This window comes from Oryctolagus cuniculus, chromosome 12 (assembly GCF_051225735.1).
Source record: "Oryctolagus cuniculus isolate XC-2025 breed Fujian yellow rabbit chromosome 12, ASM5122573v1, whole genome shotgun sequence".
NCBI classification, from domain to species: Eukaryota; Metazoa; Chordata; class Mammalia; order Lagomorpha; family Leporidae; genus Oryctolagus; species Oryctolagus cuniculus.
In genome coordinates this window covers 55,065,484-55,137,572 of record NC_142878.1, presented here as the reverse complement: position 1 = coordinate 55,137,572, position 72,089 = coordinate 55,065,484, and the positions used below count along the sequence as shown (strand labels likewise).

Below are 72,089 nucleotides of genomic sequence, written 5' to 3'. Positions count from 1 at the left end.
CCCACAGGGAACGAGGCCAGAAGCCCCACTGGGGAAAGTTCACCAGGCTGACTGGAGGAGAGAAAAAAATGAATAAATAAGGGGAACCAGCACAGACATTAGCCTCTCTCTCCACTCACCTTACAAAGCCGAGCAAGACAAAGAGCAGGTGCCATTTTACATATGTAAAGAGGCCCCTGCCATTAGCCAAGCAGAAAAACCTGACTCTGGTGGGGAGAAATAACAGGAGGTTAAGCTCTAGTGAAAGTGTGGAGCTAACGAACTGAGATTGTGAAAATCTGAGGGGGGGGTGAGAGAACTCACCGAGTACACAAACTCGGTAACCTGGGCAACCTGGTGAGAGACTGCTGAGAAATTTGAGACCACACTGAGGGCTGAATAAACTCTTTGTGTGGTCCCAGGGGTAAGCAGACGAATACCCATAGGGGCCAGATTTCATACATCAACTACCCTCAATTCCATTCAGCTGTGTGGAATTACTTCCCAACTGAGTCAAAAAAAAAAAAAAAAAAAGAGAGAGAGAGAGAGAGAGAGAGATCAAGTGAGAGAACAATCTGGGTGAGTCACCTTAGGCACACCCTTAACCCTGAAGAACCAGACAGCACTTTCTGGCCACACCCATCGTAGCCTCTAAGGATCCATCAAATACAGAAAGTACACTTGATCTGGAGTCATAGTATAACAAGAAAAAACACCACACCAAAGAAACCAAAGAATATCTCCAAAATGCCAAACAACAAATGCAGAAACCGAAGTAACAAAAACAAGGAAGAAATTATGATGCCCCCAAATGAAATAGACACCCCAATTCAAGATTATGAAGATGATGAGATGGAAGAAATGCAAGAAGCAGATCTCAAAAAATTGATAAGAACATTAAGAAGTTCTCAAAAACAAATTCTTGAACTACAGAAATCCTTAATGGACAAGATAGAAAATCTCTCTCGTGAAAATGAAATATTAAGGAGGAATCAAAATGAAATGAAACAACTAGTAGAACAGGAAACTGTGATAGTGACGAGAAATCATGATGAAGTGAAGAATTCAATTGATCAAATGACAAACACATTAGAGAGCCTTAAAAACAGAATGAGTGAAGCAGAAGAGAGAATATCGGACTTAGAAGACAGAGAACAGGAAAATATACAGTCAAACCAAAGAAAAGAAGAGGAAATCAGAAATCTAAAAAACATTGTCGGGAATCTACAGGATACTATTAAAAAAACCAACATTCGGGTTCTAGGAGTTCCTGAAGGCATGGAGAGGGAGAAAGGATTAGAATGCCTTTTTAGTGAGATAATAGCAGAAAATTTCCCAGGTTTGGACAAAGACAGAGACATCCTAGTACAGGAAGTTCATAGAACCCCTAGTAAACATGACAAAAAGAGATCCTCACCACGACACATTGTAATTAAACTCACCACAGTGAAACAGAAAGAAAAGATCCTAAAATGTGCAAGAGAGAAACGTCAGATTACTCTCAGAGAATCTCCAATCAGACTCTCAGCAGACTTCTCATCAGAAACCCTACAAGCTAGAAGGGAATGGCGAGACATAGCCCAGGTACTAAGAGAGAAAAACTGCCAGCCCAGAATATTATATCCTGCAAAGCTCTCATTTGTGAATGAAGGTGAAATAAAGACCTTTCATAGCAAACAGAAATTGAAAGAATTTGTCACCACTCATCCAGCCCTACAAAAGATGCTTAAAGATGTGCTACACACAGAAACACAGAAACACGGTCATCAATATGAAAGAAGGTAAAGGAAGGAAACCTCACAGCAAATGATCACAGGAAGTTCAAAGCATATATTAGAAAATATATTTGGAAAATGGCAAAGCAAAGATACTGCTTATCAATAGTCACATTGAACGTTAATGGCCTGAACTGTCCAGTTAAAAGACACCGATTGGCTGATTGGCTTAAGGAACAAAACCCATCTATTTGCTGCTTACAAGAAACACATCTTTCCAATAAAGACCCATACAGACTGACAGCGAAAGGCTGGAAAAAGATATACCATGCCAACAGAAATGAAAAAAGAGCGGGCATAGCCATCTTAATATCAGACAACATAAACTTTACCACAAAAACTGTTAAGAGAGACAAAGAGGGGGACTACATAATGATTAAGGAATCAATTCAACAGGAGGATATAACGATTATCAATGTATATGCACCTAATTACAGGGCACCGGTTTATTTAAAAGATTTATTAAGGAACTTAAAGGGAGACTTAGACCCAATACAATAGTACTGGGAGACTTCAATACTCCACTCTCACAAATAGACAGATTACAGGACAGAAGATCAACAAGGGGACAGTAGATTTAAACAACACTGTAGCCCAAATAGATCTAACAGATATCTGCAGAACTTTTCATCCTACACAGAAAGAATTTACATTCTTCTCAGCTGTACATGGAACCTTCTCTATGATTGACCACATACTAGGCCATAAAGCAAGTCTCAGCAAATTCAAAAGAATTAGAATCATACGGGCCAGCACTGTGGCAACTAGGCTAATCCTCTGCCTTGCGGCGCCAGCACACCGGGTTCTAGTCCAGGTCAGGGTGCCATTCTGTCCCGGTTACTCCTCTTCCAGGCCAGCTCTCTGCTGTGGCCAGTGAGTGCAGTGCAGGATGACCCAAGTGTTTGGGCCCTGCACCACATGGGAAACAAGGATAAGTACCTGGCTCCTGCCGTTGGATAAGCATGGTGTGCCGGCCGCAGAGCACCAGCCACGGTGGCCATTGGAGGGTGAACCAAGGGCAAAGGAAGACCTTTCGCTCTGTCTCTCTCACTGTCCACTCTGCCTGTCAAAAAAAAAAGAATCATATGATGCAGCTTCTCAGACCATAAAAGAATGAAATTGGATATTAGCAACTCAGGAATCCCTAGAGCATATGTAAATACATATTACACAACCTTAAAGATAGAAATAGAAGAGGATACCAAAAAAAATGGAAAATCATTCATGCTCGTGGATTGGAAGAATCAATATCATCAAAATGTTCATTCTCCCAAAAGCAATCTATACATTCAATGCAATACTAGTCAAGATACTGAAGGCCTTCTTCTCAGATCTGGAAAAAAATGATGCTGAAATTCATATGGAGACACAGGAGACCTCGAATAGCTGAAGCAATATTGTACAACAAAAACAAAGCCAGAGGCATCACAATACCAGATTTCAGGGCATACTGTAGGGCAGTTGTTATCAAAACAGCATGGTACTGGTACAGAAACAGATGGATAGACCAATGGAATAGAATAGAAACACCAGAAATCAATCCAAACTTCTACAGCCAACTTATATTGGATCAAGGATCCAAAACCAATCCCTGGAGTAAGGACAGTCTATTCAATAAAAGGTGCTGGGAAAATTGGATTTCCACATGCAGAAGCATGAAGCAAGACCCCTAGCTTTCACCTTACACAAAAATCCACTCAACATGGATTAAAGACTTAAATCTACAACCCAACACCATCAAATTATTAGAGAGCATTGGAAAAACCCTTCAAGATATAGGTACTGCCAAAGACTTCTTGGAAAACACCCCAGAATCACAGGCAGTCAAAGCCAAATTTAACATCTGGGATTGCATCAAATTGAGAAGTTTCTGTACTTCAAAAGAAACAGTAAGGAAGGTGAAGAGGCAACCCACAGAATGGGAAAAAAATATTCGCAAACTATGCAACAGATAAAGGGTTGATAACCAGAATCTACAAAGAAATCAAGAAACTCCACAACAACAAAACAAACAACCCACTTAAGAGATGGGCCAAGAACCTCAATAGACATTTTTCAAAAGAGGAAATCCAAATGGCCAACAGACACATGAAAAAATGTTCAAGATCACTAGCAATCAGGGAAATGCAAATCAAAGCCACAATGAAGTTTCACCTCACCCCGGTTAGAATGGCTCACATTCAGAAATCTACCAACAACAGATGCTGGTGAGGATGTGGGGAAAAGGGACACTAACCCACTGTTGGTGGGAATGCAAATTGGTTAAGCCACTATGGAAGTCAGTCTGGAGATTCCTCAGAAACCTAAATATAACCCTACCATTCAACCCAGCCATCCCACTCCTTGGAATTTACCCAAAGGAAATTAAATTGGCAAACAAAAAAGCTGTCTGCACATTGATGTTTATTGCAGCTCAATTCACAAGAGCTAAGACCTGGAACCAACCCAAATGCCCATCAACAGTAGACTGGATAAAGGAATTATGGGACATGTACTCTAGGGAATACTATACAGCAGTCAAAAACAACGAAATCCTGTCATGTGCAACAAGATGGAGGAATCTGGAAAACATTACTCTGAGTGAATTAAGCCAGTCCCAAAGGGACAAATATCATATGTTCTCCCTGATCAGCAACAACTAACTGAGCACCAAAGCGGAAACTTGTTGAAGTGAAATGGACACTATGAGAAACAGTGACTTGATCAGCTCTTGTCCTGACTGTTGATGTACAATGTAATACTCTATCCATTTTAGTATTTTCTCTTTGTTTTGTTCTAGTACTATTGGTTGAACTCTGTGATTAACACACAATTATTCTTAGGTGTTTAAATTTTAACAGAAAAGTGATCCCTGTTAGGAATTTGGAAAACATTATGCTGGGTGAAATAAGCCAGTCCCAAATGGACAAATATCATATGTTCTCCCTGATCGGTGACTACGACCCGAGCAGCAATAGGAAACCTGTTGAAGTGAAATGAACACTATGAGAAACGGTGACTTGATCAGCCCTTGGCCTGACTGTTGATGAACAACTTAATACGTTGTCCCTCTTAGTATTTTTTTTTGTTTGTTCTACTTAGTACTTTTGCTTGAATACTGTAATCAATACAGTTATTCTTAAGTGTTGAAACTTAACTGAAAAGTGATCCTTGTTTAATATAGAGTGGGAATAAGAGAGGGAAGAGATGTGCAATTTGGGACATGCTCAAGCTGACTTACCTCAAACGGTAGAGTTAGAAACATACCAGGGGATTCCAATTCAATCCCATCGAGGTGGCATGTACCAATGACATCTCAATAGTTCAAGTGATCAATTTCTGTTCACAAATGATCATTATCATAGGACTGAAAGCCAAAGGGATCACATAAACAAGACTAGTGTCTGCTAATACTAACTGATAGAATAAAAAAGGGAGAGAATGATCCAGATGGGAAGTGAGATACACAGCAGACTCATAGAATGAAGATGTCCTAAACAGCACCCTGGCCTCAGTATCAGCCCTTAAGGCATGCAGATCCAGCTGAAAAGCCTATGAGAGTATTTCAGTCATGGAAAGCCAAGACACTCTGGCAAAAAAAAAAAAAAAAAAAAAAAAAAAAAAAAAAAAAAAAAAAACCCACCTAAATGAAAGATCTCCGCGAGTGAGATCCCAGTGTAACGAACAGGTCATCAAACATCAAAGAAGGAGGTACCTTTCTCTGAAGGGAGGAGAGAACTTCCACTCTGACTTTGACCTTGTGTAAATAAGATTGGAGTTGGCAAACTCAAAAGGCTTCCATAGCCTTGGCAACTCATGACAAGAGCCTTGGGTGATTACTGATGCTATAAACAAGAGTGTCAATTTGTTAAGTCAACAACAGGAGTCACTGTGCACTTACTCCTCATGTAGGATCTCTGTCCTTAATGTGCTGTACATTGTGATTTAATGCTCTAACTAGTACTCAAACAGTATCTTTCACTTTGTGTTTCTATGCGGGTGCAAATTGTTGAAATCTTTACTTAATATATGCTAAACTGATCTTTATATAAAGAGAATTGAAAATGAATCTTGATGTGAATGGAAGGGGAGAGGGAGTGGGAAAGGGGAGGGTTGCGGGTGGTAGGTAAGTTATGTGGGGGGAAGCCATTGTAATCCATAAGCTGTACTTTGGAAATTAATATGCCTTAAATAAAAGTTAAAAAAGGGGGGCCATCAAAGGAAGAGGTACCTTTCTCTGAAGGGAGGAGAGAACATGCACTTTGACTATGACCTTGCCTAAATAAGATCGAAGTCAGTGAACTCAAGAGGCTTCCATAGCCTTGGAAACTCATGACTAGAACCTAGGGAGATTTCTGATGTCATAAACAAGAGTTTCAAATTGTTAAGTCAACAGTAAGAGTCACTGTGTACTTACTCCTCATGTGGAATCTCTGTCCTTAATGTGTTGTCCAATGTGAATTAATGATAAACTAGTACTCAAACAGTATTTTTCACTTTGTGTTTCTGTGTGGGTGCAAACTGATGAAATCTTTACTTAATATATACTAAATCGATCTTCTGTATATAAAGATAATTGAAAACGAATCTTGATGTGAAAGGAAAGGGAGAGGGAGCGGGAGATGGGAGTGTTGCTGGTGGGAGGGAAGTTATGGGGGGAAAAGTGATTGTAATCAATAAATTGTACTTTGGAAAATTATATTTACTAAATAAAATGTTTATAATGAAAAAAGAGTAATTCCTGATGATTTTATTTCTGTGGTATCAGATGCTACATTTTCTGTTACTGATGTTTTGTATTGTTTTTTTTTATTTCAATGTTTTGATTTCTTCTCTAATTTTAATTATTTTTCCTGCTCCTAATTTTGGGTTTGATTTGTTGTTGTTATTCTATTTCCTTGAGATATATTGACAGCTCATTTATTTCGTATCTTTCCAATTTCTTGATGTAAGCATCAATTGCTATAAGTTTCCCTCTCAACACTGCTCAATAAGTTTTGCTCCCAGTAAGTTTTTATATGTTGTATTGTTGGCTTCATTTTTTTCCAAATTTTTTTTAAATTTATCTTTGTATTCCTACTATAATTCACTGTTCATTCAGAAGCATCTTGCTCAGTCTCCAAGTATTTGCATATGTTCTAGAAAATTCTTGAGTTGCTGATTTCAAGTTTCATCTCATTGCTATCAGCAAAGAGCCACAGCTTGATTTCAATTCTTTTTTTTAATTTTCAATTATCTTTATATACAGAAGATCAATTAACATATATTAAGTAAAGATTTTCAGTTTGCACCCACACAGAAACAAAGTGTAAAATACTATTTGAGTACTAGTTATAGCATTAATTAAACACCTAAGAGTAATTGTGTATTTTTTTATTTTCCCTCCCACTCACACCCCTCCCATCTCTCGTTCCCTCTCCCATTCCATTCACATCAAGATTCATTTTCAATTACCTTTATATACAGAAGATCGAATTAGTATGTATTAAGTAAAGATTTCATCAGTTTGCATTCACACAGAAACACAAAGTGTAAAATACCGTTTCAGTACTAGTTATACCATTACTTCAATTTGGACAACACACTAAGGACAGATCCCACATGAGAAGTAAGTACACATTGACTCCTGTTGTTGACTTAACAATTTGACACTCTTGTTTATGGTGTCAGTAATCTCCCTAGGCTCTAGTCATGAGTTGCCAAGGCTATGGAAGCCTTTTGAGTTCGCCAACTTTGATCTTATTCCGACAGGGTCGTAGTCAAAGTGGAAGTTCACTCCTCCCTTCAGAGAAAGGTACCTCCTTTGATGGCCCCGTTCTTTCCACTGGGATCTCACTCACGGAGATCTTCCATTTAGGTCTTTTTTTTTTTTTTTTCCAGGGTGCCTTGGCTTTCCATCACTAAAATATTCACATGGGCTCTTCAGCCATATATGAATGCCTTAAGGGCTGATTCTGAGGCCAGAGTGCTGTTTAGGACATCTGCCATTCTATGAGTCTGCTGTGTATCCTGCTTCCCATGATGGATCGTTCTCTCCCTTTTTGATTCTATCAGCTAGTATTAGCAGACACTAATCTTGTTTGGGTGATCCCTTTGACTCTTAGACCTATCAGTGTGATCAGTTATGAACTGAAAATGATCACTTTGACTAGTAAGATGGCATTGGTACATGCCATCTTGAAGGGATTGTATTGGGATCCCCTGGCATGATTCTAACTCCACCATTTGGGGCAAGTCCAATTGAGCATGTCCCAAATTGTACATCTCCTCCCTCTCTAATTCCCACTCTTAGATTTAACAGGGATCATTTTTCAGTTAAAATTTAAACACCTAAGAATAATTGTGTGTTAATCACAGAGTTCAACCAATAGTACTAGAACAAAACAAAGAGAAAATACTAAAATGGATAGAGTATTACATTGTACATCAACAGTCAGGACAAGAGCTGATCAAGTCACTGTTTCTCATAGTGTCCATTTCACTTCAACAAGTTTCCGCTTTGGTGCTCAGTTAGTTGTTGCTGATCAGGGAGAACATATGATATTTGTCCCTTTGGGACTGGCTTAATTCACTCAGAGTAATGTTTTCCAGATTCCTCCATCTTGTTGCACATGACAGGATTTCGTTGTTTTTGACTGCTGTATAGTATTCCCTAGAGTACATGTCCCATAATTCCTTTATCCAGTCTACTGTTGATGGGCATTTGGGTTGGTTCCAGGTCTTAGCTCTTGTGAATTGAGCTGCAATAAACATCAATGTGCAGACAGCTTTTTTGTTTGCCAATTTAATTTCCTTTGGGTAAATTCCAAGGAGTGGGATGGCTGGGTTGAATGGTAGGGTTATATTTAGGTTTCTGAGGAATCTCCAGACTGACTTCCATAGTGGCTTAACCAATTTGCATTCCCACCAACAGTGGGTTAGTGTCCCTTTTCCCCACATCCTCACCAGCATCTGTTGTTGGTAGATTTCTGAATGTGAGCCATTCTAACCGGGGTGAGGTGAAACTTCATTGTGGCTTTGATTTGCATTTCCCTGATTGCTAGTGATCTTGAACATTTTTTCATGTGTCTGTTGGCCATTTGGATTTCCTCTTTTGAAAAATGTCTATTGAGGTTCTTGGCCCATCTCTTAAGTGGGTTGTTTGTTTTGTTGTTGTGGAGTTTCTTGATTTCTTTGTAGATTCTGGTTATCAACCCTTTATCTGTTGCATAGTTTGCGAATATTTTTTTCCCATTCTGTGGGTTGCCTCTTCACCTTCCTTACTGTTTCTTTTGAAGTACAGAAACTTCTCAATTTGATGCAATCCCAGATGTTAAATTTGGCTTTGACTGCCTGTGATTCTGGGGTGTTTTCCAAGAAGTCTTTGGCAGTACCTATATCTTGAAGGGTTTTTCCAATGCTCTCTAATAATTTGATGGTGTTGGGTTGTAGATTTAAGTCTTTAATCCATGTTGAGTGGATTTTTGTGTAAGGTGAAAGCTAGGGGTCTTGCTTCATGCTTCTGCATGTGGAAATCCAATTTTCCCAGCACCTTTTATTGAATAGACTGTCCTTACTCCAGGGATTGGTTTTGGATCCTTGATCCAATATAAGTTGGCTGTAGAAGTTTGGATTGATTTCTGGTGTTTCTATTCTATTCCATTGGTCTATCCATCTGTTTCTGTACCAGTACCATGCTGTTTTGATAACAACTGCCCTGCAGTATGCCCTGAAATCTGGTATTGTGATGCCTCTGGCTTTGTTTTTGTTGTACAATATTGCTTCAGCTATTCGAGGTCTCCTGTGTCTCCATATGAATTTCAGCATCATTTTTTTCCAGATCTGAGAAGAAGGCCTTCGGTATCTTGACTAGTATTGCATTGAATGTATAGATTGCTTTTGGGAGAATGAACATTTTGATGATATTGATTCTTCCAATCCATGAGCATGGAAGATTTTTCCATTTTTTTGGTATCCTCTTCTATTTCTATCTTTAAGGTTTTGTAATTTTCATCGTAGAGAACTTTAATGCCCTTGGTTAATTTTATTCCAAGGTATTTGATTGTTTTTGTAGCTATTCTGAATGGGATTGATCTTAGAAGTTCTTCCTTAGCCATGGCATTGTCTGTGTATACAAAGGCTGTTGATTTTTGTGCATTGATTTTATATCCTGCTACTTTGCCGAAATCTTTCTATGAGTTCCAAAAGTCTTTAGTAGAGTTCTTTGGATCCCCTAAATAAAGAATCATATCATCTGCAAAGAGGGATAGTTTGAGTTCTTCCTTCCCAATTTGTATCCCTTTATTTCTTTTTCTTGTCTAATGGCTCTTGCTAGAACTTCCAGAACTATTTTGAATAGCAGTGCTGATAGTGGGCATCCCTGTCTGGTACCAGATCTCAGTGGAAGTACTTCCAACTTTTCTCCATTCAATAGGATGTTGGCTGTGGGTTTTTCATAGATTGCTTTGATTGTATTGATGAATGTTCCTTCCATACCCAGTTTGCTTAGAGTTTTCATCATGAACGGGTGTTGTATTTTATCAAATGCTTTCTCTGCATCTATTGAGATAATCTATGGTTTTTCTTCTGCAGTCTGTTAATGTGGTGTATCACATTGATTTGTGCACATTGATCCATCCCTGAATACCAGGGATAAATCCCACTTGGTCTGGGTGGATGATCTTTCTGATGTGTTGTTGCACTCTATTGGCCAGAATTTTATTGAGGATTTTTGCATCTGTGTTCATCAGGGATATTGGTCTGTAATCCTCTTTCAATGCTACATCTTTTTCCAGCTTAGGAATTAAGGTGATGCTGGCTTCATAAAAATAATTTTGGAGGATTCCCTCTTTTTCTATTGTTGAATAGTTTGAGAAGAATTGGAATTAGTTCTTCTTTAAATGTCTGGTAGAATTCAGCAGTGAATCCCTCTGGTCTTGGGCATTTCTTTGTTGGGAGGGCCTTTATTATTGTTTCGATTTCTGTCTCAGGTATGGGTCTGTTTAGGTTTTCTATGTCTTCCTGGTTCAATTTCGGTAGGTTGCATGTGTCCAGGAATCTATCCATTTGTGATAGATTTCCCTTTTTGCTGGCATACAAGTCCTTGTAGTAATTTCTGATGATTCTTTTTATTTCTGTGGTGTCTGTTGTTACATTTCCTTTTTCATCTCTGATTTTATTGATTTGTGTCTTTTCTCTTCTTTTTTTAGTTAGTTGGGCCAATGGGGTGTCAATTTTGTTTATTTTTTCAAAAAACCAGCTCCTCGTTTGGCTGATTTTTTGTAATGTTTTTCTTGATTCAATCCTGTTGATTTCTTCTCTGATTTTGATTATTTCTCTTCTCCTACTAGATTTGGGTCTGATTTGCTGCAGATTTTCTAGATCCTTGAGATGAATTGAAAGCTCATCTATTTGGTGCCTTTCCAGTTTCTTGATGTAGGCACTTATTGATATGAACTTTCCTCTTAACACTGCTTTTGCTGTATTCCATAAGTTTTGGTATGTTGTGTTATTATCCTCATTTACTTCCAGAAAATTTTTAATTTCTCTTTTAATTTCTTCTATGACCCATTGTTCATTCAGGAGCATGTTGTTCAATCTCCATGTGTTTGCGTATGCTCTAGGGATTCCTGAGTTGCTAATTTCCAACTTCATTCCTTTATGGTCTGAGAAGCTGCATGGTATGATTCTAATTCTTTTGAATTTGCTGAGACTTGCTTTATGGCCAAGTATGTGGTCAATCATACAGAAGGTTCTGTGTACTGCTGAGAAGAATGTAAATTCTTTCTGTGTAGGATGAAAAGTTCTGCAGATATCTGTTAGATCCATTTGGGCTATAGTGTTGTTTAAATCTACTGTATCCTTGTTGATCTTCTTTCCTGTTGATCTGTCTATTTCTGAGAGTGGAGTATTGAAGTCCCCCAGTACTATTGTATTGGGGTCTAAGTCTCCCTTCAAGTTCCTTAATAAATCTTTTAAATAAACCGGTGCCCTGTAATTAGGTGCATATACATTGATAATCATTATATCTTCCTGTTGAATTGATCCCTTAATCACTATATAGTGCTCCTCTTTATCTCTCTTAACAGTTTTTGTAGTAAAGTTTATGTTGTCTGATATTAAGATGGCTATGCCCGCTCTTTTTTCATTTCTGTTGGCTTGGTATATCTTTTTCCAGCCTTTCACTGTCAGTCTGTATGGGTCTTTATTGGAAAGATGTGTTTCTTGTAAGCAGCAAATAGATGGGTTTTGTTCCTTAAGCCAATCAGCCAATCGGTGTCTTTTAACTGGACAGTTCAGGCCATTAACGTTCAATGTGACTATTGATAAGCAGTATCTTTGCTTTGCCATTTTCCAAATATATTTTCTAATATATGCTTTGAACTTCCTGTGATCATTTGCTGTGAGGTTTCCTTCCTTTACCTTCTTTCATATTGATGACCGTGTTTCTGTGTTTCTGTGTGCAGGACATCTTTAAGCATCTTTTGTAGGGCTGGATGAGTGGCGACAAATTCTTTCAATTTCTGTTTGCTATGAAAGGTCTTTATTTCACCTTCATTCACAAATGAGAGCTTTGCAGGATATAATATTCTGGGCTGGCAGTTTTTCTCTCTTAGTACCTGGGCTATGTCTCGCCATTCCCTTCTAGCTTGTAGGGTTTCTGATGAGAAGTCTGCTGAGAGTCTGATTGGAGATTCTCTGAGAGTAATCTGACGTTTCTCTCTTGCACATTTTAGGATCTTTTCTTTCTGTTTCACTGTGGTGAGTTTAATTACAATGTGTCGTGGTGAGGATCTCTTTTTGTCATGTTTACTAGGGGTTCTATGAACTTCCTGTACTAGGATGTCTCTGTCTTTGTCCAAACCTGGGAAATTTTCTGCTATTATCTCACTAAAAAGGCATTCTAATCCTTTCTCCCTCTCCATGCCTTCAGGAACTCCTAGAACCCGAATGTTGGTTTTTTTAATAGTATCCTGTAGATTCCCGACAATGTTTTTTAGATTTCTGATTTCCTCTTCTTTTCTTTGGTTTGACTGTATCCTTTCCTGTGCTCTGTCTTTGAGTCCGATATTCTCTCTTCTGCTTTACCCATTCTGCTTTTAAGGCTCTCTAATGTGTTTGTCATTTGATCAATTGAATTCTTCACTTCATCATGATTTCTCATCACTATCACAGTTTCCTGTTCTACTAGTTGTTTCATTTCATTTTGATTCCTCCTTAATATTTCATTTTCACGAGAGAGATTTTCTATCTTGTCCATTAAGGATTTCTGTAGTTCAAGAATTTGTTTTTGAGAACTTCTTAATGTTCTTATCAATTTTTTGAGATCTGCTTCTTGCATTTCTTCCATCTCATCATCTTCATAATCTTGAATTGGAGTGTCTATTTCATTTGGGGGCATCATAATTTCTTCCTTGTTTTTGTTACTTTGGTTTCTGTGTTTGTTGTTTGGCATATTGGAGATATTCTTTGGTTTCTTTGGTGTGGTGTTTTTTCTTGTTATACTATGACTCCAGATCAAGTGTACTTTCTGTATTTGATGGAGCCTTAGAGGCTTGGGTGTGGCCTGAGAGCTCTGTTTGGTTCCTCAGGGTCAGGGGTGTGCCAAAGGTGATACTCCCAGGTTAGGCGCAGCAAATCTCTTTCTCTCTCTTTCTTTTTTTTTTTTTTTTTTTTGATTCAAAAGGGAAGTAATTCCACACAGCTTAACAGAATTGGAGGTAGTTAGCAGGTGAATGATATACCCACAGGAGCCAGAGATCGTAAGCTCTTTCCCAAGGACCACACTGGGAATTTGTCCTGCCCTCAGTGTGGGCTAAAATTCTCCTGCAATCTCCCACTGGGTTTCCAAGGTCACCGAATTGAAGCATCTCTGGTGAGCACTCAGGTGAATTCAGTGAGTTCTCTCCCCCACCATCTCTTTTTTCACAGTCTTAGTTCAGTAGCACCAGAAATTCACTGGGTCCTAATCTCCTGTTAATTCACCACCCCCCCTCCCCCGCCAGAGTCAGGTTTTTCTGCTAGGCTCAGGGCTGGTGTAGACCTGAGGTCACCCTGCTAATGATGTATGTCCAAGATGGCGCCTGCTCTTTGTCTTGCTTGCCTTTGAGAGGTGAGTGGAGAGAGAGAAACTCGTGTCCGTATCGGTCACTTTTTTTTCTCTCTCTCTCTTCTAGTTAGCCTGGTGAACTTTCCCCCACGTGGTCGTTCCCTCTAGTCTCCTCTTTCCGCTTGCCTGCTGGTGTCTCGGGCTATTGAGGTTCAGCTCACCTCGCGTTCCAGTGCTGGTGTGTTTAGTCTGCCACTGGTGTCCCGAACTGTGGGCTCCCATGCTCTCCACGCAGGTCCACTGTGAATCACCAGTTCCGGAAGAGTTTCCTCTGCTGTGTCTTCCCCTACTCTTTCTTGAACCTGCAGTATCTCCACTTTTATTAAACTGTCTCTCCCCAGTTTATCAGTGTGCTCCCTTCCTATTCTGCCATCTTGCCGCCCCTCATGATTTCAATTCTTTTGTATTTCCTGAGACTTACTTTATGGAGCATATGCTCTATAATAAAGAAAGTTCCATTTACCGATGGAAAGAATGTGTATTCTGCAACTGTGGGATGAAAGGTTATGTAGATGTCAGTTAGCTCCATTTGGTTCATGGTGTTTTTAGCTCGGTTGTTCATTTGTCAATTTTCTTTCTAGTTGATCTGACCATTGAAGAAAGTGGGGCATTGAAGTCTCCCATTACTCTTGTATTAGAGTCTATGTCTCCCTTTAGATCTGTTAACACTTCTTTTAAGTAGCCAGGTACCCTGGCATTGGGTGCATAAATATTTATTATGTCCACATCTTCCTATTAAATTGATCCCTTAATCATTACATAATGTTCTTTTTTGTGTCTTTTAACAATTTTTGTGTTAAAAGTCTTTTTTGTCTGATATTAGGTTGGCCATATCTGCTTATTTTCACTTTCTTTTAGCATGGAATATCTTTCTCAACCTTCCCCTTTCAGTCATGTATGTCTTCATTGGTAAGATTTGTTTCTTGGAGGCAGCAAATAGATGAGTCCTGTTTGTTAATGCATTCAGCTAGTATGGATCTTTTAAATGGAGAATTTAGGCTTTCTACATTCAAAATTATTGATAAGTAATGACATGGCCCTGCCATTTTCCATAAATATTCCTATTTTTGCTTTGTTTTTCTTTTCTACTTTTACTGGGAGATTTTCTTCCTTCACATTCTTTCATAATGATGACTATCTGCATGTCTTTGTAGAACATTCTTAAGCATCATTTGTAAGGCTCAGCAAGTGGTAAAAAAATTCTTTCAAATCTGTGTGATGAAAGTACTTTATGGCCAGCACCATGGCTCACTAGGCTAATCCTCCGCGTGTGGCGCCAGCACTCTGTGTTCTAGTCCCGGTTGGGGCACCAGATTCTGTCCCGGTTGCTCCTCTCCCAGTCCAGCTCTCTGCTGTGACCCAGGAAGGTAGTGGAGGATGGCCCAAGTGCTTGGGCCCTGCACCCGCATGGGAGACCAGGAGGAAGCACCTGGCTCTTGGCTTTGGATCGGCACAGTGTGCCGGCTGCAACATGCTGGCTGTAGTGGCCACTTGTGGGGTGAACCAATGGGAAAAGAAGACCTTTCTCTCTGTCTCTCTCACTGTCTAACTCTGCCTTTGAAAAAAAGAAAAAAAAAAGTACTTTATTTCACCTTTGTTCGTAAATGAGAGCTATGCAGGGTACAGTATTCTGTTTGTCAGGTTTTTCCCCCCCTTTAAGATGACATTGTCTCTCTATTCTCCTCTAGGTTCTAGGATTTCTGATGGCAAATCAGCTACGGGTCTATTTGGAGAGCCTCTGAAGATAATCTAGCATGTCTTCCATGCACAATTTAGAATCTTTTCTTTATGATTTACTATTGAAAATTTTACTGCAATGTGTCGTACTGAAGATCTTTCCTGGTTATGTCTATTAGGAGTCCTATATGCCTTGTGTAATTGGATGTCTATTTCTTCAACTTAGGGAATTTTTCTGCTAGTGTTTCCCTGAATGGGCCTTCTAATTCATTCTCTCTTTCGACACCTTCCAGAACTCCTAAGACCCATATGCTGGGTCATTTGATCTTATCCCATAAATGTCATGCATTGCTTTTTAATTTTTCCAATTTCTGCTTTTTTGTGCTTTGACTGAGATACTTTCAAAGTTTTGTCTTCTAGTTTGAATATTCTTTCTTCTGCCTCACCAAATCTGTTGTTAAGACTTTCCATTGTATTTTTATTTCACATATTGAATTCTTCATTTCTAATATTTCAGTTTGATTTCTCCTAAAATATCTATGTCATGGGAAAATTTTTCCTCCATGTCATTATGGACTTCTTTCATTCATGAATTTACTGTCATTGCTTCTGAGTAATCCTGTGATCATTCTTTTGAATTCCTTTTCAGGCATTTCAGCAATCTCTGCTTGCTCATATTCTAATATTAAAGTTTTGTTGTGTTCTTTGGGGGAGTCATGTCCACTTCCTTATTCTTGTTTCTTATATTTATGTCTTTATTTTTTAGATATTTGTGGAAATATTTGTTGGTTTTCTCCTCTGATGGATTTTACCTTTGAACTATGCCTCTGCGGCATAGTGGAGTGTCTACTTTTTCACTCAGAACCCAGAAGTGAGTACTCTGTGTGGCCATGGAGTTCTGGTCAGTGCTCCAGTGTGAGGCAAGTAACCTTGGGTGACACCCACGTTGGGTGTGGTAGATCTCCTTATTGTCAGTAGGGAGAAGCTGGATAGGAAGAGAAGCAACCGGGACAGAATCTAGCACTCTGACTGGGACTAGAACCCGATGTGCCAGCGCTGCAGGCAGAGGATTAGCCTATTGAGCCATGGCACTGGCCAGAGAAAGAACTTCTGAGATCAATCCCTTTCACAACAGCTACAAAAAAAATTGAATACCTTCAATTAATTCAACCATTGAAGTGTAAGATCTCTACAGTGAAAATTACAAAACATTAAAGAAAGAAAGTGAATAAGACACAAATAAATGGAAAAACCTTACATGGTTGTGGATTGTAAGAATTAATATAATCAGAATGACCATACTGCTGAAAACAATTTACAGATTAATGTCATCTCAATCGAAATACCAATGACATTCTTCTCAGATCTTGAAAAAATGGTGCTAAAATTTATTTGGAAACATAAGGGACGAAAACAATATTACACAACAAATACAAAGCTGATGGCATCACAATACCAGATTTCAAGACATATTACAGGGGGTGGGTGCTGTGGTGCAGTATGTTAATCCTCTGCCTATGGCGCCAGCATCCCATATGGGTGCCAATTCTAGTCCTGGTTGCTCCTCTTCCAATCCAGCTCTCTGCTATGGCCTGGGAAAGCAGTAGAGATGGCTCAAGTCCTTGGATCCCTGCACCCATATGGGAGACTGGAAGAAGCTCCTGGCTCCTGGGTTCAGATTGGCAGATCAGCACAGCTCCAGCCATTGCGGCCATTTGGGGAGTGAACTAGTGGATGGAAGACCTTTCTCTCTGTTTCTCCCTCTCATTGTCTGTAACTCTACCTCTCAAATAAAAAAAAAATAAAAATATTGAAAAAAAAAGACATAGTACAGAGTGGCTAGAATCAAAATAGCTTGGTACTGGCACAATAGTAGACATGTAGATTATTGGAACAGAATAGAAACTCCATAAATCAATCCACATGTCCACCACTAACTAATAATCTTTGACAAAGAAGCTAAAATGAATCCTTGGAGAAAGGACAGCCTCTTCAATAAATAGTGCTGGACGTATAGAATCTCTGCATGAAGAAGTATGAAACAGGATGCCTAACAACTTATAGGAAAGTCAACTCAATATGAATCAAGGATACAAATATACAACCTGATCTCATGAAATTACTAGAGGAGAACAGTGGATAAACACCGCAAGACATTGGCATAGGCAAAGACTTCTTTGAGAAGACCCGTGAAGCACAGAGAATCAAAGACAAAATAGACAAATGGGATTATGTCAAGCTGAGAAGCTTCTACACTGCAAAAGAAACACTCAGCAAAGTGAAGAGGCAACTGACAGAATGGAAAAAAAATTTCCAATATATGCAACTGATAAAGGATTAATATACAGAATCTGGGGCCTGTACTGTGGCATAGTGGGTAAAACCATTGCCTGCAGTACCAGATTCCCATATGGGCTCCAATTCAAGTCCCTGCTACTCCACTTCTGATCCAGCTTTCTGCTATGGCCTGGGAAAACAGTGCAAGTGCTTGGGCCCCTGAACCTGTGTGGGAGACCCAGAAGAAGCTCCTGGATCCTGGCTCTGGATTGGCAGAGCTCCAGCTGTTACAGCCATTTGGGGAGTGAACCAGTGGATGGAAGACATTTCTCTCTCTCTCTCTCTCTCTCTCTCTCTCTGCCTCTCTGTAACTCTGCCTTTTAAAGAAAATAATTTTTTAAAAAAAGCCATAAAAAATCCAGAATCTATAAAGAACTCAAGAAACTCAACAACAACAAAGCAAACATGCAGTTAATAAATGGGCAAAGGACTTGAACAGGCATTTTTGAAAGAGGAAATTCAAATGGCCAACAGACACAAGAAAAATGCTCAGGATCACTATCCATCAGGAAAATGCAAATCCAAACCACAATGACATTTCACCTCATCCTAATTAGAATAGCTATCATTCAGAAATCAGCAAAAAAAAAAAATACTGCTGTGAGGATGTGGGGGAAAAAGTACCCTACTCCACTATCAGTGAGAATATAAACTAATATGGTAGTTGTGAAATCAGCATATGAAAGAATGATCTGTACCCCCATGTTTATTGCAGCTCAATTCACAATAGCTAAGCTATGGAATCAACCTAATGTTCATCAACTGATGACTGGATAAAGAAACTATGGAACGCTATTCAGCAGTAAAAAAGAATTAAATCCTGTCTCTTGGGACAAAATGGATGCAACTGGAAACCTTATACTGAGTGAAATAAGCCATTCCCAAAGACAAATGCCATGGCTTCTCTTATCTGTGGTAACTAATAGAGTACTAAAAAAGTAATGTATAGGAGTGAAATTGACATTTTGAGATTTGATGATTGTTTACATCCTTTGTATTGTTTAGGAACAATTTTTTTTTCTTCTCACTATAGTTGAACTCCTCACTGAGTTTAGGGTTAATCTTATGAATATAAAATAAACTGGAAATAGATCACTGTAAAAATTAAGAGATGGGGCAGATTGGTGCCTCCTTACACAGGGCACCAAATGTAAAAAAAGAGGCACAGAACAGAGGAGACAGACTACAAACTCACAGCCAGACTGAATTTATTCAAAGGAAATAAACTTGCAGAAGTTGACCAACTGCCAGCATGCACAAAATCTGAACATGTGGCAGAGGACCCAGACCCCAGCAGGCTGGGCGTTTTTATATCTTGGGTGGGCCAGGAGTGGGGGTGGGGGGTACTTGGCAGAGGTGAGCTTCTCTATACAGGTTCTTCAACTTTGGCCCCCCAGCTTCCAAACATGGGAAAGAATGCAAGGGTGGGGTGGGGAATGAAAGGATGTGAAACTAAATTGATCTCTTGAAAGAAGGCAGGGTAATAATAACCTAAAATGGCTGAAGCTTATTTTCCCATTCCATCAATCCTGACTCTGAGTATAGATAAGGAGTTGGGGCACTGGTTTCTTTCCAGCTACTTCTTGCTATATGGGGCATTGACATGGATAGGGTATATAAACTCTGGATTGGTTTGATTGAAGAAGGTGAGCAAGCAGTCTTGCGTTGCTCCTGTGGCTTGGGATATTGCAGTCATTCGTTCCTGCAAGAGCTTTTGGAATAAATTAATTATACATGGTAGAAATAGGAGCACTATGATTATGAGGATAAAGGGAGATGTTAGAGACATTGCCCATGGTGGAAAACTTGGTTGAATGAGGACAAAGAGGGAAATAGGAAAGCAAGAATCCAAGTTCCTGTCTAATTATTAAGAAGGCAGGTGTATGCCTGGTTATCACAGAGAAAGAATGCTCCTGTTTTGTTTAGGGTGTATGTTCTGGCAAGGAGCTGTGGGTTGGAGTTAATCTGGCCTGCATCTAGCCCTGGGTTCTCTCATTTCCTCCCTCTGCTTATGAAAACCCTGGCTGCTGTAAGGGGTTAGGGTGAGGACTACTCTGCTGAGTAGGGGCCAAGTAGGGACCCACGGTCAAGACAGGGTGCCAGCAGAAAATGAAGCCTCTTGAGTGGGCTGCAGTGCCAGCTCACAGAAACTGTCTCCATTTGAGGTTTCATGTGCATGGCCATCTAGAGTTTCGCTGCTTCAAGACTGGAGGAAATTAATCTAACAAGCAGATTAGATACACAGGGTCTGAAACTAAGGACACAATCATTATTAGAAGATCTAAACCAAGAGGGAGTTTTCCTATTGAGAGGCAGAAACTGACAAGAGGGGCTTGATAATAATCAGGTGAGAATCAAGGCCTGGTCAGGTATGTGTGCACTCCAGACTTATCTATCTCTTCACAGAGGGTATTGGAAGAGGCATCATAAAGGAGGTGTGGACCTCCTTAAGGAAAATACCCTGTTGACTTCCATCACCTAGCTGGCCTGGGAGGAGAGCTGGCCTGCATAGGAGGTCAGTATCGAATAGGCGGCATCTCTAAAAGGGAATTTACAGCTCTGCTACTTTGGAAGCTGGGTGGAGTGGGGCCAACAGGGTCTGCTGTTCTGACCTGGGAGTCCTTCAACCCCTAGGGCAGTTCCATATCCAGTGGCCTGGCTCTTGGCAAAGCTGATAGGGCTCTTCATGACAGCTGCTTGCCCAACGCCCTGACTCCTCATATCAAAAATGGGTTCTGTTTTGGGGTGTACCGGCCTTCTTGGGTCTCCTTGATGGCAGACCACCGTGTAAAGCAGCTGTTACTTGGTTGCCACCTATCCTTACATTGCTCTTGCTGCCTAGCTCACCCTTCTTCCTCCTGGTCTGGTCTCTGTTAAAGTAGACCACAGGGACAGCCTTTACGAATATTAGCCAAGTGGGTGCTCAATCCCATCCCTAATTTTGGGTAGCCTCAGCTAGAAATTGTGGTCACAGGCAAGTTGTGACAGTGTTCTTCCTGTGAACTACAGAGGATCCATGAAGGAGACTTTGTCCTTCTACGTAAGTTCAAACATTAAGGCCACCTTATCCAGCCTGTCTTATATAAGGTCTACCGGTACAACAGCACGTACTGATGGACAGTCCTTCAGAATAGACTATAAGCTTATATGTATACATTTTCACACTATTGGTGTATAATTCTATCAATGATATATAAACATTTTCAGTGAAGAATTAAATACTTTCAAAGAGCACACAATTATTGACAAGCTCAAGAAAGTTTCACGAAGTGAAAAAATCCATTTAACCAGCACTCAGTTTGGGAAACATCATCAGTATGTCAGAAAATTCCTTCATTGACTCTTCTGTCTCTACCCACTAATGGCAGCCACTTTTGTGACTTTTAGTACATAAATGATTATTTTTCTCTTCTTGAACAGAGCACTTCAAAATTCATAGAAAAAAAGAATTAAGAGATAAATATTTTGGTGCAATCATGTTGAAGTTACAAATATATTTTCTTAATATGCATTTATATAAACATTTGTTATTTTTTTAACTTTTATTTAATGAATATAAATTTCCAAAGTACAGCTTATGGATTACAATGGCTTTCTCCCCCATAACTTCCCTCCCACCCACAACCTTCCCTTCTCCCGCTCCCTCTCCCCTTCCATTCACATCATATTAACAGCAATTGTACACATTTGTGAACTCACTATGACAACTTACTACATGTATACAAATATGTACTGATCAAATTAAGGTCATCAATATTTCTGTTCCTTTAATTAACATTACTTTTTGATTGGGAGCTTGGAGCTCCTTTCTCCTAATTGTTCATAAAATTAAAAGAAGATATAAAAATGCTCAATTTCACTTACTATCAGAAATGCAAATCAAAAACCACAATAAATCATCTCATGCATGAGCCTTTTGAAGACTTCATGTATTGAAACTATACAGTATGTACTCTTATGCATAATTGTATCATCTGTAGATGATACTTTATTTCTTTGTTTCCAAAATTTATAGGTTTCATTTCCTTTCTTTGCCCATTTGTCTGGATAGAAACTCCAGCAGGGACCAGCACCGTGGTGCAGTAGGTTGATCCTCTGCCTGCAGTGTGGCATCCCACATGGGTGCCGGTTCTAGTCCCAGCTGTTCCTCTTCCAATCCAGCTCTCTGCTGTGGCCTGGGATAGCAGTAGAAGATGGCCCACGTGCTTGGGCGCCTGCACCCACGTGGGAGACTGGGAGTAGGAACCTGGCTCCTGGCTTCAGATTGGTGCAGCTCCTGCTGTTGTGGCTATTTGGGGCGTGAACCAATGGAGGGAAGACCTTTCTCTCTGTCTCTTCCTCTCACTGTCTGTAACTCTACCTCTCGCATAAATAAATAAAATCTTTTTTTTTTTTTTTAAAGAAACTCCAACAAAATGAGAACTAGAAGTGACAATATTGGAATTCTTCATTCATTTCCTACCTCGGACAAAATGCTTTTAAAACTTCACGTAGGAAAAAAAAAAACCCAAACCCCCCAAAAAAACTTCACATAGCAAGACTAGCATTGTGTACCAGCTGGTTTGAGTCCTGGCTGCTCTTCTTCTAATCCAGCTCCCTGCTAATGCAACTGGGAAAGCAGCAGCAGATGTCCCAGGTGCTGGGGCCCCTTTACCCACATGGGAAATAGGATGAAGCTCCTGACTGTTGCCTTTGGCCCAGTCCAGCCATGGATGTTGTGGCCATTTGGAAAGTGAAATAGCAGACGGAAGATCTCTTTCTTTCTTTCCCACTTCTCTGTGTAATTCTGATTTTCAAACAAATAAAATCTCTTTTAAAAATAGTAACTTTAAAACACTTTTAGTTTTCTAGAGAATGTTTTTACATGATTAGGGATGAATTTTATTCATTATATTTTCTGTACTGATTTAATTTAAAACTGACTATGTTTGTTTTGGATAACATTCCATGTTTTACTTTTAATTACATTTCATTTTTCATTTAATAAAAGTGACTTTTAAGATGTTGAAAAATACAGTATGGGAGTCCCATGCACCTTCTATCTAGTCTCTCTTACTTACATGTTGTATCACTATATTACAGGACCAACGCCAGGGCATTAACACTGGAATAATGTATATACATGATTCTGTCATTTTATTATTTTCTAGATTCAGATAACTATTCTTGCTTTATAAAGCACAATTATTCCTGTTCTTACGCCACTTATCCCCAAATCCTTAAAATTACCAATCACTACTTTGATTTCCATATCTATAACTTTGTCATTTTAGAATGTTATATGAGTGAAATCATAAAGACAGGGGCACTTTGAGATTGGTTTGTTTTCAGTTAAAAGAATACTCTGGAGAGCCACCATAGTTATTATAGTATCACGATGCATTCCTTTTCAGGATGTGTAACAATCCATGGTGTACACACGTTACAGATTGTTGAATCATGAACTAATTACAGGATATTTTGTTTGTTTCCAGTTTTTGGCTATTATAAGTACTATAAGATGATGAGCGTTTGCTTTCAATTTCTTGTGTGGATATTTAGTTTGTATTTATCTAGGAACTGCTATTGCTAAGATATGTGCACATAGGTATCTTGTTTGCTTACTTTTTAAAAAATTTGCCAAGCTATTTTGCAGCGTGGTTGTATCATTTTACATTTCCATGGCAGTGCATGAGAGATCTATTTTCTCCACATCCTCATCAGGGTTTGGCATTATTCTTCCACTAGACACGGCTCAATATTTTTTAATATTTTAATTCTCTCATTAGGCACGTAAAACTGACTCATCAAGAATTATCTAGAAGACCTGAGATTCCACATCTTTCCATGTATTGTTTTTCTACCCATGCCGTCTTTTGTGAGCTACTCAGATTTGTTCTTTTCTCAATTTCTAATTGAACTTTCTTTTTTTGTTGTTGCTGAGCTCTGAGAATTTTGATGTCTCAGGGACGAACTCTTTCTCAACAATTAGTTTGAAATTTCTGTAGGGTTATTCAAATTATCTGTTTTATATTAATTTTATATTAATTGCAGTAGTTTATAATTTTTAAATGGAACTATTTCACCTAAGTTGTTGCTTTACCTGTGTACGGTTATTCATAGTATTCTCTTACTATTTATATAATTCTGCAGTTTATATATTTACTACATCATTCCTAACATTAGTGATTTTTTCCTTTACCAGTCTTGCTAGAAGTTTATCAATTTAATTAACCTTTTCAAATACCTATTATTTAATTCATTGATTATATCTTTTAATTTTTTGATATATTCTTTTTACTATTTCTGTTTTCTTTGAAGTTTTTTTGCTCTTGTTTATTTCTAAGTTCTTTAGGTTGGAGCTTAGATTATTAATGAGGTGCTTATTTTTTCCTAGTGTAAGTTCTTTGTGATATAAAATTTCTTCTCAGTGTTCCTTCAGCTTTGGGACACAACTTTTGGCATATTATATTTCTATATTCATTCACTTTGATTTTTTTTTCTTACTTCATTTGAGTTTCATTCTGTGATCTATGTATTCTTTTTTTTTTTAAATTTTTTTTAAATTTATTTGACAGATAGAGTTAGACAGTGAGAGAGACAGAGAGAAAGGTCCTCCCTCCACTGGTTCACCCCCCCCCCCAAATGGCTGCTATGGCCGGAGCTACGCTGATCCGAAGCCAGGAGTCAGGTGCTTCCTCCTGGTCTCCCATGCGGGTGCAGGGGCCCAAGCACTTGGGCCATCCTCCACTGCTTTCCTGAGCCACAGCAGAGAGCTGGACTGGAAGAGGAGAAACTGGGACTAGAACCCGGTGCCCATATGGAATGCCGGCACTGCAGGCCGAGGATTAACCAAGCGAGGCACTGCGCTGGCCCCCATGTTTTCTTCATAAATGTTTAATTTCTAAGGTTTTGAGAAATTTTCCTTATTTTTCATTTCTTGGTTTGTAGTTTGAGAGAAAAATCCCTTGATGATTTCAACTATTTTACAGCTTTTGAGGTTTATTTCATAGTCCAGGATGTCATGTCTCTTGGTAAATAGTCTGTGGATGTTTGGAAAAGTGTAAATTCTGCTACATGTATATACTGCTACATGGCTTGATAGAGTGTTTTACAAGTGTCAATTAGGTACTGTTGGCTGATGATGTTACTAAATTACTAAATTTTATATACTTAATGAATTTCTGTATAGTTGAGAGAGAAGTATTGAAATGTTTTAGCATAATTACAGTCATGTCTATTTCTTCTTTTTACCCTGTCAGTTTCTGTCACATATATTTTACAGGTCTCTTGTTGGGGGTCATATATATTTATGATTCCTCTGTCTTATTGATGGACTGTCCCTTTTGTAATTATGTTAATTTTATAATTATATATTAATATATGTCATATAATTATATAACCACTCTGTCCCTATAATTTCATTTAATTGATTGAATATAATATTAATAAACTTACCTCAGATGTTTTTAATTTTCAAATTTTAATTAATTTTTAACAGATTCAATGTGATTTGTAGATATAATTCTGAGAGCATGGTTTTGTTCCTCCCTCCTTCTTCCTTCCGCCTCTCTCCTGTCCACTTTCCTTCCTTTTTCCTTTTGTTCTTTCTTTTTTTAGCTTTTGAGATAACATAGTTTAAATTTATATCATAGTAAAAAGGCTTAATACTTCACCCAATATGAAGTTTAACAAGTAAAAAGCAAAAAGACCTTAGTTCAGTGGGAATATAAACAACAGCAATAAAAAATAACTGAATGTAGAAATGGCCATGCTCTCGTTTTTAATTTTTGATCCATGTAACTCATTTTTTTAAATTTTAATTGACGTACAGTAATTGCTATTGATAAATTCTGTTACTTTCTCGCTATTAATATGAACTCTGCTTTATTTCTCATACCATTTACTTTTAAAATAACAAGAAAAAAGTCTTTGAAAAAGGTTTTTAAAGAGCAATTTAAGTTAATGATTAGTGAATATTTGCTTATATACATAGAAACATTCCTTTTTTGATGTTTATATTCTTGGACATTTGCAGTGCTACTTATTGGCATTCCTATTTAGATGAATAGTCTATATTATCCTATACATATATAGTTCTGTATATTTTTACACATATTTTGTTTATATTTTCTAATAAGCCATGAGTAAGTAAATGATGTTTACTATATATTTCCTAAGAATAGTGATTTCTGTCAAATTTATACATACTTACTGATTTATCTGTGTGCTTGTTTATTTATGAAACAGACACGGAGCACTGTAATCTTTTGGTTTACTTGCCAAATTCCCACAATGCCAGGAACCAGGAACACAATCCAGGTCTCCCATATGGGTGACAAGAGCCAAAACCATTTGTTCATTTGTAAATGGGATTTATATTTCATTTGTTTCAAGTTTATTATAAATTTGAATGTCAATTTAATTTTCCTATCTTTGATCATAAAGATATGGCAAGTAGTAAATGGATTCTGAATTATTCTCAATAGAGGTGTAAAAATATAATCAATAATAATGTAGTGCTCTTTAATGGTGATGGAGACTTTTGTATAAACTGTGCATAATAATTAACAAGGTGGAAATGTCATGAATTCATTAATATACACTTTCCAGCATCCTCCACAAACTAACAACAGATAAAACTGTTGTTGCATTAAGGTAAGTTGATTAGTTTAGAATTTCATTTATACCTTTCTGTCATTGAAAGAATCAATTTTAATGAATAAATGATTGTTGACTCCTATTGTGAGCTAGGCATGAATCTAGACACAGTTATGTCTTTTGTTATTTTTCATTCTCACAATTGGAAGCATATCTTTCCAGGTATGATATAGATAAAGATGCTAGGGCTTTGATACTTCAAATGGTTCGTTGAGATTCAGCTGGCTTGTAATTCAAGGAGGGATATTTGAATCCCTCAATTTCACTAATAGATGGTTGTCTGTGCAGTGACATGATGAAACTGACTGATACATGTGGAGAATCTCACAGGAATCTAGAAAAGAGTCATGGATCACCGCTTACCTGAAAAGGAGATGAACTGTGGAAACACAGTAAAACATTGTGTTAAGAAGTTACCACTAGCCACAAAAATAAAAGTAAAGTGGAGTTATAAGTTAAGAGCTGAGGCAATGCCTAACGGCTGTTAGGGAAACACTCCTAATCATACCAAGCAGACACCTCTGGTCAGTCAGATAATGGTGTGCTATGGACAATACCCTCCTAGCCACGCTGACTGGACCGTTCAAACATAAGTAAGGCGGGAACAGTATTGACTGGACTGTTCAACTATAAGCAAGGAGGAACCAGCATTGATTGGACAAGTTGGAGGATGGCAAGCTGGAGAACTGCCAGAAATGAGGATAAAAAGGGAGCCCTTGCACCACTCTCCACCCTCTTGGGGATCATGGCCTGGTGTGTGTGAACCTCTGCATCTCCACACATCCAGAGCTGAAGAGGCAGCCCATTACTCTGCATGGAGCAGGTAGCAGCACAAGCTGACTTGCAGAGCTGTCCCTGAGCTGTAATACCCCACTGTCTGTGTGTGAGTGTGTTGTGTGTGTGTGGCCCAGGGTGAGTGAACCTCTGGATCTCCTTGCACTTGGAGTTGAAGAGCCAGCCTGCTAGCTTTTGCTACGCAGCACAAGGAGACAACGGGATCAAGAGGTCATCTGGAGCTGCTGTGTTGCTGTCCTGCCACCGTGTCTGACCGGGATGCTGTCTCACCGCCCTACCTGGAGTCCTTATCAGCCTATTGCCACACCTGACCACAAAGCCAGACCAGGCCTCTCAGCAAGGGACGTCTCCAACTTCTCGCCTGGCTGTCTGCCTGGGAACTTAGAGCCTACTGCCCAGAGTGACAGCTTTCCCACAACTTCCTGCCTGTAAGTGACTGATCCGAGATCCGTCTCTGCTGAGACATGGAGCTCTGGACCTTGAACACTGACACTCTTTTTTGTGACTGTGATATGAGTGTTGAAAATGCAGCTTTTACAAATAATGTTAGTCATGTGTAATATAATATAACTATGCTTTGACCCTATCCAATGTATCTGAAAATAATGCTTGAGACCTTGATGTACATATACTATTATAATTAGATAGCTCTCAAAATTACTTTAACACTGTATACTGTGATCTATGGATTAATGAATAAGTTCAAGTAGTATTATTGATATTGATATTAGTGGTATTGATTCCAGTAGTCCTCTAGTCATTAAGGGAATAGTGTTACTCTGATAGTTAAGTATTATAGTAAGTTAAGTAAATGCTAAGTAGTTATGTTAAACTAAGTAATTCAGTAAGTGTGTTGTTAGCTATAAATTATGATAAATGATATTATTGACATTATTGATAGTGATATTAGTGATATTGATAAGTGTGTTAAGTAACTATGTTAAGTTAGGTGATTAGGCTAAGTAGTTAAGCTAAGTAGTTACGTTAAGCTAAGTAGCTAAGTTAAGTAGTTAAGTCATGATTAAGTAGTGGTGTTAAGTTTATTGATAAGTATATTAAATCGTATAGCTTGATAACTATATTGATACTGATGAATGTATTGACCTCAATGAGCATGCTGATGAGTAGTGTGATTAAAAAAACCTGGTGTGTAAGCAATAAAATCTCTCATTGGAAAGACAGTCTCGTGTCCTGGTGTTCCTTTCTTCCCTGTGACTGACAAGTCGTACATTGCACTTGCTACTGTTGAGCTGTGTGACAGTAGGCGCTCGCAACAATACATCCCATTAGCTCATTGTTACGTAAACCTAAGTCAGTTTAATTCATCTAATTAATGTTCTCATTTAGAGGGAGTACAAACCATGTGTAAATTCCTTTTTTGATTGACTTCAGACATGTAGGTAGAGGAAGTTAAAATAAAAAAAGTAAAACCTGTGGCAATATGGAGAAGAGGCTGATGGGAACTTGAAAAGAGTGGATTCTATGTCTGTAATGACAAACTAATGGAAAGAGTGAATGGAATCAGATTTGATGAGATGAAGAACCAGAAATGAAGAATAAAAACTGATAGAAAACAGAAAGCATATTTGTTTTAATAAAGAAAACAGAAGACAGAAAAATCCATTATCAAAAGACTTCTGTAAAGCCAGAAATAATAGTTTATGATTTTAACAGAAAAAAATCAGTCAACTAGATTGTCCCCTTAATACATTAATCACAAAGGAAATATTTTAATTTCAGACTCTTTGCTTTCAAAAACTCACTTCAATGTTTCCTGTCTCCTGCTTTTTCCAATTAATTCTACTCCTGTCCCAAAGCTTCCTTATGGCTGATTTGACTTCTTTGTTTCGAAGTGTGTAGATGAGAGGGTTCAGCATGGGGGTAATAACGTTGTAGAGTACGGATACCATCTTGTCCACAGAAAAAGTAGAGAAGGGACGTGCATAGATGAAAATACAGGGTCCAAAAAAGAGTGTTACCACCATGAGGTGTGAGGCACAGGTGGAAAGTGCCTTCCGCCTTCCCTCCTTGGAGCGAATCTTGACCAGGATGGTGGTGTAGGAACAAAGCAGTACCACAAAGGAGCTGGTGGAGATCAGTCCGCTGTTGGAAACCATGAGCAATTCAATGACAAAGGTGTCTGTGCATGCAAGTTTGATGACAGGAGGCACATCACAAAAGAAGTTGTCTACCTCATTTGGTCCACAAAAGGGCAGACTGATCATGAGAAAAGTCTGGACGGTGGAGTGCACAAATCCTCCCATCCATGAGGCACCAACCAACACACAACATAGTCCCTGAGTCATGACCGTTGTGTAGTGCAGGGGGCGGCAGATGGCAACATAGCGATCGTAAGCCATCACTGTGAGCAGGAACATCTCAGCTGCCCCTACAAAATGCAAAAAGAAGAGCTGCACAATGCATTGTTCAAAGGGAATGAGCTTTTTACTGTCAAGGAAGTCGGCCAACAGCTTAGGGGTAGTCACTGTTGAATAACACAGGTCCAGGAATGAGAGGTTGCCAAGAAGGAAATACATGGGTGATGCCTTCAGAGAGTTATCAGAAATCACTGTGGCCATGATAAGGACATTGCCCACCCAAGTGAGCACATAGAAGAAAAGAAATAAAACAAATAAGCCTTCCTCGATCGACAAAGTCTGTGAGAAGCCTGCCAGGACAAACTCCCTCACCATTTCTGTTTGATTTTCCCCCATTTGACCTGGCTCCACCTAGATCAAAGATATTAAACAATAGAATATTAGCAATAATAAAAGCAGGTGAGACATTTCAAATCAAATATAAGATTTCAAAATTCAAAAGGAGACATTTTTCTCTAGTTATACCCAATTGATTAGACAAGCTTATTTTCTCCTTAGCTGATATAAATATATTCTTCCCCATCACCAACACTGAGACAATAATAAAGTACTCAAAAAGTTTTGCATGATGAAATCACTGGATCTCAGACCTTTATCTTTAATTTGATGTAATTTTTCTCTCACATCAATCAGTACATTAATTTTCTCTTCTTTTTCACATTCAGTCTCAAAAAATATGTAACATTTTACTGAGATACCAATATTTTCAAATAAAAATCTTTAGGAAAAATACGACTGAAATGTACAATTTAAGGTTCCCATGTGGACCAAGGTCGATAGAAGTTTTATTCAGGAAAACAAAACCCTGTTCCCCTTTTCATCAAGATAACTCCTACAGTAATCTCATGTATGCAAACAAAGAGGAAGGCTCTCATTCCACTTGAACTGATCACTAATTTGTGGACCTCTTCCTATGTTTTCCAAGTACATGCCCAGGGTTTTATCACATGTCAAGCCTTTCTGAACATTCTGTTGTCGTCTGTAACATATTTCTCATTGTAAGTCATTCATAAAGACAAATGGCATGTATCATGCCTTTAGCAATCTAAATAGAATCTAAAAAAGTTATTAAAGTATTGAAATGACTCTTTTCAATGAAACTATTAAGTTGAGTAAAATATTTCTCTGAGGTAAAGATAAATAGTAATTTTGTGTGAATAAATAAAATTATTCACAGAGGAAAGTTAAAATCTATATGGAAATGTGAAGGCAACATAATCTTTATAAAGGTTGTCTGTGACAATTGAGACTTTCTTCATAGTTATCAATAGTTTCTGATTTTGTACAATGAACTCAATTATATTTATGGTAAATACATAAACTTTCTATGAGTCTGTATGATCATTCCTATTAACAGTTTTGCTTCATCATTTTGGGGATAAAAACATCACATATTTGGAATTTTCCTTTTTGGCAACATAATTATTTCTTGCTAGTAGCTTATGTGAATTTCTGGTGAAAATTATATGTATATATTCCATATAAGTTGCTTTTAGAGTAATTCTGTTGTTAAAACAGCAAAAAAATCAAATTTTATTAAAACTATTTTTAATTATGAATTTGTTTTGTAGAAAATTGTACTGCTATTTTATTATTAATGTTTAATTTATTTCCTGATTAACAAGACATTGCTTCTTGTCAAATTTTGGAAGCAGAAACTAAGGGAAATGCAGTAAACTTTGACTAGCCACATGTTGTTAAAAATTTTGTGAAATGCATTGTTTTATTTGCAAAGTAATTTAATATTGCATATATGACATAATATACTACTAAATTAAACAAAGTTAGCAATAAATGCTGATTCTTAAGGTGAGTGCTAACAACAGGAGCATGAACAGAGCTTTTGGTATAACAGACTTCAAGTCAAATCGCTTACCTTCTGTCAGAACAAGGTAACCCCATCGAAACATCTGGTATTAAAGAACCAAGACGATGAATACATTAGGACGGAAACCTCTTGTTACACTAGCCACCATTAGGAAATTTTGGTATTTGGGTGCTTGGGGATTCATGTGCACACAGTCAAATCACAAAGGGAATCATTAAAAAAGTTTGATCACAATCTTTTGCCAGAAATTACGGAAAACAAAAATGTGTGTGTTGGAGTAATAGTAGATGTGAGGGTAAAAACCAATGGATGGGGGAAAAATAGTGATGCTTGGAATAATGCCAGTTGCATTTTATTGTGAGGTAAGAGCTCCTCTGGCCCGCAGACTAAAGTTCATGACAAAAATACTGGAACATTAAGAAAAATGTTCCTAGAAGGGCTGTGTTTCTCCTACCAGTTTACCTTTGCCTGTGCTACCTTCCCTAATAAAATCTGGAGTTAGATTTCATTTCAGTTTTTTGTGTATTATAGAAACATGTATCATAAACATGTTTCCCCTTTCTTCCATTTCTACCTCCATATCACTGGGGAAAGAAGAGAGAGAAAAATAAGTTTTCTTGACAAATTTATATATTTAAAGTAAAAACAACACAAAATCAAATACATGAAAAGTCATTTAATCAACAGATATTACTATGGTCAAAATGGAAGGGTATAGTAAATAAATATGGTAAAAGTAAACAAAATACTTTTTATTCAAATGAAAAATCAGGACTGGTACTGTGGCATAGTGGGTAAAGCTGCCTCCTGCAGAGCTGGCATCCCATATGGGCTCAGGTTAAAGACCCAGCTGCTTCACTTCAATCCAGCTCTCTGCTATGGCCTGGGAAAGCAGTAGAAGATGGCCCAAGTCTTGGGCCCCTCCGCTGGCTTCTGATCAGCACAGCTCCAGCCGTTGCGGCCAGCTGGGGAGTGAGCCTGCTGATCGAGGACCTCTCTCCTTTCTCTCTCTCTCCCTCTCAGCCTCTCCTTCTCTCTCTCTGTAACTCTATCAAATAAATAAATAAATCTTAAAAAAATGAAAAATCTTTGTGGATGTGCTCTCATGTATTATACCCAGTTCTAATTTTTTTTTTTTTTTTTGGACAGGCAGAGTGGACAGTGAGAGAGAGAGACAGAGAGAAAGGTCTTCCTTTTTCTGTTGGTTCACCCCCCAGTGGCTGCTGCAGCCAGCGCACTGAGGCCAGCGCACCACGCTGATCCGAAGGCAGGAGCCAGGTGCTTCCTCCTGGTCTCCCATGCGGGTGCAGGGCCCAAGCACTTGGGCCATCCTCCACTGCCTTCCCTGGCCACAGCAGAGAGCTGGCCTGGAAGAGGGGCAACCGGGACAGAATCCGGCGCCCCAACTGGGACTAGAACCCGGTGTGCTGGTGCCGCAGGCAGAGGATTAGCCTAGTGAGCCGCGGCGCCAGCCCAGTTTAATTTTTTAAGAAAACTAATACATAATATATAGTTAAAGCTACATGTACATGAATTTCAAATATTTTTGCATTACCTTCTAAGTAAACTGCCCACAAACATTTTGAAGTCACCTCATAACAACTTGGGAATACTATAATGAAATAATGGTGATTTTTCTATGTTGAATTTATGTCCTACGACTTTGGCAATTTAATTTATTATCACTAATAGTTTGGGGGGAACTGTTTTTAAGTATAACATCATGTCATCTGCAAACAAGGACAACTTGACTTTCTCTTTTCAAATTTGAATACATTTATTTCTTTATCATGCCTAATTGCTTTGGATAAATCTTCCAGCACTATTTTGAGTAGAAGTGGGTGGAGTGGGCATCTTGTCTTATTCCAGATTTTAGAGGAAAATTCTCAACTTTTCCCCCACTTAGTATGATATTAACTGTGTGTTTGCCATATGTGACATTTACTGAGTTGAGGTACATACTTTATATACATAATTTGTTGAGATATTTTTATCATAAAGGGATATGGAATTTTATAAAATACTTTATCTATAGAGATGATGCTATGGTGTCATTTTTTAAGATTCATTTATTTATTTAAAAGACAGAGTTACAAAGAGGCAGAGGGTGAGAAAGAAAGATATCTTCCATCTGCTGGCTCACTCCCCAAGTGGCCACAATGGCTGGGGCTGGGTCGGGGCAAAATCAGGAGCCAGGAACTTCTTCCAGTTCTCCCACATGGGTGCAGAGGCCCAAGGACTTGGGAAGTCTTCTGCTGCTTTCCCAGACACATTACTAGGGAACTGGATAGGAAGTGGAGCTGTGCCACAGCCCCAGCTCTGATTATAGGGTTTTGTCTCTATTTCTGTTGATATATCATATTCATATTGAACCATCTTTGCATCACTGGGATGAATCTCACTTAATCAAGTTGAATACTCTTTTTACACATTGCTGGATTCCATTTGATGATATTTTGTACAGGATAATTGCATCTGAATTCATCAGAGATATTGACTTGTTAATGTTCTGTTTTTGTTGTTGTATATCTGTTTTGGTATCAGGATGATGCTGAACTCATAAAATTAGTATCAAAAAATTCTTTTCATCTTGTTTTTGGGGTAGTTTCGAAAGCATTGGTTTTAGTTCTTCTTTAAATTAATTGTAGAACTCAGCACTACAGCCATAGGTCCTGATGTTTTTCTTTATAAGAGATTATTGATTTTCTCATTCATTATTGGTCTGTTCACATTTCTACTTCTTAATCTTGATAGGCTGCATATACTGAGGAATTTAACCACTTCTTGGTTTACAGTTTGCTGTGTATAGTTGTATATAGTTTCTTATGATCTTATTTTTATTTCTGTGGTATCAGTTGTGATGTTATTTTACACCTCTGAATATTTTATTGATATCTTTTATCCCCACTTTTCCTTACTATAACAGGAGATTTAAAAATTTTATTTATCTTTTAAAAAATCAGCTACTCATTTAATTGGTATTTTGTATTTTTGTTTCTTTTATTTCTGCTCCAATATTATAATATTTTAAATATTATTTAAGGGATATGAATTCATATATACAAATTTGGGAACGTTACCCTCCATTCCATCCACACTCCAACAATTCTTCCTACTCCCTCTCCTATTTCCCACTCTTAATTTTTCCAAAAACCTATTTTTAGTTTGCTTTATACTCATAAGATTAACCCTATACTAAGTAAAGAATTCAACAAAGAGCATGAAGAAAAAAACACTGTTCTTCAACAATACAAAGGGTGTAAATAATCATCAAATCTCAAAATGTCAATGTCACCTCTATATATTAAATTTTTGACACTCTATTAGTTACTAAAGATCATAGAAAAGATGATATTTGTCTTTCTGAAAATGGCTTATTTCACTAAGTATAGTGGTTTCATTTGCATCCATTTTGTTGCATAAGACAGGATTTCATTCTTTTTTACTGCTGAGTAGTATTCCATAGGGTGTATATAGCATAATTTTTTATCCAGTCATCAGCTGATGGACATCTGAGTTGATTCCATAGCTTAGCAATTGTGAATTGAGCTGCAATGTACATGGGAGTACAGATAACTGTTTCATCTATTGATTTCGTTTTGTTTGGGTAAATACCTACCAGTGGGATTGCAGAGCCATATGGTATATCTCTTTTCAGCTTTCTGAGGTATTTCCATACTGTCTTCCACAATGGCTGTACTAGTTTACATACCCACTAACAGTAGATTAGGGTACATTTTCCCTACATCCTCACAAGCACTTATTGTTCGTTGATTTCTATATGACAGTCATTCTAACTAGAATGAGGTGAAACCTCATTGTGTGTTTTTTTTTTTTTTGACAGGCAGAGTGGACAGTGAGAGAGAGAGACAGAGAGAACGGTCTTCCTTTGCCATTGGTTCACCCTCCAATGGCCGCCGCAGCCAGTGCACTGTGACCGGCACACCGCGCTGATCCGATGGCAGGAGCCAGGTACTTATCCTGGTCTCCCATGGGGTGCAGGGCCCAAGCACTTGGGCCATCCTCCACTGCACTCCCGGGCCACAGCAGAGAGCTGGCCTGGAAGAGGAGCAACCGGGACAGAATCTGGCGCCCCGACCGGAACTAGAACCCGGTGTGCTGGTGCCGCAAGGAGGAGGATTAGCCTACTGAGCCGCGGCGCCGGCCCATTGTGGTTTCAATTTGCATTTCCTTGATGGCTAATGATCCTAAGAATTTTTCCCCAAAGAAACCTTTTATTTAAGGAATATAAACTTCATGTATTTTATAAATACAACTTCAGGAACATAGTGATTCTTCCCACCATACCCGCCCTCCCACCCTAAAATTAAGTAAATATTGAGAACAAGTTTTACTATTAACTCTCATAATACAACTCTTTTTAGGACAGAGGAGGTCCTGCATGGGAAGTTAGTGCACAGTTACTCCTATTGTTAATTTAACAATTAACAGTCTTATATATGATGTCAGTGATCCCCCAAGGCTCTTGACATGAGCTGCCTAGGCTATGGAAAACTTTTGAATCTATCTAGAAACTCTTTCAGTATTTCAACAAGGCCATAAGCAAAATGGAAGCTCTTTCCTCCCTTCAGAGAAAAGTACATTCTTTAATGACCACTTCTGTCCATTGGGTTCTCAGCCACAGAGGTCCTTCATGTAGGATACTTTTTGTCACAATGTTTTGGCTTTCCATGCCTGAAATTCTCTCATGGGCTTTTCAGCCAGAATGCCTTAGGAGCTGGGTTCTGAGGTCAGAGTGTTATTTAAAGTGATTGTCATTCTATGAGTCTGCTGTATGGATGCTTCCCATGTTGGAGCATTCACTCCTTTTTAATAATGTTGTTACCAAACACTTAATCCTATTTATATGATCATTTTAACACTTAATCCTAACTATATGATCACTTTAACATTTAATCCTATCCATATGATCACTTTAGCACTTAAAATGCTATTTTTATCACCCAGCATAAGGGGATTTGGGGTCCCATAGCAAGCTGTTAAACTGTACCCTTAGAAGTTCATAGGAATTGGATGCAGAACTATACAGCTTTACACTACAAACTTTATACATTTCATAATTACAACTTCAGGAACATGGTGATTCTTCCCACTGTGCCTGTCTTTCTATCCACACTCTCTCCCCTCTTCCTCCTCCTCCTCTTATTTCCACACTCATTTTTTACTAAGATCTATTTTTAATTAACTTTAAACACGTATGATTAACTCTACATTAAGTAAAGAGTTCAGCAAATAGTATATGAAAAAGAACTGTTCCTCAATAGTCAAGACAAAGACTGTTCAAAGTCATGTGTCTGTTGGCCATTTGAATTTCCTCTTTTGAGAAATTCTTGTTCAAATGCTAAATATGTATTGATAGCTCATTCATTTGGTACATTTCCAAGTTCTTCATGTAGGCACTGATTGCCATAAACTCGTCTCTCAACACTGCTTTTGTTATATCCTGTAAGTTTTGATAGAATATATTGTCACCTTCATTCATTTCCAGAAATTTCTTTTTTAATTTTTCTATGACCCACTATTCATTCAGGAGCATGTTGTTCAGTCTCCATGTGTTTGCTTATGTTCTGTAGCTTCTTGAGTTGTCATTACCAGATTCATTCCATTGTGGTCAGAAAAAATGCATGGTATGATTTTGATTTTTTTAATCTTATACTTCCTTTATGGTCTAGCGTATGGCCTATCCTAGAGAAAGTTCCACCCACTGATAAAAAAAAAATGTGTATTCTGCAATTGTGGGGTGAAAAGTTCTGTAGATATCAGTTAGGCCCATTTAGTCAGTAGTGCTGATTAGCTCTGTTGGGTTTCTGTCTAGTTGATCTGTCCATTGATGTAAGTGGGATGTTGAATTCCCCATTCCCATTGTACTAGAGTCTATATCTCCCTTTAGATTTATTAAAATTGAGTACATTTATTTATTTATTTATTTATTATAGTTACATCTTCCTGTAGAATTGATCCCTTAAACATTACACAGTGTCATTCTTTGTCTCTTTTAACAGTTTGTGTGTTAAAGTATTTTTTGTTTAATATTGAGATGGCTACACCTGCTTGTTTTTGCTTTCTGGTAGAATGGATTATTTTTTACATCCTTACACTTTCAGTCTGTGTATATCTTTGTTGATGTGTTGTGTTTCTTGAAGGCAGTAAATAAATGGGTCTTGTTTTTTAATCTATATAGCCAGCATATATCTTTTAATTGGAGACTCTAAGCCATTTTGTTCAAGGTTATTATTGATAAGTAACAACTTGGCTCTGCCAGTTTTTAATAAATATTCCTATTGTTTGCTTTGGATTTCGCTTGAAAGCTTTACTGGGAGATTTTCTGCCTTCACATTCTTTCTTAATGACTGTCTTTCTGTTTTTGTTTATGTAGCACATTCTAATCATATTTTGTAAGGCTGCATAAGTTACACAGACTACCTAAATTTCTGTTTGCTATTAAAGATCTTAATTTCACCCTCATTCATAAATGAGAGGTTTGCAGGATACACTATTCTCAGTTTACAGATTTTTTTTTCTGTTAAGACTTGTTATATGGCTCTCCATTCTCTCCTAGCTGTAGGGTTTCTAATGAGAATTCAATTGTGAGTCTAATTAGAGATCCTCTGAAAGTAATTTGGCATTTCTCTCATGCACATTTTAGAATCTTTTCTTTATGTTTTACTGTGGAGAGTTTGACTAAAATGTGTTATGTTGAAGATCTTTTCTGATCATGTCTATAAGGTGTTCTATGTATATCATGTACTTGGATGCCCCTTTCTTTCTCCAAATTATGAAACTTTTCTGTAACTATTTCACTACATAGGTATTCTAGTGCATTCTCTCTTTCTACACCTTTGGGAACTCCTGAGATCTATATGTTGGGTTGTTTCATAGTATCTCATAACAGTATTTTTAATTTTTCTCATTTCTTCTTTGATTTGGTCTTACTGAAAAATTTCCAAAGTTTTGTCTTCTATCTTGGTCTTTCTTTCTTCATCCTGAGTCTGCTATTAAGACTTCCCAAAGTAGTTTATATTTGTCATATTGGATTCTTCATTTCTAATATTTCATTTTGATTTCTCTTCAACATCTCAATTTCATGGGAAAGTTTTTCATTCCTGTCATGTATGAATTTCTTTACTTCATGAATTTGCTTCTCATTTATTCTGAACAATTGTATGATTAATCTTTTGAATTCTGTTTCCATCATCTCATCAATGTCTTCATTTTCACATTCTAATATTGAAGTGTTCCTTTGAGTGGTCATGTTGTGTTCCTTATTCTTGGTTCTTGAATTTCTGTGTTTATTTTAGGCATTTGTGGGAATACTTGTTCGTTTTTTCTTCTGATGGCTTTTATCTTTGGAGTATGAATCTGTGGTTTAGTGGAGTGTCTGCTCTTTCAGTGAATACCCAGAGGTGTGTGCTATGTGTTGCCAGGAAGCTCTAGTCAGTGCTCCAGTGTGGGGTGAATATCAAGGGTGACACCCAAATTGGGCATGTTGGATCTCCTCTTATTTTAGCATGAAGGAGGGTGTGATCAGCTCTGTTGGTGTAATCACACCCTCACCTCCTCTCTTTCAAGGAGATCAATGTTCAGGTGTTAGCCCACAGTGGCTTCAATATTCATCCATGCTACCAGAAGAACCACACAAAAGATCAGTGTGAGTATAGATCCTGTTGCAATGACCCACCTTAGGCATACAGGGATGTGGAGATACAGTGATTGCCCAGAGACCTAACTATACCCTGGTGCTCCCCTGCAGTCACAGAGTTCCCACAGTGTCAGCAAACAAGGCTCCCACAGTCACAGACTGAAGAGGATCTGCTCTGCCCTACTAGTCTGCCTCATCCACAAAGAGGCAAAGATGCTCCCAGAGCCAGCTGCGTGTGGGTACCCTGCCTAGAAAGTTTGAGCCCAAGAGCCAGTGATATGTTGAGAGGCTGGGGGCATCCCACAGTCCTGTCTGTGTGCCCAGGCCCTGATAATCCTCCCAGTCAGACTCAAAGTCAGTGGGGAATGCCTCTGGTAAAATCCCTGGAGCTCACATGTGCACAATAGTGACCAGCCACAGCCCTACTCATTTCCCAATTATGCCTTCTCCCCAGCAGTTTCCTGGCACCTACAAGAGTCTCTGCAGCTGGTACTGATGTTGGAATGGCTTCTCCCCACCTGTTGCCAGGTGCATGCACCCTAGCTGCTGTGGTTGCCTATGCTGAGAAGATGGCATCTTTTTCCCACCAGTTGCTGGGTGTGCACATAAAAGGTGCCACAGATGCTACCTACTGTTGTACAAAATGGTGCCTGCCTTCTCTAAGTTGCTTGCCAGGTGCCATTGTGGAGAGAATGGGGAGAGTGAAATATGCCCCCTTTTTCCCCACTGTGGTAGTGGGAACTCTGTTCTACTCAGGGCTCCAAGCTGGATTCAAAAATGATGAAGCCCCTAGGCTCTCCCTCTGGCTGTATCACCAGTGGCACTGGCTGCTGACTCTCATACAAAAATCAATAAATAATAAATGCTGATGAGGTTGTGACAAAAAAGTTACCCTAATCCACTGTTGATGGGAATGTAAATTAGTACAGCCATTGTGGAAGACAGTATGGAGATACCTCAGAAAGTTGAAAATAGATCTATATGACTCAGCCATCCCACTCCTAGGAGTTTACCCAAAGAAATGAAATCAGCGTATGGAAGAGTTATCTGTACCACCATGTTTATTACAGCTCATTTCACAATAGTTCAGATGTGAAAGCAACCCAGATGTCCATCAACAAATGACTGGATAAAGAAAATGTGGTGTATATGCACCATGGAATACTACTCAGCCATAAAAAGGATGAAATCTTGTCGCTTGCAGCAAAATGGATGCAACTAGAAACCATTATATTTAGTGACATAAGCCAATCCCAAAAACACAAATACCACATTTTCCCTAATCGGTGGTAACTAATAAAATACTAAAAATGTGATGTGTATGAGCAAACAACATTTTGGAATTCAATGATTGTTTATAGCCCTTGTCTCTATTGTTGAGGAACCATATTATTTTCTTCTTACTATTTGTTGAATTCTCCACTTAGTGTGGGGTTAATCTTATGAGTATACAACTAACTGAAAGTAGAACATTGTGAAAATTAAAAGAAAGAATCAGAAAGGAAGGAGGAAGGAGGTGGGAATATTAGCGGGAGGATGGGTAGGGTTGGAAGAATCACTATGCTCCTAAATCTATACATATGAAACATATGGGGCCAGCACCGCGGCTCAACAGGCTAATCCTCTGCCTAGCGACGCTGGCACATCGGGTTCTAGTCCTGGTCAAGGCACCAGATTCTGTCCGGTTGCCCCTCTTCCAGGCCAGCTCTCTGCTGTGGCCAGGGAGTGCAGTGGAGGATGGCCCAAGTGCTTGGGTCCTGCACCCCATGGGAGACCAGGAGAAGCACCTGGCTCCTTCGGATCAGCGCGGTGCACCGGCCGAAGCATGCCAGCTGCAGCGGCCATTGGAGGGTGAACCAACAGCAAAGGAAGACCTTTCTCTCTGTCTCTCTCTCACTGTCTACTCTGCGTGTCAAAAGAAAGAAAGAAAGAAAGAAAGAAAGAAAGAAAGAAAGAAAGAAAGAAAGAAAGAAAGAAAGAAAGAAAGAAAGAAAGAAAGAAATGAAATTTTGTTCACCTTAAAAAAACAAAACAAAACAAAACAGAAAATGCAAGGATGTGAAGAAAGGGGAACTCCTACACACTGTTGTTAGGAATGTAAATTAGCACAGCCTCTACGGAAAACTGTATGGAGGTTTCTTAGAAAACTGAAAATGGATCTATCAAATGCCATATTGGGTATATACCCAAAAGAAATGAACTCATTATATCAAAGAGATACTTGCTCCACCATGTTAAATAGCAGTACTGTTGGTAATAGCTAAAATACGTTTCAATCATTTTGTCCATCATCAGATGAATAATGAAAATGTGATATGTGTATACACATACACAAAGAGGAATAATATTCAACTATTAAAAATGAAATTCCTTCATTTTTTAAATTTATTTTTATTTAGTAAATGTAAATTTCCAAAGTACAGTTAATGGATTACAATGGCTTCCCCCCCATAATTTCCCTCCCACTCACACCCCTCCCATCTCCCGCTCCCTCTCCCATTCCTTTCACAACAAGATTCATTTTCAATTATCTGTATATACAGAAAATCGATTTAGTATGTATTAAGTAAAGATTTCATCAGTTTACACACACAGAAATACAAAGTGTAAAATACTGTTTCAGTACTAGTTATAGCATTACTTCACATTGGACAACACACTAAGGACAGATCCCACATGAGAAGTAAGTACACAGTGACTCCTGTTGTTGACTTAAGAATTTGACACTCTTGTTTATGGTGTCAGAAATCTCCCTAGGCTCTAGTCATGAGTTGCCATGACTAGCCTCTTGAGTTCGCTGACTTTGATCTTATTCCAACAGGGTCATAGTCAAAGTGGAAGTTCTCTCCTCCCTCCAGAGAAAGGTACCTTCTTCTTTGATGGCCCGTTCTTTCTACTGGGATCTCACTCGCAGAGACTTTCATTTAGGTCATCTTTTTTTTTTTCAAGAGTATCTTGGCTTTCCATGCCTAAAATACTCTCATGGGCTCTTCAGCCAGATCCAAATGCCTTAAGGGCTGATTCTGAGGCCAGAGTGCTGTTTAGGACATCTACCATTCTATGAGTCTGCTGTGTATCCCGCTTCCCATGATGGATCATTCTCTCACTTTTTAATTCTATCAGCTAGTATTAGCAGACACTAGTCTTTTTTTTTTAATTTCAATATATTTATTGTTTTTTTAACTTTTATTTAATGAATATAAATTTCTAAAGTACGATTTATGGATTACAATGGCTTCCCCCACATAACGTCCCTCCCACCCACTACCCTCCCCTTTCCCACTCCCTCTCCCCTTCCATTCACATCAAGATTCATTTTCGATTATCTTAATATACAGAAGATCAGCTTAGTATACATTAAGTAAGGATTTCAACAGTTTGCTCACACACAGAAACATAAAGTGAAAAATAATAGATGATTTTTTTAAATGATGATGAAATCAGATCAGACCTATTGTCATGTTTAATCCCAGTGAGAGTCAAGTTGGGAGTTGATAATTTCTTTTCTTTTTTTTTTTTTTTACAGAGGATCAGTTTAGTATACATTAAGTAAAGATTTCAACAGTTTGCACCCCCATAGAAACACAAAGTGAAATATATTGTTTGAGTACTCGTTATAGCATTAAATCTCAATACACAGCACATTAAGGACAGAGATCCTACATGAGGAGTAAGTGCACAGTGACTCCTGTTGTTGACTTTACCAGTTGACACTCCTGTCTATGGCATCAGTAGTCTCCCTATGCTCCGGTCATGAGTTTCCAAGGCTATGGAAGCCCTCTGAGTTCTCCGACTCTTATCTTGTTTAGACAAGGTCATAGTCAAAGTGGAGGTTCTCTCCTCCCTTCAGAGAAAGGTACCTCCTTCTTTGATGACCTGTTCTTTCCACTGGGATCTCACTCGCAGAGATCTTTTGCCAGAGTGTCTTGGCTTTCCATGCCTGAAATACTCTCATGGGCTTTTCAGCCAGATCCGAATGCCTTTAGGGCTGATTCTGAGACCAGAGTGCTGTTTAGGACATCTGCCATTCTATGGGTCTGCTGTGTATCCTGCTTCCCATGATGGATCATTCTCTCCCTTTTTAATTCTATCAGCTAGTATTAGCAGACACTAGTCTTGTTTGTGTGATCCCTTTGACTCTTAGGCCTATCAGTGTGATCAATTGTGAACAGAAATTGATCACTTGGACTAGTGAGATGGCATTGGTACATGCCACCTTGATGGGATTGTATTGGTATCCCCTTGCCTGATTCTAACTCCACCATTTGAGGCAAGTCCGATTGAGCATGTCCCAAATTGTACATCTCCTCCCTCTCTAATTCCCACTCTTATATTTAACAGGGATCACGTTTCAGTTATAATAAACCTAAGAATAATTGTGTGTTAATTACAGAGTTCAACCAATAGTACTAGAACAAAACAAAGAGAAAATACTAAAATGGATAAAGTATTACATTGTACATCAACAGTCAGGACAAGAGCTGATCAAGTCAGTGTTTCTCATAGTGTCCATTTCACTTCAACAGGACACATGATGCTGAGTGAATCAAGCCAGTCCCAAAGGGCCAAATATCATATGTTCTCCCTGATTGGCGACAACTAACTGAGCACCAAAGGGGAAACCTGTTGAAATGAAATTCCTTCATTTGCAACATAAAGGATGGAACTCAGGACTTCAGATTGAATGAAGTAAGCAACAGAAAGACTAATACCACATTTTCTACCATACATGTGGAAGCTAAAATAAGCATACACACACATACACACACACACAAAAACACACACACAATTCACTCACTAAATGCTTATTGCTGGTGGATGGGAGGAGTGGGAGTTTCAATAACAAATAGGGGAATCTAGTTATGGTTCACTAATGTCACAAATATACAATATGAGATATGAATAATAGGGAAAGTAGGATTATGGGATATGGGAACTCTTTTCATTAAAATTTGGTTTTGGGAATTTGAAACTATTCTGAAACACAGCAGACTCATAGAATGGTAGATGTCCTAAATAGCACTCTGGCCTCAGAATCAGCCCTTAAGGCACTTGGATCTGGCTGAAGAGCCCATGAGAGTATTTTAGGCATGGAAAGCCAAGACACTCTGGCAAAAAAAAAAAAAAAAAAAAAAAAAAAAAAAAAAAAAAACACAACTAAATGAAAGATCTCTGCGAGTGAGATCCCAGTAGAAAGAACAGGCCATCAAAGAAGGAGGTACCTTTCTCTGGAGGGAGGAGAGAACTTCCACTTTGACTATGACCTTGTCTAAATAAGATCAAAGTCAGCGAACTCAACAGGCTTCCATAGCCTTGGCAACTCATGACTAGAGCCTTGGGACATTTCTGATGCCATAAACAAGAATGTCAAAGTGTTAAGTCAACAACAGGAGTCACTGTGCACTTACTCCTCATGTGGGATCTCTGTCCTTAATGTGTTGTCCCATGTGAATCAATGCTATAACTTGTACTCAAACAGTATTTTACACTTTATGTTCTGTGTGGTGCAAACTGATGAAATCTTTACTTAATATATACTAAATCGATCTTCTGTATATAAAGATAATTGAAAATGAATCTTTATGTGAATGGAATGGGAGAGGGAGTGGGAGATGGGAGGGGTGCAGGTGGGAGGGAAGTTATAGGGGGGAAAAAGCCATTGTAATCCATAAACTGTACTTTGGAAAAGTATATTTACTAAATAAAAGTTCAAAAAAAAGAAACTATTCTGAAACAAAGGTTAAAATAAATAAATAAAATTTAAGTTCAAAACCTGAAAAAATTAAAATCATATCTCCTAAATTTAACAATGTTATATTTTCAACTTTCTTCCTTAAAGATGATCATTTGCCACTTACCTCAAAGCCTTTGAATATCTAGAAAACTTATAAAATATAGTAGAAAACTCTGTTGATATATTTGTGAAAGAGGCAGAAAATTTTCATGAAAAAGAAAGGTGTACAGTTTCTTTTTTTTTTTTTTTTACAGGCAGAGTGGACAGTGAGAGAGAGAGAGAGAAAGGTCTTCCTTTGCCATTGGTTCACCCTCCAATGGCCGCCGCAGCCGGCACGCTGCGACCAGCGCACCGCGCTAATCCGATGGCAGAAGCCAGGTGCTTATCCTGGTCTCCCATGGGGTGCAGGGCCCAAGGACTTGGGCCATCCTCCACTGCACTCCCGGGCCACAGCAGAGAGCTGGCCTGGAAGAGGGGCAACCGGGACAGAATCTGGCGCCCCGACCAGGACTAGAACCAGGTGTGCCGGCGCCGCAAGGCGGAGGATTAGCCTAGTGAGCCGTGGCGCCAGCCATACAGTTTCAATATTTGAGGAACGATCATGCTGAAGTTGGAATAGAATGCTCTTTAACCTATAGGAGGCAGGATGAGCTGAGTACTCGCAAAAACAGATTAAACTGTCCAGTGAAACACTTTACTACTCGTGATTGAAAGAAATCACCCTGAAGTTAGGTGATTGTAAAATTGTGTGAACATCGGGTCAGTGCTGAGGCAAAGTGGATAAAGTCGGCATCCCATATGGGTGCCAGTTCGAGCCCTGGCTGCTCCATTTCCAATACAGCTCTCTGCTATGGCGTGGGAAAGCTGGTGAAGATGGCCCAAATCCTTGGGCCCCTGCACCCACATGGGAGACCCAGAGGAAGCTCCAGGCTCCTGGCTTCAGACTGTCCCAGCCCTGGCCATTGCAGCCATATGGGGAGTGAAACAGAGGGTGGAAAACATCTCTCTCTCTCTCTCTCTCTCTCCTCCTCCTCCTCCTCTCCCTCTGCCTCTGTGCCTTTCAAATAAACAATTAAAAAATCTTTAAAAATTTGTATGACTGGGCTGGTGCTGTGGTGCAGTGGGTTAAAGCCCTGGCCTGAAGCACCAGCATCCCATATGGGTGCCGATTCGAGACCTGGCTGCTCCACTTCCAAACCCAGCTCTCTGCTGTGACCTGGGAAGGTAGTGGAAGATGGCCCAAGTCCTTGGGCCCCTGCACCCATGTGGGAGACCAAGAAGAAGCTCCTGGCTCCTGGCTTCTGATCGGCATGGGTCTGGCCATTGCATGGCCAACTGGGGAGTGAACCATCGGATGGAGGACCTCTCTCTCTCTTTCTCTCTGCTTCTCCTCTCTCTGTGTAACTCTGACTTTCAAATAAATAAATAAATCTTTAAAAAATTGTATGATTATTTTATGACAGAAAGTTGAAAAATTATCTTTCTGAAATCAGTTAAATCAAATGATCTTCTGCTTTTAATGTATTCACCAGATGATGTTTTTTTTCTTTTCGTTTTCATCCTCAGAAAAATTCCCAGAAAAATTATTTTGTAAAACATAATTATTCCCACTGCAAGCTGACCTCAGATCTCTGAAGGACAATTTCTTATTTCCCTGGTGAAATTGGTTTCCTGGATGAGGGTAAAAGGCTTCATATTGTTCCAGCCATGTCTCATAATTGTATGATTGAGATGAAGGGCAGCAGATCCCTGCTTTAAGGAAGAAGATGAGAGCTTACTTACTTACAAAGATTTAGTGCACAGGTCAAATTGCTTCAAGTCAAGACTACATAACAAGTGCTTTCTATAGGAAAACAGAAAATAGGCAGCTTAGAAACAAACTGCGGGACACCAAATTTGGAGAAAAAAATGAATGAGTGAAACACAGAAATTATTAATATTGTAAGTATTACACACATTCTGAACATATTATTGGACTACAGAATAATTATATACAATCTCACTAAAAAGGTAATATGTTTAGCGCAGTGATCAGATCATAGAAAGAGCTGTACAGTTGCAATTGCTAATGTCATTACATAAAGCACATTTTCTAATTGCTATATATGTGTGTGTTTACAGATCATTGGAGAGATAACGATACACTATTTTTTTTTGACAGGCAGAGTGGACAGTGAGAGAGAGAGAGAAAGGTCTTCCTTTGCCGTTGGTTCACCCTCCAATGGCTGCCGTGGCTGGCACGCTGCGGCCGGTGCACCGCGCTGATCCGATGGCAGGAGCCAGGAGCCAGGTGCTTTTCCTGGTCTCCCATGGGGTGCAGGGCCCAAGCACCTGGGCCATCCTCCACTGCACTCCCAGGCCACAGCAGAGAGCTGGCCTGGAAGAGGGGCAACCGGGACAGAATCCAGCGCCCCAACCGGGACTAGAACCCGGTGTGCCGGCGCCGCTAGGCGGAGGATTAGCCTAGTGAGCCGCAGCGCCGGCCAATGATACACTATTGATTCTGCTCTGTTCTACTTTCACTAGGAAAGCAGAGTAAATTAGTATAGAGGAGATTTTCTAGATGTTCCTTTTCTTGAAAAATGTAGACTGGAAAATGATTTTCTGAAATCATCTAAATATCAGAGAATATATGTCAACACGAGAGGAAGTTATTGGTGTCTTAGTCAAATTGAAAACTCCATCTGAAGTCCAATTTCTGTTCCCCATATCTGTTTATGACTCTCCCACTGCACTGGTTTCAGGCATCTGTGAAAGAAATGCAAGATAACTTTGGTCAACAACGAAAAGGATGTTCCAACCTCCTCAGCATCTTTTAGGTTTTCTACATAGAAAATATTTAGTTGCTAGTTAAATAAGTATTTATTCCTTTTCAAAATTTGCCTTGAAAGAATAAAGAAGTAGCTACACAGAGCAGAGTAATGGTCAATAAGGTGTCCTTTATTGCTTTTGTTTTTTGGGATCATATAATCAAGTATTGTAAGTTAAAGATAAGAAAAGTCATGCATGCTTGTGGTTTGACAGTTCTAGTGACACATTTTAGATATGGATGGTAATGTAACATCACCTCTCTTATTATGTATTTTAGGATCTGAAAATACTTCTGTCTCTGAGGTACAGTGACCATGAGGAAGTGAATGATTCATTAATAGAGAAGCTTTGGGGTGTTATCTGCATAGTCTAAGGAACTCCCAGTGACTTCTATAAACTCCATTTGCTTCCATTACATAACACTCTACACTTTGAACTTTTGAGATGAAAGGAGCTTTAAGCTCTTATTAGGTCAGCCATAAGTAAGTACAATCTGCTGTACATATTTATTATTATTTAATAAGAAAATGGGATATACTATTGAATTTGTTTTGTTCTACTCGCATTTCAAAAGCATAGTGAGTTAGTACAGACATTTTCTAGATGTTTCATCTCTTTTAAAAATGCTTGGCAAATGATTTTTAAATCAAAATGACTGGTAAAATGATTTTCTAAAGTCATCTAAATATCAAAGAATTCCATCTCTACAGTATTGAAGATACAATTCATGGAGAATTTAGATATTTTCCATAAATCTGTTTCCACATATAAATGATTTTTGAAGAATGCACATGCTAGTAACTTTATATAATATATCATTAGGCTGGCGCCGTGGCTCACTAGGCTAATCCTCCACCTGCGGCACCGGCACACCGGGTTCTAGTCCTGGTTGGGACGCCGGATTCTGTCCCAGTTGCTCCTCTTCCAGGCCAGCTCTCTGCTGTGACCAGGGAATGCAGTGGAGGATGGCCCAGGTGCTTGAGTCCTGTACCCGCATGGGAGACCAGGAGGAAGCACCGGGCTCCTGGCTTCAGATCGGCGCAGTATGCCGGCCGTAGCGGCTATTTGGGGGGTGAACCAACGGCAAAGGAAGACCTTTCTCTCTGTCTCTCTCTCTCACTGTCTAACTCTGCCTGTCAAAAAAAAAATAACATATCATTAAACATCATGTTTTTCTCTTCTCCCTTTTCCTCCTCCTCCTCCTCTTGCTCTTGCTCTCATGTTGTTACTCCCTTCCCTTCCCTCCCATATAAATGCCTATAATATTCTACAGTGTAATGTAACACTTGAGATCACCATTGCACATTATAAAGATTTAGGAAGTATTCATTCCATTACAAAATCCAGGATCTGGCCGGCGCCGCAGCTCACTAGGCTAATCCTCCGCCTAGCAGCGCCGGCACACCGGGTTCTAGTCCCGGTCGGGGCGCCAGATTCTGTCCCGGTTGCCCCTCTTCCAGGCCAGCTCTCTGCTGTGGCCAGGGAGTGCAGTGGAGGATGGCCCAGGTGCTTGGGCCCTGCACCCCATGGGAGACCAGGAAAAGCACCTGGCTCCTGGCTCCTGCCATCGGATCAGCGCGGTGCGCCGGCCGCAGCGCGCTGGCCGCAGCGGCCATTGGAGGGTGAACCAACGGCAAAGGAAGACCTTTCTCTCTGTCTGTCTCTCTCACTGTCCACTCTGCCTGTCAAAAAAAAAAAAATTAAAAATTAAAAAAAAAAATCCAGGATCTGAGATTCAGTCTCTGCAGAATTACAATACTTTGTTCTGTCACTCATATCATAAGATTTATCTTTACTTGTTCATTGAAAAGCAGCTGCAGTTTAATGAATGCAGTAACCATATAGCTTATAGGTTCATAAACTAAGCAATTCCTAGTCTAAGCTTCTCTGTGGCTGAATTCCCTTTGTTATAAAATGTATACAGGGATCATGGCTGTCTTGTAGGGTTGTTGTCATCACCAAAAAGGCTAAGCACATGTAATATATTTAGAGAGTGACCAGATCATATAAAGGGCTATACAATTTTTTTGACAGGCAGAGTGGACAGTGAGAGAGAGAGACAGAGAGAAAGGTCTTCCTTTGCCATTGGTTCACCCTCCAATGACCGCTGCGACCGGTGTGCTGCAGCCGGCGCACGGCTCTGATCAGAAGGCAGGAGCCAGGTGCTTCTCCTGGTCTCCCATGCGGGTGCAGGGCCCAAGGACTTGGGCCATCCTCCACTGCACTTCCAGGCCACAGCAGAGAGCTAGCCTGGAAGAGGGGCAACCGGGACAGAATCTGGCGCCCCGACCAGGACTAGAACCAGGTGTGCCGTTGCCGCAAGGCAGAGGATTAACCTATTAAGCCATGGCACCGGCCAGGCTATACAATTTTAATTGCTAATACCATGACATAAAGCACATTTTCTAACTGCTGTGTGTGTGTATTTATAGATTATAGATTATTCTGTGATTCAGCTAAGTAGAAAATTCTGTCAAAAATTAATACCTCTAATTAGAAGGATATTTTCCTATGATTATAGTGAATTACCGTTAGTAAGAAATATAATAATATCTTTGTGGCAGTAGTATCAAAATGTGTATACATATTCTATATCAAGAATAATGTGTTGCCTACTAGCTGGATAATTTTGAGCCATCTAATGAAATTGTAATGCTTTCTTATTAAGCTACCACAATATTTAATAAGGTTTATAAATTGGATGTTATTGCATCTTTTGTAGTGTTAAATTTTCTCTCTTTATATTCATAATTATAGCTCTTTTGGACTTTTCTAGTATTTGAGATGGGAATGTCATTTCACTCCCATGTTTATTTTCCTCCTTCTCTCCCCTGCCCATATGAACACATGATCAGATATGCCAGGATTGTCCCAAATCTTCCCCATGAAGGTAAATGTCCCAAGATGGAAGTTTACACCTAAGTCAGCTTTATATTTTTTTAAAAAAAAAATTAAAGATTTATTTATTTGAAAGTCACAACTGCAGAGAAAGCGGGAGCGTAAGAGAGAAGAGAAGGAGATCTTCCATCTGCTGATTCACACCCCAGATAGCTACAAAAGCCAGGGCTTAGCCTGGCTGAAGCCAGGAGCCAGGAGATTCATCCAGGTCTCCCACAGCAGTGTTGGCAACCAAACACTTGGACAATCTTCTATGCTCTTCCCAGGCCATTAGTAGGGAGCTTGATTGAAAGTGAAGCAGCTGGAACTTGAACTGGTGCTCATCTGAGATTCTGGCTTTGCAGTCAGCTAAACCTGCTTAGATTCTGGAGTAATTTAGCTTTCTGTGTTGTTTTTAAAATTTGATATAATGAGCAAATGCAAAGATGGAAACACTGGGAAAGGTAAACTTCAGTGCTTCAACATCCAGGTTAGAATGACATGGGGTTGGCACTGGGGCTCAGTAGGTCACGCTGCCACCTGTGATGCTAGCATCCCATATGGATTTGAGTCCTGGCTTCTCTGCTTCCAACCCAGCTCCCTGGTAATGTGCCTGGGAAAGCACAAAGGACAGCGCAAGTGCTTGGGCCCCTGTCTCCCATGTGGGAGACCTGAACGGAGTCCAGGCTCCTGGGTTCAGCCTTGCCCAGCCCCAGCCATTGTGGCCATTCTCTCTCTCTCTCTCTCCCTCTCTCTCTGCCTCCCTCCCTCCTTCCCTCTCCTTGTTAATTCAGCCTTTCAAATAAAAAGATAAAAATCTTTTTAAAAGTTGCATAAAGAAAGCTTGTAAACAGTTTAAACATATTTAATTGGTGCATTTTTGGTTCTTGATACATATTCACTTTGAAATATTAAATATTTATCATTTGTGGTATCTCAACAACCTAATTCTAACAAAGTACTGAAGAATGTAAGGGCACAGCTTCAATCAACATAAGGACAAATGAATATCTTATGTGCTGTTGTGTACAAAAAGCTAAAGTTGAAATGTGTCCTGACCTGCTTCAGGAAAGTTAGTTTTTTTTCTGGGACTGACCACAGATTTGTAACGCAAAATGTAAAAACAACAAAAAAAAGGAGGCAATTTTTACACTACTTAGATTATCTCTCTTGACAATCTATTATGTGTTTGAAATATATCATGTATAGTCCCATGAGATATTTCCAAAAAAAAAGGTACTACAGATTTTGATAAATTCAAGGGAAAAATGTCACATCCAGAAGAAAGTGTTTCAGAATACATTTGTGGTCAGCAATCCATCATACTTTGTTGGTCTTAATGGAACAAAAGTTGAACTTTGGTTGGCTGCTAATAAGGATATATGAAATGCTTTGAATTTCAGAGACATTATTGGTGTTATCATCACATTTTCTTTTTTTTTGAAATGGCAAATTGTTGCAATCAAGCTCCTCGAGATGCTTCCAAATGCTGTATAACTGATTCCAGAACAGCAGCCTAGTTGACTCACCCTCGCATGACGGCCAGTGATGACCAAAATTTGCTTCTGGTGTACCTTTCCCAATATAGCTTTCTATAAAAAAAAGCTTGAATTATTTATTTGAAAGAGTTACACAGAGAGAGAAGGAGAGGCAGAGAGAGGTCTTCCATCTGCTGGTTCACTCCAGAGTTGGCTGCAATGCTTGGAGCTGGGACAAGCAGAAGGCAGGAGCCAGGAGCTTCTTCTGGGTCTCCCACGTGGGTGCAGGGACCCAAGGACTTGGGCCACCCTCCACTGCTTTCCCAGGCCACAGCAGAGAGCTGGATTGGAAGAGGAGCAGTCGGGACTAGAACCAATGCCCATATGGGATGCCGGCACAGCAAGCAGCAGTTTTACCCACTATGCCATCAGCACCAGCCCCCCCCCAATATAGTTTTTACTGCTCATTAACAAGCCCTGTTCTCAGCCAGCCCTCTTAACTGTGTTTTTTTCCTACTATCCTGCTGCTTGAAATAATCCTGTCATTCAGTTATGACTGACAAATCTCAAATGTGTTTCAAATAAGTTTTATTTGACTTAAAAATATGTTGGGATAATCACAATTATCTTATTTCCATTTATGATATTAATGTATATTTGCCCATTTCTGATTTTATTTTCTAAATATTTGTAATAATTCTAATTGTGATAACATCCATATATAATCCTCTTTTCCATACTTGTCCAAGTTTCCATGGCAGTCATGTGTTAAATATTAGTTCATTATTTTTGAATATTTCCATAAAGTAATTTGACTCATTTGAAAGCTTATAATATTTTTATCAATTGGATACATTATAATACTAATTTCTGTGACATTTTCTTCATTTTCTCTCTTTAGGTCACTGTAGATTGGATTCATGGGTCACACAAATGATTCAGTAGTGTCTGAGTTTGTACTTCTGGGGCTCTCTAATTCTTGGGAGCTTCAACTTTTCTTTTTCGCCATCTTCTCAAGCATCTATGTGGCCTCACTACTAGGCAACATCATGATTATCGTCATCATTTCCTGTGACTCCCAGCTGAGCTCTCCTATGTACTTCCTGCTCGGTCACCTTTCTTTCATTGATATCTGCCAGTCCAACTTTGCCACCCCCAAGATGCTTGTGGACTTTTTTGTTGAGCACAAAACTATCTCGTTTGAAGGCTGCATGGCACAGATATTTCTTCTTCATAGTTTTGTTGGAAGTGAGATGATGTTGCTTGTAGCCATGGCATATGACAGATTTATAGCCATCTGCAAGCCCTTACGCTATGGTACAATTATGAGCCGGAAGCTCTGTGTCATTTTTGTGTCTATTTCCTGGGCAGTGGGCATTCTTCATTCTGTGAGTCACTTGGCTTTTACAGTGGATCTTCCGTTCTGTGGTCCCAACGAGGTAGACAGCTTCTTCTGCGACCTTCCCTTAGTTATAGATCTGGCTTGCATGGACACATATGAAACAGAAATTTTAACCTTAACTAACAGTGGCCTGATCTCACTGAGCTGTTTTCTGGCCTTAATAATTTCTTACACCATCATTTTGGCCACTGTCAGGCGCCGGTCCTCCAGTGGGTCATCCAAGGCACTCTCTACATTAACTGCCCACATCACAGTTGTAATTCTCTTCTTTGGGCCTTGTATTTATTTCTATATATGGCCATTTAGCAGATTTTCTGCAGATAAATTCCTTTCTATCTTCTATGTAGTTTGTACACCCTTACTGAACCCCATCATCTACTCTCTGAGGAATGAAGATGTAAAAGCAGCAATGAGGAAGTTGAGAAACCGTCATGTTACATCCTGGAACAACTAGGGATCACCATGTAGCAGCATAACCCTTAGAGTGAAGAGCCTGCAGAATATCACAGAATTGTGCCAAAACTTTCGACTTCTGATATTGGTCTTTGAGTCACTTACCATTTTTTTCCCAAAGGCAAAGGGCATTGCATAGAGTCGATGCCTGTATATATTTTAAATATAATTTTCTAAATATTTTTTGTTGTAATTTTAAGTGTATTTTATCTTAAAAATATCTAGAGGTACTTTTGGAGATTCTACTATGTGCAAAATGTAATTCATGTTACCGATCTTGCAATTTTCTTCAACTGAACATGTGATTTTTTTATTCTTTGTTATCAAAATGGAGAAAGAAATTGAATTCCTGATGTCTTCATTCAATTTATTTCTTTTTTTAAAAAAAGATTTACTTATTTTATTTGAAAGTCAGAGTTACACAGAAAGAGGAGAGGCACAGAGAGAGAGGTCTTCCACCCAATGGTTCACTCTCCAGATGGCCACAATGGCCGGAGCTGCACCTATCTGAAGCCAGGAGCTTCTTCCAGGTTTCCCACGTGGGTGCAGGGGCCCAAGAACTGGGGCCTTCTTATACTGCTTGCCTGGGCCATGGCAGAGAGCTGGATCGGAAGTGGAGCAGCCAGGTCTTGAACGAGTGACTATATGGGATGCTAACACTTCAGACCACAGCGTTAACTTACTGTGCCACAGTGTCAATTTATTTCTAACACTATTTTTAATATTGGCATAGAACATTATGTTTTATGACATGAGTTTCAACATGTTGATATATTGTGTTAGAATATCTTTTCCGTGTGTGTACTGAATATTTTCGCTATTTATAATTTGATTATTATGTTTGTTTATATATAATTTTCTGTATATGTAACTCTACTTCTATAATTTTTTCTGTTTTCTTTTTTTATTATAAACAGTTTTATTTAGTAAATATACTTTTCCAAAGTACAGTTTATGGATTACAATGGCTTTTCCCCCCTATAACTTCCCTCCCACCTGCACCCCTCACATGTCCCACTCCCTCTCCCATTCCATTCACATCAAGATTCATTTTCAATTATCTTTATATACAGAAGATCGATTTAGTATATATTAAGTAAAGATTTCATCAGTTTGCACCACACAGAACATAAAGTGTAAAATACTGTTTGAGTACAAGTTATAGCATTGATTCACATGGGACAACACATTAAGGACAGAGATCCCACATGAGGAGTAAGTGCACAGTGACTCCTGTTGTTGACTTAACACTTTGACACTCTCGTTTATGGCATCAGAAATGTCCTGAGGCTCTAGTCATGAGTTGCCAAGGCTATGGAAGCCTGTTGAGTTCGCTGACTTTGATCTTATTTAGACAAGGTCATAGTCAAAGTGGAAGTTCTCTCCTCCCTCCAGAGAAAGGTACCTCCTTCTTTGATGGCCCGTTCTTTCTACTGGGATCTCACTGGTAGAAATCTTTCATTTAGTTTTTTTTTTTTTTTTGAGAGTATCTTGGCTTTCCATGCCTAAAATACTCTCATGGGCTCTTCAGCCATAACTGAATGCCTTAAGGGCTGATTCTGGGGCCAGAGTACTGTTTAGGACATCTGCCATTCTATGAGTCTGTTGTGTATCCTGCTTCCGATGTTGGATCGTTCTCTCCCTTTTTTATTCTATTAGTTAGTATTTGCAGACATTAGTCTTATTTATGTGATCCCTTCTTAGACCTATCAGTGTGATCAATTGTGACCTGAAATTGATCACTTGGACTAGTGAGATGGCATTGATACATGCAATCTTGAAGGGATTGTATTGGAATCCCCTGGCACATTTTTTTTTTTGACAGGCAGAGTGGACAGTGAGAGAGAGAGACAGAGAGAAAGGTCTTCCTTTGCCGTTGGTTCACCCTCCAATGGCTGAGCGGCCGGTGCACTGCAGCCAGCACACCGCGCTTATCCGATGGCAGGAGCCAGGTACTTATCATGGTCTCCCATGGGGTACAGGGCCCAAGCAGTTGGACCATCCTCCACTGCACTCCCTGGCCACAGCAGAGAGCTGGCCTGGAAGAGGGGCAACCGGGACAGAATCTGGCACCCTGACTGGGACTAGAACCCAGTGTGCTGGCTCCGCAAGGCTGAGGACCAGCCTAGTGAGCTGTAGCTCCGGCCTCCCCTGGCACATTTCTAAATCCACCATTTGAGGCAAGTCCGATTGAGCATGTCCCAAATTGTACATCTCCTCCCTCTCTTATTCCCACTCTTATATTTAACAGGGATCACTTTTCAGTTAAATTTAAACACCTAAGAATAAATGTGTGCTAATTACAGAGTTCTACCAATAGTATTAACTAGAACAAAAAAAAATACCAAAAGGGATAATGTATTAAATTGTACATCAACAGTCAGGACAAGGGCTGATCAAGTCATTGTTTCTCATAGTGTCCCTTTCACTTCAACAGGTTTCCTTTTTTTGTGGTTGGTTAGTTGTCATGGATCAGGGAGAACATATACAGATGCTGGCAAGGATATGGGGAAAAAGGGACACTAACCTACTGTTGGTGGGAATGTAAACTGGTTAAGCCACTATGGAGTCAGTTTGGAGATTCCTCAGAAACCCAAATATAACCCTACCATACAACCCAGCCATCCCACTCCTTGGAATTTACCCAAAGGAAATTAAATTGGCAAACAAAAAAGCTGTCTGCACCTTAATGTTTATTGCAGCTCAATTCACAATAGCTAAGACCTGGAATCAACTTAAATGCCCATCACCAGTAGACTGGATAAAGAAATTATGGGACATGTACTCTATAGAATGCTATACAGCAGGTAAAAAATAATGAAATCCTGTCATGTGCAACAAGATGGAGGAATCTGGAAAACATCATGCTGAGTGAATTAAGCGAGTCCCAAAGGGACAAATATCATATGTTCTATTTTCTTTTACATTGTTTAATACATATGTCTACTTATTAGAAGTCTTTTCCAAGTATTTAATGCCATCATCATTTATTTTCCAAACCTTTTTTTAAAAATAGGATAAGTTGATAATAGTGTATCCCATATTCACTGAAAAGTTTAAATATCTTAGAAATTTTTACAAACATGATAATAGTTAGATTTAAAGAAAAAGGTTATACCCACATTTTCTTTAGAAGATTTATTTATTTATTTCAATGGCAGAGTTAGAGAAAGAGGGAGAGAAACATAGAGTGATCTCCTATCTGCTGGTTCACTCCTTAAAAAGCTGCAACAGCCAGGACTGGGCCAGGACAAAGCCTGGACTCAGGAACTTCTCCCAGGTCTCCTACGTGGGTGTCAGAGTCCAAGGTCTTGGGTGGTGATCTTCTGCTGTTTTCCCCGCACATCAGAAGGAAGCAGGATTTGAAGTGAAGCAGCTGATACTTGAACTGGCACCTGTATGGGATACTGGCATTACAGGGGGCATCTTACTCCACTGTGCCACAAGGCAGCCCTTCCATATGTTTCTAAAACAAACAACCACATAATATGATAGAAATTATCTGCAACTATGATGTAATTGAAAAATATTCTATCATATTTCTTTGAAACCACAAAAAATGAAATTCCTGTAATCTATTAATAAAGATAAAAAGTCTATTAAGTATTATTAAATTTCCCTGTCAAATGTTGTTCTGCATTTTCCTCCTGAGATTTACACTAGAAAAAAGTTCTTATAACAGAACGACTACGTGTATTATAATAATGAAAACAAGAAATAATGAAAACAGAAAACAGAAAGCCTAGAATTGTCATCACTTTGGATTCAGTATTTTATTTGTACTTTAAGATGTTTATTAGTGGGTGTGTGCATAGATGTTAAGTCCTAGTGAAAAAATTTTAGGTATGTACACACAATCTTTTTTTTTTTTTTTTTTGCTCATGGAAAAATGTAATTAAGTTGCTCTTTTTTTTAACTTTTATTTAATGAATATAAATTTCCAAAGTACGGCTTATGGATTACAATGGCTTCCCCCCCATAACGTCCCTCCCACCCGCAACCCTCCCCTTTCCCACTCCCTCTCCCCTTCCATTCACATGAGGATTCATTTTCGATTCTCTTTATATACAGAAGATCAGTTTAGCATACATTAAGTAAAGATTTCAACAGTTTGCTCACACACAGAAACATAAAGTGAAAAATAATAGATGATTTTTTAAATGATGATGAAATCAGATCAGACCTATTGTCATGTTTAATCCCAGTGAGAGTCAAGTTGGGAATTGATAATTTTTTTTTACAGAAGATCAGTTTAGTATACATTAAGTAAAGATTTCAACAGTTTGCACCCCCATAGAAACACAAAGTGAAATATACTGTTTGAGTACTCGTTATAGCATTAAGCCTCAATGTACAGCACATTAAGGACAGAGATCCTACATGAGGAGTAAGTGCACAGTGACTCCTGTTGTTGACTTTACCAATTGACACTCCTGTTTATGGCGTCTCCCTATGCACCAGTCATGAGTTTCCAAGGCTATGGAAGCCCCTTGAGTTCTCCAACTCTTATCTTGTTTAGACAAGGTCATAGTCAAAGTGGAGGTTCTCTCCTCCCTTCAGAGAAAGGTACCTCCTTCTTTGAAGACCTGTTCTTTCCACGGGGATCTCACTCACAGACCTAAATGTACACACAATCTTAGACACCATCACAATCCTGAGCTCTCTCTTCAAACTTTGAACGTTTGGTCAACTTCATTTTTACAATCTCAAACAGGATAATAATCTTTTAAATTCAAGTATTTGTAATTTATTTTTATTAAATTACATTATATTTATATTATATTATATTACAATCATATTATAATAAATAATTATATTATTATATATTATATATATATTATTTATATTATACATATATTATACATATATATAATTATATATTATAATAAATAATTATATTATTATTTATTAGTCCTGAAAACATTTTGGATGTGCGGTGAACAGGAAAGCCATAATGATAGTTTTGATAGTGTATCTTGTTCTGTCTGCTGGTGAAAGTGGAGGGTGTTGACCATACTCTTGAAAAGTCAGGGGCGGAGCCAAGATGGCGGAATAGTGAGGGCGCGAACCCATAGTCCAGGAAAAGATAGTTTAATGAAAGTGGAGTTACGGTAGCCTCAGGAAAAGGATCAGGGAAAAATTGCAGAGGAAACTCTTCCGGATCTAGTGGCTGTGACTTGGAGGACCTACGGGGAGAGCAATGTCACCCACCACGTGGAAGCTGAGCCACTGGAGCTGCCTGAGCCACCGGACCTGCCGGACCCGCCGGACCCACCGGACCCGCAGAGTCTGCGCGCCAGCGCTGGAAGGGGAGGTGAGACAAAAACCTTTCAGTAACCCAAGACATCGGCGGGGAAAGGCAGAAAGAGCCTGCAGAGAACGAGGCCTGAAACCCCATTGGGGAAAGTTCACCAGGCTGGCTGGAGGAGAGAAAAAAATCGAATAAATAAGGGGAACTGGCATGGACATTTAGCCTCTCTCTCCACTCACCTTACAAAGCCAAGCAAGACAAAGGGCAGGTGCCATTTTACATAAGTAAAGCGGTGCACGCCATTTTGCATATGTAAAGCGGGTACCGCTCATTAGCCAAGCAGAAACACCTGACTCTGGTAAGCAAATGAATACCCACAGAGGCCAGATTTCATACATCAACTACTCTCAATTCCACTTAGCTGTGTGGAATTACTTCCCAACTAAGTCAAAAAAAAAAAAAAAGAGAGAGAGAGACAGAGAGCGAGAGTGAGAGCGAGCAAGAGAACAATCAGGGTGAATCACCTTTGGCACACCCTTAAACCTGAAGAGCCAAACAGAGCTCTCTGGCCACACCCATCACAGCCTCTAAGGATCCATCAAAAGCAGACAGTCTTCTTAATCTAGAGTCACAGCTTAATGAGAAAAAACACCACACCAAAAAAACCAAAGAATATTTCCAATATGCCAAACAACAAATGCAAAAGCTGAGGTAACAAGAACAAGGAAGACACTATAACGCCCCCAAATGAAACAGACACCCCAATTCAAGATTATGAAGATGATGAGATAGAAGAAATGCAAGAAGCGGATCTCAAAAAATTGATAAGAACATTAAGAAGTTCTCAAAAACAAATTCTCAAACTACAGAAATACTTAATGGACAAGATAGAAATTCTCTCTTGTGAAAATGAAATATTAAGGAGGAATCAAAATGAAATGAAACAACTAGTAGAACATGAAACTGTGATAGTGACAAGAAATCATAATGAAATGAAGAATTCAATAGGTCAAATGACAAACACATTAGAGAGCCTTAAAAACAGAATGGGTGAAGCAGAAGAGAGAATATCAGACTTGGAAGACAGAGCACAGGAAAATATACAGTCAAACCAAAGAAAAGGAGAGGAAATTAGAAATCTAAAAAATATTGTGGGGAATCTACAAGATACTATTAAAAAAACCAACATCCGGGTTATAGGAGTTCCTGAGGCATGGGGAGGGAGAAAGGATTAGAAGGCCTTTTTCGTGAGATATTAGCAGAAAATTTCCCAGGTTTGCAGAAGGACAGAGAAATCCTAGTACAGGAAGCTCATAGAACCCCTAATAAACATGACCAAAAGAGATCCTCACCATGACACATTGTAATTAAACTCGCCACAGTGAAACAGAAAGAAAAGATCCTAAAATGTGCAAGAGAGAAACGTCAGATTACTCTCAGAGGATCTCCAATTAGACTCTCAGCAGACTTCTCATCAGAGACCCTACAAGCTAGGAGGGAATGGCGAGGTATAGCCCAGGTACTAAGAGAGAAAAACTGCCAGCCCAGAATATTATATCCTGAAAAGCTCTCATTTGTGAATGAAGGTTAAATAAAGACCTTTCACAACAAACAGAAACTGAAAGAATTTGTCACCACTTGTCCAGCCCTACAAAAGATGCTTAAAGATGTGTTACACACAGAAATACAGAAACACGGTCATCAATATGAAAGAAGGTAAAGGAAGGAAATCTCACACCAACAGATCACAGGAAGTTCAAAACACATATCAGAAAATATCTTTGGCAAATGGCAGGGCAAATCTACTACTTATCAATAGTCACATTGAATGTTAATGGCCTGAACTGTCCAGTTAAATGACACTGATTGGCTGATTGGCTTAAGGAACAAAACCCATCTATTTGCTGCTTACAAGAAACACATCTTTCCAATAAAGATGCATACAGACTGAAAGTGAAAGGCTTGAAAAAGATATACCATGACAACAGAAATGAAAAAAGAGCGGGCGTATCCATCTTAATATCAGACAACATAAACTTTACCACAAAAACTGTTAAGAGAGACAAAGAGAGACACTATATAATGATTAAGGGATCAATTCAACAGGAAGATATAACGATTATCAATGTATATGCACCTATTACAGGGCACCCGGTTTATTTAAAAGATTTGTTAAGGGACTTAAAGGGAGACTTAGACCCCAATACAGTAGTACTGGGGGACTTCAATACTCCACTCTCAGAAATAGACAGAGCAACAGGACAGAAGATCAACAAGGAGACAGAAGATTTAAATGACACTATAGCCCAAATGGATCTAACAGATATATACAGAACTTTTCATCCTACATAAAGCATTTACATTCTTCTCAGCAGTACATGGTACCTTCTCTATGATTGACCACATACTAGGCCATAAAGCAAGTCTCAGCAAATTAAGAAGAATTAGAATCATACGATGCAGCTTCTCAGACCATAAGGGAATGAAATTGGAAATTAGCAACTCAGGAATCCCTAGAGCATATGCAAACGCACGGAGATTGAACAACATGCTCCTGAATGAACAATGGGTCATAGAAGAAATTAAAAGAGAAAAATTTTCTGGAAGTAAATGAAGATAACAGCACAACACACCAAAACTGATGGGATACAGCAAAAGCAGTGTTAAGAGGAAAGTATATATCAATAGGTGCCTACATTAACAAATTGGAAAGGCACCAAAGAGATGAGCTTTCAATTCACCTCAAGGATCTAGAAAACCTGCAGCAAACCAGACCCAAATCTAGTAGGAGAAGACAAATAATTAAAATCAGAGAAGAAATCAACAGGATTGAATCCAAATAAAATTACAAAAAATCAGCCAAACGAGGAGCTGGTTTTTTAAAAAATAAACAAAATTGACACCCCATTGGCCCAACTAACTAAAAAAAGAAGAGAAAAGACCCAAATCAATAAAATCAGAGATGAAAAAGGAAATGCAACAGCAGACACCACAGAAATAAAAAGAATCATCAGAAATTACTACAAGGACTTGTATGCCAGCAAACAGGGAAACCTTCAGAAATGGATAGATTCCTGGACATGTGCAACCTACCTAAATTGAATCATGAAGACATGAAAATCTAAACAGACCCATAACTGAGACAGAAATTGAAACAGTAATAAAGGCCCTCCCAACAAGAAAAGCCCGAGACCAGATGGATTCACTGCTGAATTCTACCAGACATTTAAAGAAGAACTAACTCCAATTCTTCTATAACTATTCAGAACAATCGAAAAAGAGGGAATCCTTCCAAAATATTTCTATGAAGCCAGCATCACCTTAATTCTTAAGCCGGAAAAAGATGCAGCATTGAAAGATAATTACAGACCAATATTCCTGATGAACATAGATGCAAAAATCCTCAATAAAATTCTGGCCAATAGAATGCAACAACACATCAGAAAGATCATCCACCCAGACCAAGTGGGATTTATCCCTGGTATGCAGGCATGGTTCTACATTTGCAAATCAATCAATGTGATACACCACATTAACAGACTGCAGAAGAAAGACCATATGATTATCTCATTAGACGCAGAGAAAGTATTTGATAAAATACAACACCCGTTCATGATGAAAACTCTAAGTAAACTGGGTACGGAAGTACCATTCCTCAATGCAATCAAACCAATTTATGAAAAACCCACGGATAACATCCTATTGAATGGGGAAAAGTTGGAAGCATTTCCACTGAGATCTGGTACCAGACAGGGATGCCCACTCTCACCACTGCTATTCGATATAGTTCTGGAAGTTCTAGCCAGAGCTATTAGGCAAGAAAAAGAAATTAAAGGGATACAAATTGGGAAGGAAGAACTCAAACTATCCCTCTTTGCAGATGATATCATTCTTTATGTAGGGAACCCAAAGAACTCTACTAAGAGACTATTGGAAATCATAGAAGAATTTGGCAAAGTAGCAGGATATAAAATCAATGCACAAAAATCAACAGCCTTTTATACACAGGCAATACCATGGCTGAGAAAGAACTTCAAAAATCAATCCCATTTAAAATAGCTACAAAAACAATCAAAAACCTTGCAATAAACTTAACCAAGGACATTAAAGATCTCTACGATGAGAATTACAAAACCTTCAAGAAAGAAATAGAAGAGGATACCAAAAAATGGAAAATCTTCCATGCTCATGGATTGGAAGAATCAATATCATCAAAATGTCCATTCTCCCAAAAGCAATTTACAGATTCAATGCGATACCAATCAAGATACCAAAGACATTCTTCTCAGATCTGGAAAAAATGATGCTGAAATTCATATGGAGACACAGGAGACCTCGAATAGCTAAAGCAATCTTGTACAACAGAAACAAAGCTGGAAGCATCACAATACCAGATTTCAGGACATACTACAGGGCAGTTGTTATCAAACCAGCATGATACTGGTACAGAAACAAATGGATAGACTAACGGAACAGAATTGAAACACCAGAAAACAATCCAAACTTCTACAGCCAACTTATATTTGATCAAGGATCCAAAACCAATCCCTGGAATAAGGACAGTCTATTCAATAAAAGGTGCTGGGAAAACTGGATTTCCACGTGCAGAATCATGAAGCAAGACCCCTACCTTTCACCTTACAGAAAAATTCACTCAACATGGATTAAAGACTTAATCTATGACCCGACACCATCAAATTACTAAAGAGCATTGGAAAAACCCTGCAAGATATAGGTACCGGCAAGACTTCTTGGAAAATACCCCAGAAGCACAGGCAGTCAAAACCAAAATTAACATTTGGGATTGCATCAAATTGAGAAGTTTCTGTACTGCAAAAGAAACAGTAAGGAATGTGTGAAGAGGCAACAGACAGAATGGGAAAAAATATTTGCAAGCTATGCAAGAGATAAAGGGTTGATAACAAGAATCTACAAAGAAATCAAGAAACTCCACAACAACAAAACAAACAACCCACTTAAGAGATGGGCCAAGGACCTCAATAGACATTTTTCAAAAGAGGAAATCCAAATGGCCAACAGACATATGAAAAAATGTTCAAGATCACTAGTAATCAGGGAAATGCAAATCAAAACCACAATGAGGTTTCACCTCACCCTGGTTAGAATGGCTCACATTCAGAAATCTACCAACAACAGATGCTGGAGAGGATGTGGGGAAATAGGGACACTAACCCACTGTTGGTGGGAATGCAAATTGGTTAAGCCACTATGGAAGTCAGTCTGGAGATTCCTCAGAAACCTGAATATAACCCTACCATTCAACCCAGCCATCCCACTCCTTGGAATTTACCCAAAGGAAATTAAATTGGCAAACAAAAAAGCTGTCTGCACATTAATGTTTATTTCTGCTCAATTCCCAATAGCTAAGACCTGGAACCAACCTAAATGCCCATCAACAGTAGACTGGATAAAGAAATTATGGGACATGTACTCTAGGGAATACTATACAGCAGTCAAAAACAACGAAATCCAGTCATTTGCAACAAAATGGAGGAATCTGGAACACATCATGCTGAGTGAATTAAGCGAGTCCCAAAGGGACAAATATCATATGTTCTCCCTGATCTGCGACAACTAACTGAGCACCAAAGGGGAAACTTTCTGAAGTGAAATGGACACTTTGAGAAACAGTGACTTGATCAACTCTTCTCCTGACTGTTGATGTACAATGTAATACTTTATCCATTTTAGTATTTTTTTGTTCTAGTACTATTGGTTGAATTCTGTAATTAACACACAATTATTCTTAGGTGTTAACATTTTAACTGAAAAGTGATACCTCTTAGGAATTTAGAAAGCATTATGCTGAGTGAAATAAGCCAGTCACAAAGGGACAAATACCATATGTTCTCCCTGATTGGTGACAACTAACTGAGCATCAAAAAGGAAACCTGTTAAAGTGAAATGAACACTGTGAGAAACAGTGACTTGATCAGCCCTTGCCCTGACTGTTGATGAACAACTCAATATGTTATCCCTGTTAGTATTTTTTTTGTTTGTTCTACTTAATACTTTTGGTTGAATACTGTAATCAATACACAGTTATTCTCAAGTGTTGAAACTTAACTGAAAAGTGATCACTGTGAAATATAAGAGTGGGGATGAGAGGGAAGAGATGTGCAAAACAGGACATGCTCAAGCTGACTTACCTCAAACAGTAGAGTTAGAAACATACCAGGGGATTCCAATTCAATCCCATCAAGGTGGCATGTACCAGTGCCATCTCATTAGGCCCGGTGATGAATTTCTGTTCACAATTGATCATAATGATGGGACTAAGAGCCAAAGGGAGCACATAAACTAGACTAGTGTCTGCAAATACTAACTGATAGAATTAAAAAGGGAGAGAACGATCCAACATGGGAAGCGAGATACACAGCAGACCCATAGAATGGCAGATGTCCTGGACAGCAATCTGGCCTCATAATCAGCCCTTAAGGCATGTGGATCTGGCTGAAAAGCCCATGAGAGTATTACAGGCATGGAAAGCCAAAACACTCTGGCAAAGAAAAAAAAAAAAAAACCTAATTGAAAGATCTCTGCAAGTGAAGGATCAGGCCATCAAGGAGAGAGGCGCCTTTCTCTGAAGGGAGGAAAGATCCTCCACTGTGATATGGGCTTGACTAAACAAATTCAGAGTTGCTGAACTCAAGGGGCTTCCATAGCCTAGACAGCTCATAGCAAGAGTCTCGGGTGATTGCTGACATCATAAATAAGAGTGCCAATTGTTAAATCAACAACGGGAGTCACTGGGTTCATGCTCCCCACACAGGATCTCTGTCCTTAATATGTTTAACTATGAAACTCAAAAACAACACTACTAGTCGAACAATACCCTATACCTGGTTCGGTTGTGTGAGTGCAACCTGTTGAAATCCCTGCTTAGTATATACTAAGTTGATCTTCAATATATGAAGGTAATTGAAAATGAAACATGATGAAGGGCGGGATGGGAGAGGGAGTGGGAGAGGGGAGGGCCACGGGAGGGAGGGAGGTCGGGGGGGGAAGCCACAACAATACAAAAGATGCATTTTATATTCTACTTAAAACTATTGGTTGAACTCTGTAATTAATACACAATTACTCTTAGGTGTTTAATTAATGCTATAACTAGTACTCAAATAGTATTTTACACTTTGTGTTTCTGTGTGGGAGCAAAATGTGGAAATCTTTACTTAACATACGCTAAATTGATCTTCTGTATATAAAGATAATTGAAAATTAATTGTGATGTGAAGGGGAAGGGGAGAGGGAGTGGGAGAGGGGAGCGTTGTGGGTGGGAGGGAAGATACGGGGGGAGGAGGCTATTGTGGTCCTTAAGCTGTACTTTGGAAATTTATGCTCATTAAATAAAAAAAAAAAAGAGAGAATCGAAAATGAATCTTGATGTGAATGGAAGGGGAGAGGGAGTGGGAAAGGGGAGGGTTGCGGGTGGGAGGGACGTTATGGGGGGGAAGCCATTGTAATCCATAAGCCGTACTTTGGAAATTTATATTCATTAAATAAAAGTTAAAAAAAAAAGAAAGATCTCTGCAAGTGAGATCCCAGTGAAAAGAACAGGTCATCAAAGAAGGAGGTACCTTTCTCTGAAGGAAGGAGAGAACTTCTACTTTGACCATGGCCTTGTCTAAAAATTATCAGAGTCGGTGAACTCAAGGGGCTTCCATAGCCTTGGCAGCTCATGACGGAGCCTAGGTTGATCACTGATGCCATAAACAAGAGTGTCAATTTGTTAAGTCAACAACAGGAGTCACTGTGCACTTACTCCTTATGTGGGATCTCTGTCCTTAATGTGCTGTACATTGTGATTTAATGCTATAACTAGCACTCAAACAGTATTTTTCACTTTGTGTTTCTATGCGGGTGCAAATTGTTGAAATCTTTACTTAATATATGCTAAACTGATCTTCTGTATATAAAGAGAATTGAAAATTAATCTTGATGTGAATGGAAAGGGGGAGGGAGAGGGAAGGGAGAGGGTTGTGGGTGGGAGGGAAGTTATCGGTGGGGGGGGGGGAGCCATTGTAATCCATAAGCTGTACTTTGGAAATTTATATTCATTAAATAAAAGTTAAAAAAAAGTCAGGTCATTTCACTTTTCTTTATGTAAAATGAAATGGCTAATAGCAACTATTTCATGGGAGTTACAGGAGACAAGAGCATATATTTGGAATTAAAACACTTGTTTAAGTGTTACACATCATACAAATATTTTAGAGAGATTATTGATTTTTAATAGGTAACTTTTTAGACATAGATACGGATTCTGTGCAAGTACACTTTTACTCCTTCCTACAATTTAATTAAATTGATGGTGCAAGTGCCCACACTTTCTGTTTTCTTTTTCCATCTTCATTAAATTAACAACCTCTAAATTTGGAATTTTGTTATGATTATTTATTCCAAGTGTCAACTTAGAAACCAATCAAATGTGTTTTGTAACAAGTAAATAAGTATATAATGTGCACAGTCATCACAGGATTGTTTTTCCCTTCAGACTACTGATGGAACTAATACTGAAAAGACCTTGATACTAGAATTCTCAGTTTCAGAAATGATGAACTGACCTTTCTTTATTAAAAGTCTCAGGTTCATATGGGAGAAATGAACACAACAATGAAATGCAAGATAGATTTTATAATATATATTAATTTATATGTTAATAAAACCATAAGATAATGAACTCCACCAAAAGCCTGAGGAGTCATAGAAGCAGATCTTTTCTTAGTCAAGCTTCTGATGAGGGATTGTATTATATATGAGGGATAAAATCATATCTTTGACTTCGTAAGTAAAAATGATATATGGAATGAAGAATAGATTTGAACTCTGAGTATTGGTAATGTGCTAGTTTCCTAGATCTACCACAAGTGAATGTTATGAAACAACAATGTACTGTCTCACAGTCTGGAGTTGAAAATTCAAAAACCAAGGTGTTTATAGAGTTGATTCCATATGGAGTCTTTTAAGAGTGAAACAGTTCTGGGGCCGGCACTGTGGTGTAGTGGGTTAAACCACCGCCTGGGGTGTGGGCATCCCAAATTGGCACCAGTTTGAGACTCAGCTGTTCCACCTCCAATCCAGCTCTCTGTTATGGCCTGGGATAGCAGTAGAAGATGTCCCAGGTCCTTGGGCCTCTGCACCCACCTGGGTGACCCGCAGGATACTCCTGGCTCCTTGCAGCTCCAGCCATTGCAGCCAATTGGGGAGTGAACCAGTGGATGGAAGACCTCTCTCTCTCTCTGCCTCCCCTTCTTTCCCTGTGTAACTCTGATTTCAAATAAATAAATAAATCTTTAAAAAAAGAGAGAGAGAGAAACAGTTCTGTGATGGTTAATTTCATGTGTGAACTCTATTGAATAAAAGGACTTAGCTGGTAAAACGTTACTTTTTTAGAAGAGATTAGCATTTGAAATACTACACTGAGAAAATAAGATCCACCTTCTCTCACATAGGCAGCCATCAGCTACTCCTTGAAGGCCCCAGATGAACAAAAGGCGAAGGAAAGGATAATTCTTTCTCCTGGAACCGATGAGTCTGTTATCTCCTGCCATTGAACATCAAAGGTTCTGGTTCTATGGCTTTGGACTGTGGGACGTACCTATTAGATCACTTGATGTTTTTCTATGATTTATTTTTTAAAAAGTATTTATATTATGTGCTTTATGTCATGAAGTTCATAGCATAAACAGAAATAAAATGTTTAAAATGCACTAAAATTATAAGGGGAAATGAAACTTTGTTATATATTTGCCTTACCATGTGATAAAAGTCTAATATTTATGTAGTTTTAAGATTTATATTATAATACATAATTATATAATGTAATGTTATATACTAAACAATGTATTTGTAGTATATATTATACAGAGAAAATAGTCTCAATATTATTCATATTTAGATATAAGCAGGTAATAAAAGCAGTGTTTTTACTTACATTAGATGTAGACTTTGACAAGTTATAGATGAAATTTGTAAATTGTAGAGCAACCACTGAACAAACAGGCAATCAAAAAATGAAGCAATACAACTAATAACCTAAAAACTGAGACAAAATTGAATCATTCCAAAAGGATTCAGTATGTCTTAAAGAAGAACTGACAAAAAGATGAGACAAACAGAACCCAAGATCAAGATGGCAGATTTAAGCCCAAATATCGGAAATGATAAATATATCAATTCATATAAATTAAAAGGCAAAATTTGATAAACTAATAAAGACTCAAAAACATGTCTTCGATTGGAAATCTAATTTTAATATAAAGATATAGATTGCTCACAAGTCAAAGTGTGAAGAAATATTTTCAGTGCATCAACATTGAAATATACTATAAACAGCTTGGTCCAAATCTTTCATTGTATACCTTCCTTGTCCATATCTAAAAGTTACCCCTATAAGTAAAACACTGGCTAAGTATAGTTTGATTAAGAAATTGAAAAGATACTTTATTGACCTTAAAAGTATGCTTATATATTCGAGAATATAATTTAAAATATCAATATATCATTTATTGTTCCATTTAGAATAACACCAGTGACAGATTTATGATCTTTTTGAGAATGATTAACAACCAAATAAAATGTAATACACATCTGTTGAAAGGCAGCAGATTATTGTTGAAACAATGAGGATGGCAGGGCAGAGGACCCTAGATTAGTAAGCTTACATTCTATCTTCCTTTTCCTTAAAGCTGTAGGCTGCATGACAAGTTTTGCCCTAGTAGTGGGGATATTTTTAGGTGTTGATGGTCCCCTGGAGTTTTAAAGGCAAAAAAAAAAAAGCCTCACAAAACTTCAGAAACATAATTTATTTTCAGGACTTGCCAGGAGAAAAGGGAATGTGATTACAACAGACCTCATTTAAACATCTGGAAGGGTATTCTATATGTCTGGAAAGACATCTCAATGGGCGCCAGGTTCTAGTCCCAGTTGCCCCTCTTCCAGTCCAGCTCTCTGCGTGGCCCAGGAGGACAGTGGAGGATAGACCAAGTGCTTGGGCCCTGCACCCGCATGGGAGACCAGGAGGAAGCACCTGGCTCCTGGCTTCAGATCAGTGTAGCTCTGGCTGTCATGTCATAAATAATAAAATAATATACAGCAGTAACAATAAAAGAATTATGATTGTAAACAAAACATAGATGGTTATTGAAAAAAGTCACACAAAACTAATACATATTGTATTATTCTGTTTGTATAAATTTTCAAATAGGCAAATGAGGTGATCTCTAGGGCAGACATCTACCCGCAAAGGTACCTACGTTTGCAAAACTACCTCACTGCAAAATTGAAAAGGTCAGTTTGATCTCACCCTAAATTGTAAATCTGAGATGAATATCCAACAGTTTTGCTCCTCTTCAGGGGGTAGAGTCATTCCTGGAAAATGGCTGCCATGCAGGGACTATGTTCAGTCACCTTGTACCTCAGTAGGACCATGCACCTCATATTGGCAATAAAATATTTTGAAAAGAAGTAATTTGATTTAAAGTTAAATAACTGAGTCTGCCTTGGTCCTCTAGTCTGTGTCTTCCAGGTCTGTGTAGATGATCCTGAAGCCCTAAAACAATATTTGAGCATGAAGATGAAAGAAACCCAGGTTGCATAGTCACTGTGTGGGTGGCCAACCCTCAGGTTGAATGCCACTGTGCACAGCTACAGGGGCAGAAATATGATTTCATATGACTAAATATCCAATATCACATGGTATTTTGTTATAGTAGCTATGGCTACCAAACTAACACACAAGAAGAGTGAGAAATAGGTTTGAGTAGAGAAGCCAGTTTTAGAAAGGTGTTATAAGTCCTACTAAGGAATCTGGACTTATTGAGAGGGCAATGGATGATTCTAAACTATTTAAGGAGATTTAGTGTTGCATATTTAGAAAGATAATTTTAATTGATCAGAAGAAATCTGTTATTTACTGTCATCGTGAGTTGCTTTCTATTCATAATATGTAATTAAGATTTTCATAAGTATTTATATTTAAATGACTTTTTCTAGACAGTAACTTCATTTGGCATTTGTTGTATTTTTAACATTAGTCATGGAATTGTCTTCATTGACTTTCAGCTATATGGGTTAGTGTGAAATGTATTCTTGTTGAGGCCTGTAAAGTATTTTATATCAGAAATCATGTACTGAGCATGCAAGTAGACCTGTCCTCTCTCTAGTATAAGTACATGTCCATGCTACTGCTGTGAAGTTGTCATCTGACTAGTACTGTTTTCAAATGGAGAAGCAAAATTGGCTTAAATTGAATGCCATATCCTAGCACTTTCAGGTCTATATTTTAAAAAGATTTTGAATAAGGAACAAGAAATAGGAAAAAGAAGGCAAAAGAGAAAAGCACAAATGAAGGAGAAAGAATATTGAAATCACTGTTTTATTTCATGATTTCTTAGTTATTATCATTTCCTATTTAACTCAAGCCACCCAGTCTTTCTCACTCCTCAAAACGACATGCTTTCACACCACAGTGATTCCATGGGAACAGCCTGGAGATAAAGTGACAGAAGTCCTGTAAGTCTACTCTGTTTGCAGGGAGAGGGCACGTCCTGTGAGTGCAGACACCTGGCCAGGCCTCAGATACCGGCTCTTCAGTTTTGACATAGCTGCCTTCATTTCTTTATTCCTTAGGGAGTAGATGACTGGGTTTAAGATGGGAGTAAAGATGGTATAAAACACAGCGAGGATTTTGTCAATTGAGTAACTACTGAACGGCCACACGTAGATGAAAATGCACGGCCCAAAAAATAGGACGACGACGGTGATGTGCGCCGTGAGCGTGGAGCGGGCTTTCGCCATGCTGGCCGAGGAGCGACTCCTGACCGTGATCAGTATCACCGTGTAGGAGACCAGCAGGAGGAGAAAGGAGCTAGTCGAGAGAAAGCCGCTGTCTGCCACAATGAGCAAGCTGACCACGTAGGTGT

The 72,089-nt window shown here is 38.8% G+C and overlaps 3 protein-coding genes across 3 annotated transcripts in view; 1 reads left to right on the top strand and 2 right to left on the bottom strand.

Annotated features, from left to right (window-relative positions):
- Positions 1 to 29,021: 29,021 nt before the first annotated feature.
- LOC100343077 (olfactory receptor 4Q2) lies at positions 29,022 to 29,984 on the bottom strand. The gene has a single exon (XM_089311018.1). It carries the CDS (start codon positions 29,982 to 29,984, stop codon positions 29,022 to 29,024), a length of 963 nt encoding a protein of 320 aa, XP_089167144.1.
- Positions 29,985 to 52,956: 22,972 nt separating this feature from the next.
- On the top strand, positions 52,957 to 53,892 carry LOC100343332 (olfactory receptor 4K1). Its single transcript, XM_002717839.4, has one exon. It carries the CDS (start codon positions 52,957 to 52,959, stop codon positions 53,890 to 53,892), a length of 936 nt encoding a protein of 311 aa, XP_002717885.3.
- Positions 53,893 to 71,685: 17,793 nt separating this feature from the next.
- OR4K15 (olfactory receptor family 4 subfamily K member 15) overlaps positions 71,686 to 72,089 on the bottom strand; it is a 981-nt gene continuing 577 nt past the window's right edge. The window contains exon 1 of the mRNA XM_008269595.4: positions 71,686 to 72,089. This exon is cut by the window's right edge and continues 577 nt beyond it. Within this exon, the coding sequence (XP_008267817.2) occupies positions 71,686 to 72,089 (404 nt within the window).

Bases quoted from the DNA above. Each gene is read 5' to 3' on its own strand.
- LOC100343077 (XM_089311018.1), bottom strand. From the start codon at position 29,984: ATGGGGGAAAATCAAACAGAAATGGTGAGGGAGTTTGTCCTGGCAGGC.
- LOC100343332 (XM_002717839.4), top strand. From the start codon at position 52,957: ATGGGTCACACAAATGATTCAGTAGTGTCTGAGTTTGTACTTCTGGGG.